This window comes from Mchenga conophoros, linkage group LG1 (assembly GCF_057382185.1).
Source record: "Mchenga conophoros isolate Kocher_MC1m ecotype Shallow Benthic linkage group LG1, M_conophoros_male_GT1.1, whole genome shotgun sequence".
In the NCBI taxonomy this organism is placed as follows: Eukaryota; Metazoa; Chordata; class Actinopteri; order Cichliformes; family Cichlidae; genus Mchenga; species Mchenga conophoros.
The window spans coordinates 42410008-42482096 of record NC_140526.1 but is presented as its reverse complement, the minus strand read 5'-3'; positions in this window follow the sequence as shown (position 1 = coordinate 42482096).

Below are 72089 nucleotides of genomic sequence, written 5' to 3'. Positions count from 1 at the left end.
GAAGGTCGCGACCAGAGTATGGACCCAGCAAACTCCGTGTGGTATCGGCGACCCACAGTATCTGCCTTCCTCAAGGAGAGGGTGATGCAGGAGGCTAAGCATGCCCGGGAACTCGAGTCACCCTTCTATGGGTCACGTTTGGCTTGGGGAGGGCTCCCCAGCCTCCAGACTGGCATGGCTATGGCCGAGCCGGCGCCTATGCCTCGGGCGATCAGATTGAGCACGTGCTCATTCTCTCCGGACACTACACCTCCACCTCCACTCCTGGATTACCAGTCCGACAAGAGGCTGGAGCAGCGGAGGAAGAAGGATTATGCAACGGCAGACATTGGACTTACTCTGCTACAGTCTTTTGCTCTCTTTATGGGACTGCAGCGTTCTGAGCTTCACAAACTCTCTGCTTCCTCATCGCAGCCCGGTCCGTTCGAGGATTTACAGCCCAGTTTGCCACCTCCCACTTCCTGGAGAAGGCGGCACTCATGGCATCACCACTCTGTCTCTGCGGAGCAACTCTCAGTGGTGAGTTATAATGACTGCTTTCGTTCTGCTCCCTCTGAGCTGGGATAAGACAATCATATGAACACTGCTAAAACCAAGACTGAAAAGACAGTTAAACATGGTGGGAAAGGGTCGACACCTATTTTAGATGAGCCGGTTTTCATTGAGCCTGCTCCTTTGTCTCCCTGTGCTCCTGCTCCCAGGGTAGCTGCGGTCCAGCCATCCCCTGCACCTGTATCAGTTCCTCGGGTGAGGGGGGGCTAGGGCCCAGTTGATCCCTGCTCCAGTTTCCAGGCCAGCTGAGGCTCTGCTAGTCCCTGCACCCGTACCTGTTCCTCGGGTGGGGACAGCAGCTGCCGAGCCGTTGCCTGTGCCTGTTCCGGTTCCCAGGGTGAGGCTAGCCAGGACAAAGCCTACCTCTGCACCCGTACCTACTCCTTGGGTGGAAGAGGCTAGTACCCAGCAGGCTCGTGCACCCATTTCTGACCTTGCTGGAGGCTCTGGTGAGCCCGTCCAGCCGTTTTTTGCATGTTCTGGAGGCTCAGGAGAATTAGCTCAGCTACCTGCTAATCCACCACCTAACCCACCATTACTACCATCTTTACAACAATCAATACATCTGAAACTTCTGTCCATAGCTCACACATTAGCTCACTTATCAGTTCAGCCACCTGTTCCTGCTGGAGGGTCCAAGGGGCCCGTCTGGCCTTCGTCTGTTGTTCCCGCTGGGAGTTCTGGAGAACCGCACCAGCCTTTGTTTGTCTCTGCTGGAGGGACCCAGGGGCCTGTCCAACCGTCTGTTCCTGCTGGGGGTTCTGGAGAACCTCTCCAGCCATCTTCTGTCTCCGCTGGAGGGTCCAAGAGGCCCGTTCAGCCTTTTGTCTCTGCTGGAGGGTCCGGGGAACCGCGTCAGCCATCTGTTCCCGCTGGAGGGTCCGAGGGGCCCGTCCAGCAACCTGCCTCCGCTGGAGGGTCCGAGGGGCCCGTCCAGCCTTCGTCGCCTGCAGTGCCACCATCTGCGGCTCCCACACTCTCCCCACACAGTCGCCTGCAGCGCCACTTCCTGCCGTTTCCACACTGCTGCCTGCAGTGCCACCACCTGTTCCGTTGCCTGCGGTTACCATGCTGCCATCTGGTCCTGCTTCGTCTCTGCCTGAGGCCTTCGCATGGGCTGGTTGCGCTTTGTCTACGCCGGAGGTGTCCGCACCGTCTGGCCCTGCCTCACCTCGTCCTGTCCGGCCTGCTCGTCCTCGTCTTGTCCGGCCACTTTCCAGGCCGATGGCTGGACGTCATCGCCATCGTGGACGCCATCGTGGACGCCATCATGGACGCCATCGTGAACGCCATCGTGGATGCCATCTGTTTGTTTCCCATTCCCTGATTACTCCCTCTGTGTATTTAAGCCCTGTGTTTCTCTCTGTTCGTGTCACGATCTACCCATATCTTGCTGTGTGTTCTGTCTGCGTAAGCTTATTTTGTATTCTCAGTTTTGTTACCCTTTTGAGTTCAGCATTAAAGCTGTTTAAGTTCACGTTTGTCTCCAGAGTCTGCACTTTGGCTCCTTTTCCTGCCTGCACACAGCCGTTTCATAACATCTTCCGACCCTCCAGCGAGAGCAATCACAGAACCAGCAGGCATGTGGGCCTCTGGCACATGAAGCAAACTGCAGCTGCACAGGGCAGTGTGCCTGGACTTCTTTAACGAAGTCCAGACGCTTTTCTTTACAAGCTCCTTAGACTCCCCAGTCCCATGCATACATTCCAGCTCTCCCGACTTACCGGGAGAATCCCGAATCTCAGTGCCCCTCCCGTAAATCACCCGCAGCCACCATTCTCCCGAATTTCTCCTGATCTTCCACCCCGGACAACAAAAAATAAGAAACCATATCCCAGAATTCATAGCACAGCCCAGCCAATGCCAGCCAACAATGGCGGCAGCTACTTATTGTTAATATTACTCTTATTACTCTTTTTGAGTCGCAAAATAAACTTTTAGCATATTTTCAGGCGAGAATGTAACTAAATAAATGTCAAACAGAAAACTGATTAAACAGAAGTGTGAGATGGTCGAGAATCTACGCCAGCTTCCGGTTATATTTAGATATCAAGGCGTAGACAGCAGAGTTTCACTCCACCGAGAGAGCTTGTGACGTAATTCTGAAGGCTAGACCCAGCCCACTTAGACCACAAAGGCCGGGTCCTGAGGTGGATGCAGCCTCTGAATTTGGACAGCCCCGGTTGGGGGACAGTAATAACGGTGACATTTAACTTACTTTAAATAAATAATTGTAAATAAATAAACACTGTAAAATTCAAGTTTTTTGTATATGTATATGTATATGTATACCTACCTGAGGGTACCTATTCTGAGGTCTCAAGGTTGGCAAGTATGGTCCCATGTCTTTGTTTCCCCTAGTCAAGTCCGCGTCTGTCATGTTTCCTGTTTTACTCTGAAAGTCTGTGTCCTAGGTTAGTCTAATCAAACAATCCTAGTTTGAGGTTTTTTTTTTTTGTATTGCTAAGTTTGTCTTGCCAGCAAATAAAGCTGCCGTCTTAAGTTAATGTTTTGTCTTGGAGTCCTGCACTTGGGTCCAGCCACTGTCAGCCGCACAGCTCATCGTGACAGAAGGACGCAACCACAATATGGACCCACCGGACTCAGCTCACCTCCAGAGAGAGGTGGACCTTGCTCGCATCCTCGGACTGATGAGTCGCATTAGCCATGCCTCGGATTTGCGGACATTTTCAGTCGGACTGAGTGCAATAGAAGCAATGTTTAAAAGAAATCCTCACCTGCACCAGCTCTCCATGTCTTTGGAATTCAGCCGTTTGCTGATCCAGGCTAAGGAGGCAGTCCAAGCCTGGGAGCTAGCCCAATTCATCTTCACCTCCTCATCCACACGCCTCAGTCACAGTAAGCAAGCCCTCTCACGCCCCACTGCAGCAGCAGCAGCAGTCGCAGCATCGTACTCCTTCCTCCCTTACGCTTGGTTCCGACCACCCCTCAACTACCTCATGCCTGGCATGAATGTGGTCGGAGGATGATGGGCCGGTCACTGTTGCTCTGACACCTGAGAGTTGGTTACCTGCTCAGTCACGAGTTCAACAACCACCACTACCACCAGAACAACCATCATCACGACCACCATTACAACTTCTGTTTCAGTCATGTGCCCAGCTGGTACCTCAGCTATTAGTTCAACCATCAATTCAGCTTCCTGTGGATGGATGGCATAATTATTCATGTCAAATTTACACTATTTTTTGGTAATAGTGTTCTATAGCAAATGCAGAAATAAATGCTTTAAGAAGAGCAAATATAAGTTGGTGTTCTAAAGAATATGATTGGTTCCTTGCAGGACACCAGGAAAGATGAGCCCTCCGTAACAGATGGTGTGGTCACCTGCAGGTTCAAAGCTATTGCATCTCCAACCCACATCCACTTATACTCAGTGTTGGGAAGGTTACTTTTAAAATGTATTCCGTTACAGAATACAGATTACATGCCCCAAAATGTATTCTGTAACGTATTCCGTTACGTTACTCAATGAGAGTAACGTATTCTGAATACTTTGGATTACTTAATATATTATCGTGCTTTTTACAACAACGTGAATGTACTATTGCTGTGTGATTTATTACTATTACTGAAGGTCCGCGACTCCGAACTGTAGTAAAGGGACCTCTGACTAATACGGCGGGGTCCCTGTCGGCTCATAGCCGAAAAATAGCTTTACTTTGTTCTGTGGGTCAATTTTTCTTGCGAGAGACAGAGAGAGGCGTTGAAAGGCTGCTCCAACGGAACTTATTGTTTTCGGAGGAAAACACGAACACGGTGTACAGTCGAGTCTTAATAGCTTACTTACAACTGGGCTCGTCAGGCTCTCTTCTTGGCTGCAGTGGTTATTATTATATTTACATGCTTCCAGCTCCCGTTTTTCCTCGACGGCAACTCGTACCTTTCCACTCGCCTTTTTCTCCCTCCTCGCGCTCACAGACACATAACGTGTATGGCAGTGCATTCTCCCTGCAACACGGACTACACTGCCCATGATGCTACATTCTTTAGAGCTATGCTTGTAGCATTCTGCCTGTTAGCTTAGCACAACAACGAAAAGGCGCTCTCTCACCCAGGAAGCACACAGTCGCAGAGAGAGAGAGAGCGTCGCCCTGTAACCATGGCAACCGTAACGCTGCCGCCTGGAACGAAAGAACGTAGCTGTCAAACAAACCAAACAGTCCTGACCCGCGACAAAATGAAACAGGAAAGTACCGCAGTGTAATCCATCAACAAAGTAACTGTATTCTGAATACCACCTTTTTAAACGGTAACTGTAACGGAATACAGTTACTCATATTTTGTATTCTAAATACGTAACGGCGGTACATGTATTCCGTTACTCCCCAACACTGCTTATACTGTACTTAAGGGAAGTTGGGACAGTGTTAAAACTCTTCTACACTTGACAGTCATTCAGGCAGTAATGCAACAACATACCAAGCTTCTGTGTTTGAATACAAAACAAATGTGTTTGTCAGGTTTGTGAAAGCAGGACCCATATTTGCAGGACTTCCTGTGTAGAGTACAGTGCATTTATTTACAGTGAATAAAATGACAAGTGTAACAATCCTTAGTATTTACATGGATGTTAAAATCCCCCACAATAAATTAATTAAATTATAATTTTATCTGAGCAGAGCACTAAATCAAAAAAGTAAGGCCAAGGTTGATAGATAACAAGAAATAAAATTGGTTTTTGAGCTTTTGTAGCTAGGGTGGACAAGTCTAAGCATCAAGCTTTAAAATGAATAAAAACTCTGTCTGGGTCTTTGGTTGGTTAATAAGTTGGAGTAGAAGTAGAATATTGCTGCCACACCCCCTCCCTGGCCTGTGCTTCCAGGATTCTGACAGTTATTATAAGTCAGTTGTTTGGATTCATTTAAACTAACATAATCATCCTCTACAAGGCAGACTAAACCAACTAATCATCAATTATTAATTCATAATGTACTGGCAGGGACTAACAAGGAAAAAGACCTAATGCTTAATAATCCACATTTCACTGTTTTACTCCTTGGTGTAATTGTGGATACTATATTGTTCTTTCTCTGGGATTTAAAAGGTTTGAATTGGGGTTTTTTTGCTGATCTTTGGTTTGGTTCTTGTTGGTTTGGGAGCAGACACTGTCTCTAAGGGTTTTGAGGGTAGAACAGAAGGAGAGAAGCTACAGAGAGGCATGTAGGACTGCAGCTTACTTTGTCACCTTTGAGGAAAAGCACCGAGTTTTTTAAATGGACTAACAATCAGGTGGAGTTGTTGCTGCGAGTAACACAAAAGTACAAAGTTGCAAAAGCGAGTGAGAGTTAAAGAATTTGAAGAAAAGCTATCTGAAACATGTACACTGATATTACTCTTTAATAGGGCTGTCAAAATTGAGCGCAAACAAAACAAACACTGTATAATGCCCTCCGCTATCTTAGTTTAATTGGTCACATGACTGTATCACATGACTAAAATGTGTCATTGTTTTAGAAAAGGCTCCGGGTTTGCTGTCCACACTGCGACGCAAAAACAGCGTTTTCAAATGCACTAGCTTTGGAGAGTGTTTTTAAAACGCTGCATTTTCCTTAAACGACAACGTCGTCCCGTGGACAGAAGAGAAAAAGATGGGTTTTCAAACCAAAACGTATTAGTGTGTACATGGCCTTAGGTATCACCCTGGGTCAACACACCTGAATCAAATGAAAAGTTCATTACTGTTAGGATGCCTGGGTCGTTGGCCCAGGGTTTTTGAGTTTATTATTATTTATAATTTCTAGTCTTTGGTTTCTTTGTTAGAGTTCTGTCTTTTGGTTTATGTCTCTGTGTTATCCTTAGTTGCTGTCTCCCCTGTCGGCTATATCCCCGTGTCCAGTCAGTTTCTGTGTCTGCCCTGGTGCCACGTCTCTGTTCCCTCTGTAGTGCCTGCATGTGAGTCTGTCTTTTGTTCAGTCTGTGTTTTGTGTTTCCTGTTTTACTTTGAAGGTCTCTGTCTTATGTGTGTTCAGTTTACGCTTCCTTGTCTCGTCAGTTCTGATTTGCCCCAGCTGTGTTTCCCTCCTGTTACCCATTCCCTGATTGCTCCCTCTGTGTATTTAAGCCCTGTGTTTCTCTGTGTCTGTGTCGCGATCTACTGTTTACCTAGCTGTGTGTTCTGTCAGTCCTCCGCTGTAAGTTTATTTAGATTTTTTCCAGTTATGTTATATTTGAGTTTAACATTAAAGTTGTTTTGAGTTCACATCTGTCTCCAGAGTCTGCACCTTGGGTCCTATTCCTGTCTGCACACAGCCACTCATAACAATTACCAGGCTTCTGGAGAACTTCGAGAAATGTTGAGGTGGTAATTTAGCCATTTAAATCAGCTGTGTTGGATCAAGGACACATCTAAAATTCGTAGGACACCGGCCCTCGAGGCCTGGAGTTCAACACCCGTGGACTAAAGCATTATCTGTGAATGAGGCTTGTATGAAAAATAAATTTGGCTTCTAGATTCTCCAAGACACTGTTAGGATTATTCCAAATTAGATTAAATTTAAAAAATTGTAGTCAAAGGTTTATGACCAAACCAGCCACTCAGGTGTCAACAGGTGTCACTCTCTTAGCTTATAATTGTGGTTTCTAACTTGGAACCCCTGCTTCTCATTTTATACCTCTGAAATGTGAAAGCGGTAGATTGGTTTTAACAACATTATTGAAATGAGAAATTTCTGAAACATTTGTTTGATACAACATAAAATAATTCTTTTTCAAAGAGCATAAAGCGTTCTTTCATTGGGCTTATTGCAACTTTCCTAAAAGCAAACGGATAAAAAAAAACCCTCTAAAACTGCTTTTAAATTCACAGTAATCAAAGCAATGAGATGAGCATATGGATTAAACTTTGAAAACTGTTGTATCAACTGTCGTATCATGTGGCTATTAAAAATTAGCAAACCAGTAACAAAGGATTTCTAACCACAACAGTATGCAAAACTCCATCCCTCTGACAATGTGCTATGGTGACGGAATTTTCTCGAGTGCCTTTTTACACTGTTAAAGTGTCTTTGCTTAGAGGAACAGCCCTGTAAATCTGGCCTGGTTTTCTTACTCAAAGTGGTCATGAAGCAGTTTTGACTGACACTGTGTTTGCCCCAGCAGCTTTTAAAAGTAACCTTTCCCACATGCCCCAATTAAGGCACATTAGAAGGCCCCAAGCCTTCTAATGTGCCTGTATGGGCAAGAATAAGCAAGTTGGCGTCTGTGGTGGTGAGAGATGACTCTGAGGAAAGTGAAAGCACATTCCTTTTACTTACATACACCAGACAAGCATAGCATGATGAGGAATGAATGCTATCTTATCAGACTGTGCACCCAAGGAGATGCATATGTTACCTCTTATATCTTGTCTGTCTTGTTTGTTTTTATGTGCTTGCACTTTAGGTCAGCAGGTTAGACCTATACTATTGCTGTATATGACAGGAGATGTTTTACATTCATATAGTTTCGTCCTGGAAGCTGTTTCAAAAGAATGCTTACAGAAAACATCACTTTTTGACATAAAAAACCACGAGCAGCTACTATTTTAGTGAGTGCAGCGTTGAAATGAGGGACACATAAAGACTGTTAATGATAGAAATAATGTGATAAACAGTGTTATTTGGTTAACTGGCCACTATTCAAAGTCATCATTACCTTTTATATATTGTGTTTTATCTTCTTCTTCTTATTGGCTTAATCATTTAGAACATAATATACCATCAAAATAATTCTGAGAGCTACTACCTGTTTAGTGTTTAATATGATCTACCAGATCAGGATTTTCTATGTGGTTTCCACCTTTACATAAGATGAAACAGGAAGCTCTAGAAGAAAAAAAAACCTTTCAGCTGTTCATTTTTGTCCAGTTGTCTAATGGAAGCTTTGCAACGGCTTCCCACTCTGTAGCCAGACACTCTCGGCCAGCTGCTGCAGGTGCTTCCCGGTTGTGTAATGAGTAACAGCCAGTGGGCTTTCCCCTGTACAACTGTTCTGTGCTGCTGGGCTTAACGGAGGGTTGAAATGCAAATAATATTCAAATATGCAAAAAATACGAAAATCTCTTCCACAAAGGGCACATTAGGGCTCCAGGTTGTGTAAAATTTTCCAATCACCTCTGCTGGCTAACAACCAAAGCAATAAACTCTATGGTGCTGTGACTGAGACACAGAAACAACAGTAAAAAGTAATCAAGTCAAAGTCAACTTTATTGTCAATTCTGCCACATGTACAGGACATACAGAGAATAGAAACTTCGTTACTCTCAATCCCTAGATAAAATAGAAAATGAACATTTAAATATAAGAGTGATTAAAAATGCAAGTAAAATATTTTAAAGTAAAAAAAATTAAATAATATAATACAATTTTACATATAACAAGAAAGCTATATAATATACAATATAAGGGTAAATGACATTGAGTGCAAACCAGGCAGAGTAGTGCAAATAGGCAAATAGTGCAAATGGAGATTTGGTAATGTACGGTATGAGATAGTGTAACACAAAGTCTTATGAGGTAATGGCAGTCCAATGCTCCACAAAGTGACTGGTAACTGGTGCAGGCCAGTGAGTGAGTCAGAGAGTGTGTGTGTTTGTGTGTGTGTGACAGAGTTCAGTGAGACCGTGGAGGAGAGAGGGGAGAGGGGGCAGAATCGGGAGGGAGTTAAGCTTCCTGACAGCCTGATGGATGAAGCTGTCCTTCAGCCTGCTGGTCCTGGCCTGGAGACTCCGCAGTCTCCTCCCTGACGGCAGCAGCTTGAAGAAGCTTTGCATTGGGTGCGTGGGATCAGCCGCTATGCAAAGGGCTTTTTTAGTGAGACGGGTGCTGTAAATGTCCTGGAGGGAGGGGAGAGAGACACCAATGATCCTCTCTGCAGCTCTCACTATGCATGTAATTCCAGTGTATCAATATCTAGATTTGAACAGGATAAGATAAGTGTTGCTTAAGTCTTCTCAAGTCTTACATTACTGTTCAAAAGTTTTAGCTTCAGCAATTTTTTGGCATACCTGCAGTATGTAGCTTAAACTGACTTAGGCACCTCTCTTGTAATTTCTTTAAGAAGTTTTCGGGAATAGTTCCCTAGGCTCTCCAGGTAGGTAATGTTCTGGTTCTCTGTTTTCTAGTTTGAGCTTCAAGTTTTGAGTTTCTAGTTTAGTTTTCTTGTATTTCATGTTAGAGTTTTCTACAGCAATAAATCTGCTGTTTTGAGTTTATTCCTTTGTGTATGAGTCCTGAGTTTCATCCTGCCTGCCACACACCTTGACACCTACACTGCTTCAATGATGTTGAGGTCCAGGCTGTGGGGAGGCCAATCCATGATAGATAGTGTTCCACTGTGTGCAGTGTGTTTTGGGTCATTGTGATGCTGAAATATGAAGCCACTGCCAACCAGACGCTTTCCAAGTGGTATTGCACAATGGATCAAAATCTGGCTCACATAATTCCATGAATTTTGACAAGACCCCTTTGAAATCTCCTTTGCAACAGGGGCAGCCCTAAATGACCCCCTACGAGCAGCACTGTGCAGCGGTGGGAAGGAAAAACTGATACAGCCTGTTCCGCCACATTAGATCAATCTCTCTGGGCTCCTGTGATCCATCACCTCCATCACCTAGTGGGGGAGGGTTGTTGTTTTGTCCTGCCTTTGTTATTGTAGTCGATATGGGGTTAGGTACAGACTTGCAGTGTCTGGGGATTGTCATTGGCTGTGTCTTTTGACTCAGCATTTTGAGTTTCATGTGTTTTCCCCATTATGATGGTCATGGTGTCGTATCTTCAGTGTGCGAGTCTGTCAAGTCCCCTGTATTCAGTCTTGGGAAGGTTACTTTTAAAATGTATTCCACTACGGATTACAGAATACATGCCCCAAAATGTAGTTTGTAATGTATTCCATTAAATTACTCAATGTGAGTATTCTGAATACTTTGGATTACTTAATATATTGTTATGCTTTTTACAGTTACATTAATGTACTATTGCTGTGTGGTTTATTACTATTACTGAAGGCTACTCCCCACACCAATACCAACGAGATTATTAAATCTTAATATAAAATGAGTAACAGTAGGGTGGAGGTAACGCTGCACTTTTTGCAGTAATCTCAAAAACTATTTCTGTATCAGTAATATGTTTTCTTTTTGTCTGCTTTCAGAACTGCACATGATTATTTGGAGCTAGCAGGTCGTTAATGCTATCCATCAAGTCTAACAGTCTGCACGTATATGAACTAACCTCAGCTAACGCCAGCTAACAACGTTAACTCCGTGGCGAGTAGCCTTCAGTAATACTAATGAATCACACAGCAATAAAACACTGAAGATAATGAAGTGGCATATAACCCAGGTAGCTACCACAACTAAAACAAGGTAGCAGCATTAGTAGGCAAACAGTCAGTTCACAAGGTTTAATGCTAATACAAAGCAAAATCTAATTGGTGCCTGCTGATACAATGAAATACAATATACAAATAAATAAACAACCACAAACCTCAAAATAGTCCTTAGCTCTTTGCTGTCAAGTTAAACCAGTTTTGAAACAAATTACAAAAGCAGTAAGGACCTCGGCTCAGCAGCCAGAAATCCACCCCAGCAAAGGAGCAGCTTGGCAATCTGTAAATTAAAACGGGACATCACTACGCTGAACAGTTTGCCTCAGAAGGAATATCCCTCCTACTTTGCTTCATATCTGTGTTTCAGTTACCGGTCTCCAGGTTAGGGTCGCACCCTAATAAGTATCGGCAAGTGGTGGCAGAGTCCACTACAAGTTTCTCCACAGGCATAAAACAATGTTTTCTTCCTACAGGGGCACAAATAATGTTAAAACTTTACCAAAACTCAAGTGGAACATGTTCTGTGACCTACCGCTCCAATAGAAAGCTATGGAACCCACATCAAGCAAATACCACTGCTTAGACCAGGTATTCACACAGCTCCAGGTTCACGCAACAGATCAATAATTACCTGCACCTGTGCTTATAAAAGGGAAAAACCCAGCCCAGACTCAGGTCTTGTCACATTGTCACATGGCAATGCATGGAATTGCCAAAATTAGAGGGGGGATAGCCTAACATATCAAACAGGAAAAGACCGCCGTGTAATCCATTTATTTCAACAAAGTAACCGTGTTCTAATTATCACCAATTATCACCAGGGCAGGGATAGTTCAGTAGGTAGAGTAGTGGCCCCATGATCGGAAGGTCGGGGGTTCGACTCCACTGAACTGCTACCCTGAGGTACCCCTGAGCAAGGTACCGTCCCTACACACTGCTCCCCGGGCGCTGCATTGGTGGCTGCCCACTGCTTCACTGGGTGAATGGGTTAAATGCAGAGGAACTATTTCCCTATTAAAAAAAAAAAAAAAAAAAAACAGGGGTGGCTGTAGCTCAGGTGGCAGAGCAGGTGAAGCGCTTTGGGGTCCTTAGGGACTAGAAAAGCGCTATACAAATGCAGGCCATTTTACCTATTTAAACGATTACGGAATACAGTTACTCGTTTTGTATTTTAAATATGTAACACTGGTACATGTACTCTGTTACTCCCCAACACTGCCTGTGTTTAAGTCTCCCTTGCCCTCTGTGTGTTTCAGTGATGTCTTTGTCTCCCCTTTTGTTTACAGTTTTCCCTCCTTGTGTTTTGTTTGGTCTCCCTGTTTGCCATGTGTAATTTCCTTGTCATTTAGGTCCCCCTTGTGTTTCTGTCCTGTGTGCCCTTCTCTGTGTTCGTGTGTTTGTGTTGCAATGCTCCTCCTCTTCGTGTTCATTCCATGTCTCCTCTATCTGTCATGTTTATCCACGTTTTCCAGTTCCCTCACTCCCCCTCTCATCCTCTCCTTAACTATCACCATTTCAGCTCTGTGCGTCTTAGTCTGCGTGCTTCCTGTTTTATTTTGACAGTCTCGTGTTCCATGTTCAATGTGTTTAGTTTTGCTTCCCTTGTGGCATCATGTTCATTTGTATCAGCTGTTTCCTCATGTATTTCCACTTACCCCTCCCTGTCTGTATATAGTCTGCGAGTTCTCATTCACTCTGTCTGTTGAGTTCACATCATGTTTCCATGCCTCCATGTTTTCTCGTGTTCAGGTTTTTCTCATGTTCAAGGTTTTATGTTCTTTGTCTCTTGTCTCCAGACCATTATGGCGCCCCCTCCACTGTGGCATGTAGAAAACATCTCAGGTGGGATTTGCTTGTCATGCCAGTAACATTGGAAACCATCAGGACCATGAATGTTAAATTTCTTTCTCATCAGAGAATAAAACTTCCTTCCACCTTTCAATGTCGCATGTCTGGTGGTCCCTTGCAAAGTCCAAATGGTCAGTTCTGTGGCGTTCAAGAAGACGAGGCCTTTGAAGACGTTTTTTTGTTTTTGAAGCCCTTCAGTCTCAGATGCTGTCTGATGGTTATTGGGCTGCAGTCAGCACCAGTAACAGCCTTAATTTGGGTCAAGGATCATCCAGTGTTTTGACAGACAGCCAATTGGATCCTGTGCAGTGCTGGTGACATTTTTTTCCATCTGACTTTTTTCCCCCCATAATCCTCATGATCATTTAAGAAATTCCAAATGACTGTCTTACTGCGTCCCACCTCAGCAGCGATGGCACGCTGCGAGAGACCCTGCTTATGCAGTTCAACAACCCGACTACATTCAAAAAGGGAACGTTTTTTTGCTTTTACCATCAGAAATTCATGACAGTGTGACTACCTGACAGAAAATGACAATGAATCCATATTTTTGCACAGATCTGGCCTTTTAAAGGCATGTGGTCTTAAACTTTTGATCTGCACCTGCTTTTTAGGTGTAGCAGGGCAATAACAGTTTACTATTCCATCACTCAGTCCCTCAAAATGTGCCAAATGGATAGTTGTAGAAATTCTTTAAACTCGTATTTGTAAATACGAGTTTTTGGCAGTATTTGGCAGATTTTTAGTGCATAGTGTTTGGATAGAAATAAGGGTTGTTTTTTCCACAATGGTATGAGAAAGTGATAGAAAATCTATGTTACATGTTATTCAAGACAGAAACTTTACTTTATTTCAAGAACTTGTATCTAAATATGGAATTAGCAACAATAAAATAGCTTGAAATACAGCAGTTGAAGTCATATAGAAAAGATACCCAATTATCTGGAGAAAAGTAACCTTTTGTTACTTTCCCTCATCCCCTGGACTCTTATAGGGGAACGTAACATTAGAAGTTCCTATAATTGGGTAACAAAATATTTAAATCTCTATAGCCCAAACTGTTATCAAAAATATATGTTATTGCTAAAAATGATGATTCAATTTCCCTTCCAGTTAGAGTATGGCAGGGAGATCTTTCCAATCCAGATCAAAATTTCTGGACAAAAATATGGTTAAATACAACTTATAAATAAAAACACTCTCAGCTTCCCTGAGATACTGAAATGAGATGGCTAGCTTGCCGCTGCCTCTGGTTCTCTGGGGCACTTGCCCTTTGGCCATGAGGGTTCGATCCTTCTCCGACTGGGGTAGGCATGTTGTTGTCATCGAGATGTGGTCTCCTCTGTCTCTGCCCAAGTGGTGTTTCTGACAGAGGTGTCATTGCAGCTTGTCACCCTCATTACCAAGTATATTTTGTGATAAACACACACACACACACACACACACACACACACCCCAGAAAAATATTGTTGGGTTGTTTATCCATGTTTTTTTTTCTATGTCCTTTTCTCCTTTCAGGTGCTGTTTGTTTCCTGTATGTGTTTGGAGACCTATTGTACTTTTCCACTTGAGCTCTGTCCTTTTATTCTTATTTTTTCATTCAATGCACTTGTAAAAAAATTACAAATGAATAGTTAGATAAAAGGAAAAAGGAGCCTATAGAGCAGGGGTCCCCAATCCCAGTCCACGAGGGCCGGTGTCCCTGCAGGTTTTAGATCTCACCCTGGGTCTACACACCTGAATCACATGATTAGTTCATTACCAGACCTCTGGAGAACTGAAGACATGTTGAGAAGGTAATTTATCCATTTAAATCAGCTGTGATGGATCAAGGACACATCTAAAACCTGCAGGAACACCGGCCCTCGTGGACTGGGTTTGGGGACCCCTGCTATAGAGTGTCTATAGAGCTCACCACAGAAAAGCAAAAATGTTTAGCGTAACAGTGCTTTAAGATCCGATTACATGATCTAAAAATAAATAAAAGGTAATAATGAGAATTAATAATTTTTTTTATATGAAGGCAAACACACTCATTCTTTTGATATCATCCCCCAGTCCCCAAGTAAGTGAACACTCATTATAGCAACTTTCAGTGTGAAATTCTGCATTAAAGTCACCTCAATGTGTATTTTTAAAGAGAAATATTGTCGAAAATTAGGTCAGAGTTTAAACAGCTGTCCTCCAGATGTTTCATTTTAATATTACTGTTTAAATTTTATTTTTGTGTTTGATAACTGAAGTGTTTAAATAATTAGGTTTCCTGCTTTTCTGCTATTGACATATTAAGATTAGGTGAAAGATTTCTCAAAGTCGGGTTCTGTTAGAGTCTGTACTATCTGTATAATTGTTTTCACTGGGATATTATTGCAGCAGGAATGAGTGGTAACTGGAATGGTAATTTAGTCCCTCCCTCTCTTTTTCAAAAAAGAAGCAGAGAGGGAGGCAAGAAGGGAAGAGACTTGAAGAAACATGAAGGAGATAATATGGAAAAATGACTGTTGACATTCCATGCATATTAGTGCAGGCGGGATTTGTCAGTGCTAGGAAATTAGTTTTCTGTTTATTTACACAAGGATCTACAACCATGAAATTATATTGCTATAATCACACATTAGGTTATCCTTGAATTGTGTTTATTTAGAGCAAAAAGTAGTTCCACAAAGTGGTAGGTCAGCAAAAACCCCACAAGCAGAGACTTTTTTCACTGATGTAAACCCGCGGCTACTCTAAATCCCATCACTAACCTCAAATATAAAGTGCTCTTTTCATTTTATTTTTGATAAGGCTTTCATTGTTAAATCTCAATTATATTTTGACATTGAATAGTGACTGTGATGTGATAAATTGCTACATGGATGATTCTTTCTAAAAACCATTCCCAGTGCATTATCATGAGCTGCAGTCAAAGGTTCTAAAAGTCTACCCATTAGAAAAAGGAAAATATCCACATTTTAAATGTACCTGTGTATAATGTGAAAAGCATTGTTTTGTGCAAACTTTATTAGTTTGGCAAAAATGTGTGTATGACATGGCATTGTCTTTACTGCTGTGCACTGTCAAAACCAGTGAAAATTGACTCAGACATCATGAAAAACAGCTGAGTAACTTTGGCACCTTGAGGTCACTGTTGCTGTGAGCTAGCATTATACAAAATCAAATGAGTTGAAATGAATGAAATCATTGCTCTGGGTATTCTCAGCTGACTGAAACAGATGGCTAATACTGAATTTAAAGGTTCCCCACTTCACTGGAATGAAATACTGCAGACCTGTATGGTCAGCAGTATTTGGTGGCATTTGATTGGAAACCACTGGTCCAATCCAGCAGCTGCAATTACATATTAACATTCTGCATCAACTGTTTTGTCTAGCAGAGCACACCGAGTTGTTTTGCTACTCTGCCCACCGAGGCAGGCATGGCCAGCTGTTGTGTAGGAGGGTTTACCACCCAAGAAGGCCGTGCAAGAAACATGACACGCATGCAACAGTGTGTCATAGTCACTGTCTGTTATTCATCTGATAAAAGCCTCATCTGCAAAGAGTGGAAGGAATATAACCATGTGTGGAGGGCTGAAACAAATTAACTATAAGAAACTGCATTATGCACAAACTTACACTGTTCTTCTGTGCAGTGTGAAACCAAAAGAAAACAAACAAGAAAAACATAATTATTCAGCATTGCTAAAAACAGCATTGATAGGTGATAATTGTAAGAATAATACGAATAAAACGAAACTATAACTTCAAGATATCGCAGGTGTTGTGATTAAAATGTGTTACATGATTGTTGTTATAAAAGATGAGCAGAAATGAGCAAATTGCTCTTTGGATTGTGACTTTGTGCACACTGGAAGACCACAATACAAAATGAAATTTTCTTGGACATATGGATTGGAGGTGCCCAAGAATAGGTGTGTAGGAGGGTGGAAGATATTATTTAGTCCATGCACACTTAGGGATAAGGAACATAACTAAGTGTGTATAGGAATGCAAAGCTCCAGCATTTTGACAAATTATTAGTAGTTAGTAGTAGTAATCTAAGAGCTTTATTATTGGGCTGACAAATGGTTTTTCAGGAACTGTACTAAACTGGTTCAAAACATACTTAGAAAACAGGAAATACTTTGTATCAATAGGTAACTTCACATCCGAGCAGACAAGTTCCCCAAGGTTCCATCTTGGGACCCCTTCTGTTTAACATCTACATGCTCCCACTGGCACAGATTATAAAGAACAACAAAATAAACTATCACAGCTATGCAGATGACACACAAATATATATCACAATGTCACCAGGAGACCGAGGCCCTGTACAGGCTCTTGGTAAATGCATTGAGGAAATTAATGACTGGTTGTGCCACAATTTTCTCCAGCTAAACAAAAACAAAACTGAAGTAATAGTCTTTGGCGCCAAAGAAAAACGATTACAGGTCACCAGAGAACTTCAATCTATACATCTAAAAACCACAAACCAGGCGAGAAATGTGGGTGTAGTGATGGATGCAGACCTAAACTTAGAAAAACACATTAAGACAATAACAAAGTCAGCTTACTATCACCTCAAGAATATTTCAAGGATAAAAGATCTGATGTCTCAACAGGACCTGGAAAAACTAGTCCATGCATTCATCTTTAGTAGGCTTGATTACTGTAACAGCATCTTTACAGGTCTACCTAAAAAATCAGTCAGACAACTACAGCTCATTCAGAACTCTGCTGCTCGAGTCCTCACTAAGACCAAAAAAGTGGACCACATCAGTCCAGCTCTGAGGTCTTTACACTGGCTGCCTGTCCGTCAGAGGATAGACTTTAAAGTTCTGATGCTGGTCTATAAAGCTCTGAATGGTTTAGGACCAAAATACATCAGTGACCTCCTGACCCAGTATGAACCTTCCAGATCCCTCAGGTCATCTGGATCCGGTCTTTTATCAGTTCCCAGAGTCAGAACCAGACACGGAGAAGCTGCATTCAGCTTTTATGCTCCTTATATCTGGAACAAACTCCCAGAAAGCCTCAGATCAGCTGAAACACTCAGTTTATTTAAATCCAGGCTGAAGACTCACCTGTTCTCAGCTGCATTTGAATAAAGCACCAAATCCACACTTTTAAGCTCAAATTTCAAAACTTACATTTTAACTACTGATTTTATCTGTTTTGATTTTATATACTGTTTTGTTTGTTTGTTTGTTAATTAGTTAGTTTGTTTGCTTGTTTTAATCAATTTTAAATCATGCTTTTTATTTGTTTTTGTTTCTAATGTCTCTGTAAAGCACTTTGAATCACCTTATTGTTGAATTGTGCTATACAAATAAACTTGCCTTGCCTTGCCTTTGGCAAAATAAACAGTAAACTCAATTACACCAGTTATTACCAAAGATGTTATGAGATTTGATTGAAATGAACTGGGACTTCAGGGCTCAGTTTTTTGGCAAGTTTTAGAATATAAGGAACAGACTTGTAAAAACGGTTTGGATTTTAGATGGATTATGAATGCCATCACTTTCAGATGAATATAGAAATCAAGAACTGCCAAAGAAAAAACTTGAAGTGTGTGGAAACTGATGAATCTGGATGAATAAGAAGATGAGGCAACTTTCCAGTGGATAAAAACGCACTGTACAGAGAAAACCCAATCAACAATCACACGACCCCCAAGTGCTTGCCCAAGCGAGCAATGGCAACAGTGGGAAGGAAAAACTGCTGGTGGAATCTTCCTGTCTTCCTCACCTCACTCACAACCAGTTGTGGCAGATGGCCGCCCCTCCTTGAGCCTGGTTTCTACCTGTTTAAAGGGAGTATTTCCTTCCCATTTCTGCCAAGTGCTTGCTCAAAAGGGGGGTTGTTTGATTGGGGTTTATCTTTCAACATAAAGCACCTTAAGGTGACTATTGTTATGATTTGGTGCTATATGAATAAAATTTAACTGAATTATTCGTCCAAGAACAGAAACATTATGGTATACATTAAATCTTGTGCAAATGTTGTTCCATTGTTTAAGCAAAAGTGATTATTGGAAATATAAGAACCTGGTTATGCTCACCACTACTACACCCATTCACACATGCATTTATACAGCACTTTTCTCTGTACTTTTCACACACACACACTCAAATGAATGCCAATCGGGGTTCAGTATACTTCAGCATGCAGCATGCTGAAGGAGGTAAAAATTAAGCCACTGACCTTCTGATTCCGACCATGTGAGCCGCAGCCATGAGACAATTCAATTCATTTTGCTTTTTTTCATACTGCCCCAATTCACAACAACAGTTGCTCGAAAGCTTTTTATATTGTAAGATAAAGTACAGCGATCACAGTGAAAAAAGCATTGTAAATTTATATTACAGCTGAAAGCAGTGAGACAGGCAGTGTAGCATGTGAGTGATGGCGGCAGGCAGTCTGTCCAGCTTCTCAGTGAGACGGGCAGTAAAGGGCTATGATTGACATGAGGTCTTGTCGCTTGTGCCTCGACACACCAGTTATCCACTACTTCCTGGGCCCTTTGTGCTGCTAAACACACACACACACAGACACCATCTGCTGTGGTAATTCACAAGCTGCATGCCGGAGCAGCACACAGCCTCCTCTCTTACTTTGCTTTCTCCTATTCATCCCTCTTTCACTCAGTCGCTGTCTTTTATTTGGAGGGAAAAAGCCAGGCTATTCAGAACTTTTGTTTGTAGCCCCCCCCCAGTCCCATTAGACACACACACACACACACATCAGAGGTACTCTGAGTTTTAAAATGTATTTATCTTCTTATATTTTATATGAAGCACAGGGCAGCAGTTCAATCAGCAGCTAATTCTCTTTCTAACCAGTCACTTAAGCAAATGTGACACAACTGCAGATATGGTTACATTTCCAATGGAAAACGATGATTTTATCAATGACCAAGAAAAACCTAGTCCTTACTTTGTATGGGATTCTTGACAATTCAATTGAGGATAAATTCATCAGTCACCAGCCTCAAAAATCGCAAGATCACAGCACCTCAGATAGAGCCCAGATAAATGCTACACAGAGTGCCAGTAGCAGACACATCTCTACATCAACTGTTCAGAGGAGACTGCACGAATCAGGCCTTTATGCTGAAATAGCTGCTAAGAAACCACAACTAAGGAAAAGCAACAAGCAGAAGAGATTTGTTTGGGCCAAGAAAGACAAGGAATGGACTTTAGACCAGTGGAAATCTGTGCTTTGGTCCGATGAGTCCAAATTTGAAATCTTTGGTTCCACCTGCTGTGTCTTTGTGGGATGCAGAAAAGGTGGCGTGATGTGTGGGGGTGCTTTGCTGGTGACACTGTTGGGGATTTATTCAAAACTGAAGGCACACTGAACCAGCATGGCTACCACTGGTTCCATCCGGTTTGCATTTAGTTGGACCATCATTTATTCTTCAACAGGACAATGACCCGAAACACACCTCCAGGCTGTGTGAGGGCTGTTTGACCAAAAAGGAGCATGATGGAGTGCTGGGCCAGACGGCCTGGCCTCCACAGCCACTTGACCTAAACCCAATGGAGATGGTTTGGGATGAGATGGATCGCAGAATGAAGGCAAAAGGGCCAACAAGTGCTCAGCGTCTCTGTGAACTCCATCAAGACTGTTGGAAAACAATTCCAGGTGACGACCTCATGAAGTTCATCGAGAGAATGCCAAGAGTGTATAAAGCAGTAATGAAAGCAAGGCGTGGCTGTTTTGAAGACTCTAAATATAAAACATGTTTTTAGTTTTTTCACACTTTTTTGTTTACTACATAATTCCATATGTTCTCAATCGTAGTTATGATGCTTTCAGTGAGAATCGAAAGTGTAAATCATCATGAAAATTAAGAAAAACCATCAATAAGACAGTGTGTCCAAACTTTTGATTGGTAGTGTGTGTCAGGTCACACAACAACCTGAGCCTATAGCAGCAAAGCTAAGGGCTGATTCAGGGTCACTTGATCCAACCTTAACTACAAGTTTTATTAAAAATGAAAATAGCACTGTATAAAGTAATTATTCCAAAGAGGGTATTTGCATCTGGAAACCAAACTGGGGGATGCTTCCACAGCACAGGTGTTCTGCCTCTTGTTCTACTTTTGGAAATGCTAGGTCCCACAAGTCAGCCTGCACTCTGAGAGTGCATTGATAAGATACAATGATTGTTTAGGGTTTTAAGGGTTTTACTCTTACTTGAGTAACTTTTTTGACGACTACTTTTCACTTTTACTTGAGTAATAATATTTTAAAGTAATGCTACTCTTACTTGAGTACAATTTTTGGATACTTGACCCACCTCTGCCTGAATCCCCTTCGTGGTTGAACACTGCAGGCACTTTCACTGAAACTGCTGTTTGGTGTCTTTGTCAGAACTGCAGCTGTTTAAAGCACTTTGAGTGCTCGAAGTAGAAAAGTGTTATATAAGAACCAGTGTATTTACCATAACTGGAAATGCAACTTTCATTACAAATGATCGGCAGCATTTAATAACTACAACAACATTTTCATTTATATCTCCCATGGAAATGAGTCTCATATAACTTAAAAGGAATGAGTACAACAGAGTCACTTTTCCATTTACCAAAACTAAATATTTAATATTCACTTTTTAGTTAAACAATAGTCAAACATCAAATATGAAAACTCAAAAAAATGTCACACAAAAATTAAAAAATTTAGGCAACCGACTTCTTCAGTGTAACAGTGTTTTCTTGGTCTCCAGTAATGACACAATATGCTGTTAATATTTAATAAATATTAAAAAAATATCAAACACAAAGGCAATGTGTGCTTTTGAATATCTGAATATCACGTTTGATGAATTCCACTGTGAACTGAAACTCTAAAACTTTAAACTGTACATCTGTCCTGGTTCTGTTATTTGTCAGTACCTACTTGGTTAACATTCATATTCAAAATGACTATCAGAAATTTCTTGTAGTCTAGTTAAAGAAAAACAACAACAAAAAACAAAACAAGATACTGTGCTTTGATACAGTGATCCAGACTCTTGGGTCTATAAGTTGTGAAACAGTTTACCAGCTTCCAGACTATACTGTACACTGATAAGATTCAATGAATTCTGACAAAGATGGAACATATTTCAGAAATAGTAACAAAAATAGCCGATTTAACAGATATAATAAACTAGTAATACATTAGTAGTATAAATTAGACTTGTGTGATTTACATCAGACAGTTGTGGCTAGGTGTTAGCGTATGTTGTCTGTGCTTAACTGTATGAAGCTTATTAGACATTATGAAACAGATGATACGTAAAAGAGAATTTTGCCAAAGTGCTTAAGATACTTTTTCAATTATCTTTTTTTTTTCTTAAAGACATCTACTACATCATGTGTAATTTTTTTATGTCATGTGTAATTTTCATGGCAAATATTAATCGCAGTTAAATCGCAGAAGATGGCAGTAAAAAAATCTGGAGCTGTGATGTCATCTAGTACACTGCAGTTCCAATTGTAGAACGACTGTGCTGCGTTCTTACGAAGTCCAGACTAGCGAGAACGCGAGGACGGACTCACGTACTTGAGAAACGGCCTAACAGTCTGCAGTCTATGAACTAACCTCAGCTAATGCCAGCGAATGTTAGCTGGCGTTGGTGGTGAAGTATCCTTCATTAATAGTAAAATAGTAAAATTCACACAGCAATAGTAAATCGAAGATACTGAAGTTTCGCCCATCCCATTCTTCTTATGAAGCAGTGTCAGAATTTCCAAGTAAAAAGTCAATTCCTGTTGCTGTTGTGCTGGCTCCGGGTCCATTGTGTAGCTGACGCCACCAACATTAATAGGATGCTTACATTAGAGGTTCTTATTGTGTGTTTATTCTTCTTATTGCGTGTTTTGTTTGGGTTTCCGGCAATCAGAATCAGAGAAACTATATTAATCCTGTGCCTGACTGCAATTAATCACCAAAATTGGAGAGGTGATATAGAGGGGATAGTTTAACATATGAACCAGGAAATGATCGCTGTGTGTTCCATTTATTTCAACAAAGTAACTGTCTAGCCGTGAGGCTGGGTCTCGACTGACTCGAACCACTGTTAGAGGTGATTGTGAACTGGCAATTAGACAGACCACCTTTTCACAGAATGTCATATCAGGGAGTGAGCTTCTGGAATACAACTCTCCCCATCTTTAAGAATCACTTAAAAGGGCGGCTGAGGGACACACAAACATGTGATTATGTTTAATAATCATGCTTTATATTGGACATGAAAAAGAGGTAGGGTATTATAAAAAAGGAAACAACTATTAGTGTAATGGGTCAGTGCAATAACAGGACAGTCAGGGCATGTGTAATACTGGGGTTTGTGCAATATAATTGATTGTTTGAGCGTTTCCGTTTTCCGTTGTTGTTATGTATATCGTCCTCTCTTGTCCACTCTTCTTGTCATTGTTTGTTCTAGTATAATGTGATCACTGTTTTTGTCCTTGTCACATGATCTGTAAATAGTGTCTCTGCATGTTTTTACTAACTTGTGTTTAACACCAACCTGCCTGAGGGTCTGCAGATGGAAATTAGCCAAAGGCTATGATCTGGCATTTTTACATTTGTTTAAATGTTCATTAATATGCATTGCCCCTCTTTCTAAATAAAATAAAATAAATAAAAAACAAAGTAACTCTATTCTGAATATCACCTATTTAAGCAGTAACTGGGGCGACCGTGGCTCAGGGGGTTGGGAAGCGTATCTGTAACCGGAAGGTCGCCGGTTCGATCTCTGGGCTCTCTGTCCTGGTCGTTGTGTCCTTGGGCAAGACACTTTACCCTACCGCCTACTGGTGTTGGCCAGAGGGGCCAATGGCGCGATATGGCAGCCTCGCTTCTGTCAGTCTGCCCCAGGGCAGCTGTGGCTACAACCGTAGCTGCCTCCACCAGTGTGTGAATGTGAGAGTGAATAAATAGTGGCATTGTAAAGTGCTTTGGGTGCCTTGAAAAGCGCTGTATAAATCCAATCAATTATTATTATTAACTGTAACAGAATACAGTTACTTATATTTTGTTTTTTGTTGTTGCTTGTTTTTTATTCCGTTACTCCCCAACACTGGCTATATACCAGTGCATATAGTTTGTTTTTCAGCATCATTTTTTACCTTTAGATTATAACCGGATATGAAAATTTCCTGAATTTAGTGACTCTGTATTTCAGAATTTTTTCATTAGAAGGTTACAGCTCTGTAACTGTTAGGAGACCTGGGTCATCGACCCAGAGTTTTGAGTTTTCATTATTACTGAACTTTGATTTTGATATTTTTCATCATTTCTAGTCTTTTGGTTTCTTTGTTAGAGTTCTGTCTTATGGTTTATGTCTCTTGTTCTATAGTTGCTCTGTCTCCCCTGTCAGCTATATCCCCTTATATCAAGTCTGCGTCTTTGTGTTGTTTCCTGTTTTACTTTGTGTCTCATGTTAATGTCTCATTAGCCCTAATTTATCCCAGCTGTGTTTCCCTCCTGTCTCTCATTCACTGATTGCTCCCTCTGTGTATTTAAGTCCTGTGTTTTCCTTTGTCTGTGTCGTGATCGCCATCATCCAACGCTGTGTGTTCCATCCATCCATCCATCCATCCATCCATCCATCCATCCATCCATCCATCCATCCATCCGCCTGCCAGTTTAGTTTCTGTATTCCCAGTTTACCCAGTTTTTATGTTTTTGTCATTTACTAAATGACATTTAGTAATAAATCTTTATTTTGAGTCTGCACTTTTGGTTCATCATTCTTCCTATCCTGCCTGCACACGCCCCACACATGACAGACACTCAACTGTTCAAGTGCTAAAATAACTAAGCAAACCATACGAGACTGTATTTTGTATTGTGGTGTAAAGTCATAATCATGTGACCTAAGGTTGGGTATCTTGTAATAAACAAGATTAATGCATTAGTGCATGAATACATGTAAACTCACTCTTTCACTATTGTTCTTTTATGAACATATAAACAAACAACTGTCTTACCTATATTTACTTATGTCCTCTTTGCTTTCCTCCTTTCCTTTGCTTGCCCCCTGGTAACAAATGAGTGCTGATGAGGAAGAAGAGGAAAGACATGAAAGCATCCTAAATATCAGACGAGATAACCACAATACTCGAGGTCTTTGGTGTCACGGGAAAAGCATTGTCTTACTTCCCCTCTATGGTTCTTCAGTTCAGTTCAGTTCGTTTTATTTCAAACATTTCAAACATGTGCTTTCACAATCATTAAAAAATACCATTCCATTATTTGTTTGAAAAGGAGTAGGCAGAAGTATTTACTTATTTGTCCCTACCCCCTCAAGTTTTACCTCTCATTCATTTAATTTTCTTTTAGTCTTAAATTAAACAAACAACATATGAAACAAAATAAAGCAAAACAAAACAAACATACATAAATCAAAAACAAGAAATAATCAAGCTCCACCACAGTATAGTTTCTTTCATATGAAAAATACAGAATGTGTAAATTTGCAGATTCACAAGTTATAGAAAAACAAACAAACAAAAAACAAAAAACAAAAAAGAACTAAAACACCATTTTTTGTGTTTCTTTATGTCCTCCAGTTCCTCCTCGTTAACGTTGCTCCTCTTAGGCGGCATCTTATCAGCGTTAAGGCCCGCTGGTTGCGAAGCTCCTTGAGAGTTGCTGAAACCCGGCCTGTCCTGACAGTTAACCTCGCTGGCTGCTGGTGGAGCGAGGCTCGGCCTGCCAGCCAGCCTTGCTGGTTAGTGTTGGTACCCGGCATGGCCTGGCAGCTAGCCTCGTTGGCTGGTGATGGAGTTCTGTCTCTGAAGAAGAAAAACAGGGGATGTTGAGTACAGACCTCTCCCTGTATTTGCTGTAACATGGGACACAATAATCAGCAGTGCTTTGCTAGTGGCAGCAAACACACTCACTTTGCTAGACACCCATCACCAGGTTCAGTAATGTAGAACATGCTGAAAAAATAGGATAAGTTAATTGTTAATGGTGCCAAAGGAGCTTGTAAAGAAAAGCGTCTGGACTTCTTTAAGTTGCTTGAAGACGTTTCACCTCTCATCCGAGAAGCTTCTTCAGTTCTAAGGTCAAATGGTGGAGAGTCCCAGATATAAACCTAGTGGGAGTGACCCCCCACAGAGGGACAAAAGGACCCCCTGATGATCCTCTAATCGCCTGAGCCAAGGTGTGAAACTGGGTGTGGGTCCCAATCAGCCAGGTTTTCGGGTGTGTTCATTGTGAAACCTGGCCCCACCTTATCATGCGAATTCCTGAGGTCAGATGGCCCAGGATGTGAGTGGGCATTAAGGCGTCTGGGGAGGGATCTCAAAACTGGATTATAGATGGCAGAGAGTTGGTGTCGTAAACCCCCGCCTCTGTTCAAAGATGGTCGCTCACAGTGGACATAGATGGCTTCTTTCACTCCTCTTTCAAACCATCTGTCCTCTCTTTGAAGGTTACTTTGAAGGTTGCTACAGCAACCTGTTGCAAGATGAAAACAGGCTGGCTCAGGTAAAATAAGACTCAGTGAGGACTCTGGAAGCTCTGGGTCCACCAGCTCCAGAAACCATTTTCTTATGCTTATTCAGGGTCACACTTTAGGGGGTATCTGTGACTCAGGCAGATGGGGTGATCTACCAATCCACAGATTGAACCGGTTTTGCCCCCAGTGCATCCATTTGAGTGTGCTAATGTTAGATAAGCCACTATAGAGGGAAAAAGTGCTTGATTTGTCTAATTCTAAACTCAAGGTGTATTTAAGTAGAAAAGCGCTTTGAATGTATTACAGGGGTGTGAATCATAAGACTTATGATAAAAAGGCTAAAGTTTTATGCCTTTTTTTATTGCCTCACCAAAGTAATGAAATAAATAAATAACAGAAAGTGTCTGGGTTCTTTTTGTGTTTTTTTACAATGGGTTCCCAGTTTAAAAAAAAAAAAAAAAAACTTTTGTAATTTTGTCAATACAGCATTACGGCTGCCGTAGGGTGGAGCTTCGCGGAGTAATCTGGGTCCAAAAACTCCGTCCACTTCAGGTCCCAAAGTCAAACGAACACTGTCTAAATTCTTTCATCTTTAATTAAATCATCAGCGTTGCTGCTTTATCGGGTGTAACAATTAAGTTTTACATCCAGGCATCCATGAAAACGGAATTTATTAAATTTAACGGAGTTAGAAGTTAACAGGAAGTTAGCTCGCTAGTTTACACCTAAACATTTCACAGCATGTTCTGACTGAGAGATTTTTGAAACTAATTCAAACGTCCAGCTCTGCTGTCACTTCCAACATAAATGAAGACAGAAAACTAAACAGCAGTGGTGTTTGCAGGGTTACTGAAGTTGGACTAGCTGGTATATAATGTTGTGCTACGTGATTGCTAGCGACACAGCTATGTTAGCATAACATTAGCACAGTGAAGCTGGAGGATGAACGCTAACTTTTTTTCCACTCGATAAAAGTTAACGTGAGTATTCTGGTGGCAAATGCAGTCGCATAGCAGGATGCTGTACACGGGCCAAACTTCAGTCAGGAGAACAACTGAGATTATTCATCCACAATACGAGGTTAGTCATTAATATACTGCAACAACATGGGAATAGAGCAGCTGCGAGAGAATTCAACATTAATGAATCAATGTTACGGAAGTGGAGGAAGCGCAGTTTTTGGCTTTCCCCATATTTCAACAGTGCTTCATCTCTTTGCTGTGACTGTCGCCCGCCATCATTTGCAGATGATAATGGTTGTAGCCACTGCGATGCTTTCGACCAAAACAGGCGCAGCTTGATGACATCATCAACATGCGCTATCGGGATAGAGCGATATAGTCAAAATCTCTATCGTTGGCCAAATTTATATAGTTTCTATCGTATATCGTTTATATCGCCCACCCCTAGAGTAAATATTTTGTCAGTCTATGTTTTTAAGATTTTTGGGACTGAGTACAATAGCCTGAGCTGAAATTAGAGGTCATCCAGGCTTTTATGTTGGTAAGACATGCCTCTAGTTTAACTAGTTTACTTATGCCATCTGCCTTTGTTGATAAATAAAACTGGACAATGAAAATCTAGGTGCTCTTTCAAAAATGGTCAAAATGTGCATACTACCTCTGCTATGGTCGGGCAGTCAGCTAAACGCCTTCCCCACATCATGTCTCTGACGACACGATTCCCGGTTGTGGCTGTCCCCAATGTGGCTGTCATGAAGCAATTTTTAAAGAAGCAGGAAACGGGAAGAAAGAGCTCTGGTGTGGCAAATCACAAAAGAATTGGACTAGAAATCAGTGGAAACAGGTCTTAATGAGTGATGAGTCATTATTTACAAGATTTTTGACTTCTCCAAACTGTAGGGTAAGCCAGTAGATGTGTTTCTGTACTTGTTCAGGGAAACATTAAAGATGCTTTAACAAGCCTTTTATTCAACAATGTAGTGCCACACGGTAAGCGTGCATACAGGCGATGAAGGTTGAGTGGATTACTTATTGTTGTCTTTAAACCAGAGGTGTGGACTCGAGTCACATGACTTGGACTCGAGTCAGACTCGAGTCATTAATTTTATGACTTTAGACTTGACTTGAAAAAATGTTCTAAGACTTGTGACTTGACTTGGACTTTTATACCAATGACCTGGGACTTGAATTGGACTTGAACCGGTTTACTTGAAAAGACTTGATATTTCACCCCAAATATAAAATTTAACATGCATATTATATAGAGATTGAAAATGTGACGTCATTCAGGGGTAAAACCGCAAAGGATTCTGGGAACTCGTGGCAAGAGGTACTAGCGCACGCAGACTTTCAATTGAAATCAGTCACACAGCGATAAAAAAGAAACACAAAAATGTCAAGAAGCTGTTGTATTATTAACTGCAATAGCCGGTCGCATGACAGCCACGGGAAGCCGACGGGTAAAGAGATCGGTTGTTATCGGATTACGTCGTTGAAGAGAAATTGTTCGAGCCATGTTTCCGAAGTAACAAAGAGGCGACGGATGGCCTGGATTGCAGCCATTCAAAGACCAAATATAACGTCCCAGAACACTCCAGCTCACAGGTTAGTCTGCTCCAAGCATTTACACGAAGGTCAGTGTTTTTTAGTAGTTAATACGTCATTTTCATAACATAATTGGTGATATAGGTTACAAGCACGTCTGGCGCTGAACAGAAATTGTCGCGCTATGCTCCTTTGTTTATTGTGCATAAATAGTGAATTGTCCTGACACAATATTGCGTTTCGCTTCTGTTATTATGGTACATTGACAAAAACATATACTTTTATTCACAGGGTAAAACAGTTGTTTTGTATCACTAATTGTCCAGTACGATTACAGCATACAGTATTATTGTCACTGCTACATTTCTGTGATGCTACCAGAAATTATTTCCACTACTAATTAATTACCGTTGAGCTCAAAGGTCCTATTAATAAACGGTTAACGAATGTGTATTTATGAAGACAATTTGTGAGACTGGTAAACTTATGATAGGTACGATGGTCTTTCGTTCTACACGGTGCATTTCAAGGTCCTGCACCCATCCGTCGGTAAACTGTACCTGGGCTTGTTGCAGTGACCTGAAGTTACTAAACTTCATGAGTGTGTGCACTCACTCCAAGAACCATATAATTATAAATATGCATATAAATATGCTACGATGAGATAGCTGACTTCATCTAACTAGCAAATGTTGTCCAGGCTACGTTGGTGATGCAGTTTTTTTTAATATGTATGATATTTTTGTCATGCGATTTTAAAGCCGGTCCTACAACCGCATCCAAGAATAACATGCAGCTTATCTCAGAACTATCGGTGAAAATTATTCTTGGAGCTAGGTTTAATTGAGCTGCATTTTAAAGAGGTGCAATTTCACAATTTGTGTATATTTTCTAAGTTCACTATTTTGTCATGTGTTGAGAAAAACACAGATTTAAAAATTACATGGTCTAATATTTACATTTAGCATATAACTGCAACATGCTTTTTTCGTTTTTTTTTTTTTTAAAGACTCGAAAGGACTTGAAATTCAAAATTTCAGACTTGTGACTTTACTCGGACTTTTACACCAGTGACTTGAGACTCGACTCTGACTTGCCTGACATTACTTGAGACTTGACTTGAGACTTGAGGATAAAGACTTGAGACTTACTTGAGACTTGCAAAACAATGACTTGGTCCCACCTCTGCTTTAAACAACTGTACCTGCTGATTCCAGGTCTTTCTGTTGTGCTCCTTGGTCCTTGGACCTTGGATAGTTCCCTTGATAATTCTTTTCACTTCTTTCTTTTCATTTTAAATCTTGCAGGGATACCCTTGTTATGGCCATTTAAGGTAAAATTATGTTCTTTCCACTCCCAGATTATGGCCCTGACAGTGCTCACTGGAACCTTATGTAGTTTAGAAATTCTTCCATAATCAGTATGATTTCAACGGAAAGGTCGCATAGGCCTTGAGAGAGCTCATTGGTTTTACTCACCAGGAGTTTTTCTTGTGTGGCACCCTGGTAATGAGACAGCTTTTTATAGGCCATCAGTTGGAACTGAATCAGCTGATATCAATTTGCACTAAGTGGCAGTATTTCTTTCTAATGACTGATAGATTTCAGTTGGTGTCATATCTTTCCATGCCTTTTTGCACCTCCCTTTCTTCATGTGTTCAATACTTCTGGGGTGGCTGTAGCTCAGGAGGGAGAGCAGGTCACCTACTAACCATAAGTTTGGTCAGCTCTGTATGCCAAATATTCTTGAGCCATATAACCCCAAGTTGCTCTCTGATGCATCCATCGGAGTATGGTTGTGTGTGTGAATGTTAGATAAAGAGCAAAGTAAAAAGTGCAATGAGGCAAGCACTTTGAGTGCTCCGTGTAAGAAATCACTATATAAGAACCAGCCCATTTGCTTTTTCAGTGTCCTTTCTCATTATTACACATAGATTAATTCATGGACATCTGTTTCTTTGCATGTGTGGATTGGATGGGTTATTACCCACATTTGATGATAATTTCACCTTTACAAATGTATTTTCTTAGATAACTGCTGTGTCCAATACTTATTTTACCTGCTGTAAATGACATTACAGGCCAGCTTTCAAGTCAAGTTGTTTGTCATTTCAGCTATGGGTGTAGTGCAGCTAAATGTTGGTATATTGCAAAAAACACCAAGGACATCCTTTTTTGATGAGAGGTGGTAGTGGAGTATTGGGTGATTATTATTATTATTAGTCGTACTGATTCCTGAAATTAACTGGAGAAAGGTGTAAGCTGTGTTAGGTTGTAGTCAGTCAGACATCGAGACCAGTTGGCAACCATCAGGCAGTTACTTCAGAAAAATGTGTATTCCCTGGCTAGGAGCATTTTGTCCAATATAAGTCATTCTTTTTTGGGTGTTAAATTACACACAGTTGTAGTAAATTGCTCATAACAAACTTTAGCGAATCCGATTTGCGTGATTCATTGATATACTCTACAAACATTGTGTTGTAAAAGGGAAAAAGTCCCAAAAATAACTGTATCCATGACAGATTTGTCAGTTTGCATCTTATACTAAATACCCACAGTACTTATATTAGCTTTTTAAGACTTGCGCGCCAAGCCATTCGTGCATTAAAGAATAACGTCACAACAATGTGATTGGTCACTTGCAATGTTGAACCTGGAACAACATTTTCATGATAATCTGGGAACAACACCAACACGACAATATCAGATCATCCGACCAAACTTATGGTTAGTAGGTGACCTACTCTCCCTCCTGAGCTACACCAGCATGACCTGCTGGTGGGGTATATGATTTTTAAAATCGGATCATATTATATTGACTTATTTTAGAACTAGTAATACAGTTATTTGTATGCCTCAAAAAAATAATACTTATATATTCCTGCAAACGACTCCTGTCAGATGACCAGGTTATAGTCATCGTCACAGTGTACCTGAAGAGCAGCTGTCTGCTGAAAGTGGGTGTAGACTATTTATTTTAGCTGACATGTCAGTTAGGGCTGGAGAGCGTTACACCTTCCAGCTAAAAACCACACTTCTCTAAATGCAAATTGACATGAATGGGTGTGTCTTTTTTAGTGTGTATTGACATGTCTGTAATACAAAGAGTGTTTAAGAGGGGACTGCTTTATTCATACTTCTTGCTGATATTATTTATTTTAGTCTCAAAATCGATGTTTAAATTTAAAATTATTTATAGGAAGCACAAACATAGACAGTAGTTTATTATTGTAGGGTCTTTACCTTCCAGTATAAAGTGCCTTGAGCCAACCGTTGCTGTGTTTTGAATTTGATTTAGTAGTGAGCTGCAGAAAACTTAGTGTTACAAGTTATATTGAAACACATGCTAGCTCTCTCTAGTGAGATGTCTGCTTTGAGCTTTTCATGCAGCTCCTATCTTTCACTGTGACTATCTATATTTACATTCATCAAGCCATCTCTTGATTGGAGACTTTGTCAACAATACCTGTGCCTCCTAGAGGGTGTTCTTGACTTGCCTAGATGCTGTGATAATGTCTTCTTAATCGAGTTAAGAATTTTGCAGTCCTTCAGTTTGGCTGTCTTCCAGCCAGTAGGTTCCATGTTTTTAAGACTGCTGACTTGGCCATTCCTTGGTCACTCCCCCTTTTACAGAGTTCTATTGATGGCTTTCAGCTGCAAATTCAGCAGTCAACTCCATCTATCTTCAGTCTGCTTAATTTGCCATGGAATACGCATGAAACAAAAATTTTAAAAATGATAGAATTATTAACTTGGTATGTAATACCTTTTTAGTATAACTATAGAATTTAAGCTCAATGTCTGCACTTCAAGCACAAGCTGACGCTTGGTTTAAAATCAGCTGTGGTGGTGTCTGGTCTTTAAGTGACCCTTGGAGATCCTTAAAAAAGACATCCACCTTTGCTCTTAATGGACATAAATGTCCATTCCCCAAAAAGTGCAATAAAAATATTATATATTAATATTTTTTTCCACTTTAAATTGGTCAGTCTTTTAAAACTACTTCTCCCTGAAATATTCATATAAAGTTTTAATTATATTTTCGTTGTTTTAACCCTTTAAATCCCAGTTTTACTTCATGAGCGCCCTGTTTTTTTAGCCCCAAAAAACAAAAAAACTCAATATTTTCAAAAAAACCCATTTGAAGTAATATTTGATTGTTATTATAATTAGGCCTTTAGATGGACCAAAGATTGGCACCAACATTCATTTCGATCCACTTTTATTTTTTTTTGCAGGAGCAAAAAATGGTCCCCAGGCGGCCAAGCTGCTGCTGCACCCCGGGAGGAGTGCCTCTCCCGCGGGTATGTCTCGAGCAGCCCCGGGGCATACTGGCTGGGTCTCCGTGTCTCCAGCACATACGTCCGATACCACGTGAAAACAAATATATAATTTTCTGTTGATTAAAAAAAAAATGCACCCTCTAAAAGCCCTAAGGGCAGAAAATGGTCCCGCCCGAGCAGCCGGCCAAGCTGCTGCTGCAAGCCGGGAATGAGTCTGCCTCTCCCGCGTGTCTGTCTCGAGCAGCCCGCTGGAAAGGTGTATTTTCGAGCAGGCGTCAAATGTGAAACAAGGGCGCCACCTGGTGGACAAATAAAAAAATTACAATTCTAAGGCCCCTAGTCCAAACTGAAACCCAAACTGAAAACATGACGATTACTTTAACGGTAATTATTTTGCAGTGAAAAATAGCGTTTATAATGGAAGTCAATGGGGACATTTTTTACCGAAGGGACTAAGGTGGATGCATCTCTGTAGCTTAGCCATTTTAGGCTAATTCAATGAATTTACACCACAATTATAAAATATAATTAAAAAGAAAATTCTTTGACAAATTTGGCTATATTCCACTCAACACAGTGAAAATGGTTTCAAATTAAAAATGCAAAAAACAATAAATGTCCCTAAGGACCTCTTTAAGTGATGACATATGAACCCTGCATCCCAGTCCAAACTACTCTGGGTTTATTAAGGCTGTTGTGTTTTTAACGTGTTTTAATGCTTTGTATCTTGTTCTATTTAATCTGAACAAGCCCTTAAAAACACAGTGATCACTGTCGGCCTATCTTGCTTGTTATTACCCATATTCATTTTAAAACTCAGTTTTTAAAACCTTAGGATGTAACTACAGCCCAGCACATGCAGCAGTATATGAATGACTAACCTCGTATTGTGGATGAATAATCTCAGTTGTTCTCCTGGCTGAAGTTTGGTCCGTTTACAGCATCCTGCCATGCGATTACATTTGTCCCTAACTATTGGGAACCCTCACGTTAACTTTTAGCGAGTGGAAAAAAGTTGGCATTCATCCTCCAGCTTCACTGTGCTAATGTGTTTATATTATGCTAACCATAGCTATCATAATTAGCCACCATGTAGCACATACCAGTTAGCCCAACTTCAGTAACCCTACACCCTACAACCCTGTCACTGTTTTCTGTCTTCATTTATGGTGGAAGTGATAGCAGGGTTGTATCTTTTAATTTTTTTCAGAAATCCCTCAGTCTGAAAATGGTATATTATGTTTGGGTGGAAACTAGCGAGCTAACTTGCTTCTAACTCCGTTAAATTTCATAAATCCTGTTTTCATGGATGCCTGGATGTTAAACTTAAGTGTTACACCTGGTAGAGCAGCGACACTGATCATTTTATTAAAGATGAAAGAATTTAGACAGTTTGTAACTCTGTGATGCCGCAGTGTTCGATTGTTTTTGGGACGTGAAGTGGAGGTTGGACCCGGAAACAGCTAATAACGTCAGACTTAAAGACTTGTAGAGAGGCAAAATTAAAAAACTGTGAACTTTTAAATGTAACAAATATGCAAAAAGCTAAGAAAAACAGCACTGTATATATTTGACATATTTGCATACATATGACTTGAATCCCTAGTAACTAGTAGACTTGCTGGATTGTTACTGCGGGACCTGCATTGTGAGCAGAGGGTGTGAAGTTTACAGTTGGTCAAGCTGGTTTATGCAACGATAATTGAATAGTAAGCCAAACAGAACAGGGGTAGTGCTGCTGACTCAGACAAGATGACTTCATGATAAGAAATAACTGACATTCAAAACACTGAAGATAAAATACATTTTTATTCCATCCCAGTAAGCTACATATGTATTTTAATAACTGGCAAAAGTGCTTAATCACAGAATGCTGCTGTGACCTGCTACAGGTGGTATGCTACCCCTGAGTGTCAGCAACAGACTTTGGATGTGTTCTGATGCGTAGCGGTTTGTCTCTCATTTCATTACCACGCCTCGGATCCAACTGTAGAAGTTGTGTGTTATCTGTGTTCGCTCCCACACATTGCCCCTGCCTAGCTGGATAAGACTTTTACTGATAAAATACATTTCTGTGTAACTGAGGTGGGACAAAAACTAAAGCACGATAACACTAACTTTTAGGTCTGTGTTTGTGGGGTTGGACTTTGATGCATTTTGTTTTAAAAAATGCAGGTTTTACAGCTGTGTCATAGATTTCCTAGAAGTGAAAGTTTGTGTCAAACTGTTTTGAATTCAGAGATGTACTTTGTGTTTAGAGATGGCAGCTTGAAGGGGTTCTAAGTGGTCGTTATATTTAATGTTGCAAAGTAAAAACAACATAAATGCTGATCATGCAGCATTTTAGTGACCGAGGCCCACTTTAAATGGATCAGCTTCATTCTGCAGCTTACTCCTATGTGTTGCACTCTAAAGAACTCTACCTCTTATAGAGCACTCATTTTTACAAGTCCACCAGAAGTCCAGTATCTTCAGGTAATTCTGAAACTGATGTCAAAGCCCATGAATATAGTCAGAAAGAGATTTTTGCTAATTTTCCCTGAATGGAAGGTGTTTAAGTGTCTCAGGGGCTTACACTGAAAATTCACCTGTGAGTTCATGTCGTGTTTAATTTGTCCATATCGTTAGCTTCATAGCATAAGTGCCTAAGTCATTGACTTAGTCAAATGACTTAGGCAATTATGCTATGAAGCTAACGATATGTAAGAATGCTAAGGGGAATAGGAAACGGACATTTCATGAATCTATAATAAGTTATCCTAAAGACATGAGCAACTCTCTTTTTTGTGATCTGCCTCGGTAGAATTTCAAAATGGCATCATAAACAGAACATCCTGTTGTGTCTGTCCTGCCCAATAAGAGTGCAGTTATCCATTTTGGCATTGTAATGTGAATGAAGCCATTTACACAAGCTCTTAACATTTATCAAATTAATGTGGACATTAAGCTTAACTACAAACCTGATGGCCAAAAATAAATGCACATTTACATGACAAACATGTAAATAATATATTTTAAAAAATATGCTGTAATTACAGGTGACTCTGTGACAGAAAACACGAGACTTTGTGCTGAAAAGAATTCTTTTCTTTTTTTTTTTATCTCTATGGCTGAGAGAGAGCGAAAGACAAAGACTGAGTGAGGAACTTTTGTGAATGGCTTAAAGGCCCAACCCAGGCCCTTCTCTGATTGGTCTGCTTTACAGCCAATGAGAAACTTTGATCCTTCAGCTTCATTCATGAAAAGGCAGCTTGGGAGGAGAATAACATGGAGGAGGGAAAGGAGCATGTGTTTGTTCTGCTAAGTAGCAGTTTGTGTGCGTCTCACTCAGGAGACAGAGTCATCACTTCCTCTTTTCATCGTCACTTTGGACTTAACAAAAGAGTCTTGCCTTTTCAACCATTGTAACACAGACTTTAGCTCTCTAAACAGTGAGAAACAGCCAGCTTGTGTTCTGTAAGTTAAATGCAGCAGAAACGAGTGTGCTGTACAATATGGCCAAGCAGAGGTGTGGACTCGAGTCACATGACTTGGACTCGAGTCAGACTCGAGTCATTAATTTTATGACTTTAGACTTGACTTGAAAAAATGTTCTAAGACTTGTGACTTGACTTGGACTTTTACACCATTGACCTGGGACTTGAATTGGACTTGAACCGGTTTACTTGAAAAGACTTGATATTTCACCCCAAATATAAAATTTAACATGCATATTATATAGAGATTGAAAATGTGACGTCATTCAGGGGTAAAACCGCAAAGGATTCTGGGAACTCGTGGCAAGAGGTACTAGCGCACGCAGGCTTTCAATTAAAATCAGTTATACAGCGATAAAAAGAAACACAAAAATGTCAAGAAGCTGTTGTATTATTAACTGCAATAGCCGGTCGCATGACAGCCACGGGAAGCCGACGGGTAAAGAGATCGGTTTTATCGGATTACGTCGTTGAAGAGAAATTGTTCGAGCCATGTTTCCGAAGTAACAAAGAGGCGACGGATGGCCTGGATTGCAGCCATTCAAAGACAAAATATAACGTCCCAGAACCCTCCAGCTCACAGGTTAGTCTGCTCCAAGCATTTACACGAAGGTCAGTGTTTTTTAGTAGTTAATACGTCATTTTCATAACATAATTGGTGATATAGGTTACAAGCAAGTCTGGCGCTGAACAGAAATTGTCGCGCTATGCTCCTTTATTTATTGTGCATAAATAGTGAATTGTCCTGACACAATATTGCGTTTCGCTTCTGTTATTATGGTACATTGACAAAAACATATACTTTTATTCACAGGATAAAACAGGTTTTTTGTATCACTAATTGCCCAGTACGATTACAGCATACAGTATTATTGTCACTGCTACATTTCTGTGATGCTACCAGAAATTATTTCCACTACTAATTAATTACCGTTGAGCTCAAAGGTTATATTAATAAACGGTTAACGAATGTGTATTTATGAAGACGATTTGTGAGACTGGTAAACTTATGATACGTACGATGGTCTTTCGTTCTACACGGTGCATTTCAAGGTCCTGCACCCATCCGTCGGTAAACTGTACCTGGGCTTGTTGCAGTGACCTGAAGTTACTAAACTTCACGAGTGTATGCACTCACTCCAAGAACCGTATGATTATAAAAATGCATATAAATATGCTACGATGAGATAGCTGACTTCATCTAACTAGCAAATGTTGTCCAGGCTACGTTGGTGATACAGTTTTTTTAATGTGTATGATATTTTTGTAATGCGATTTTTAAGCCGGCCCTACAACCGCATCCAAGAATAACATGCAGCTTATCTCAGAACTGTCGGTGAAAATTATTCTTGGAACTAAGTTTAATTGAGCTGCATTTTAAAGAGGTGCAATTTCACAATTTGTGTATATTTTCTAAGTTCACTATTTTGTCATGTGTTGAGAAAAGCACAGAATTAAAATTTACATGGTCTAATATTTACATTTAGCATAACTGCAACATGCTTTTTTCGTTTTTTTTTTTTTTAAAGACTCGAAAGGACTTGAAATTCAAAGTTTCAGACTTGTAACTTTACTCGGACTTTTACACCAGTGACTTGAGACTCGACTCTGACTTGCCTGACATTACTTGAGACTTGACTTGTGACTTGAGGATAAAGACTTGAGACTTACTTGAGACTTGCAAAACAATGACTTGGTCCCACCTCTGTGGCCAAGGTAGAAAATGTAGAAGAGAAGAAGAAAAAAGTGCAGCATGAATGAGGAAAACGAGTGCATTTTTTTCTTTTAGCCTTTCTCTCTCTCTTTTTTTAAATTTTCAAACAAATTTTGATGTTCTATTCAATATGAACAAATATATACAACACTGACAGTACTATTATTGACTATTATTATTGGTTGATCTGATATCCTTGTGTTGGTGTTGTTCCCAGATCATCATACTAAATGTTGTTCCAGGATCAACATTGCAAGTGACCAATCAGAATATTGTGATGTCATACTTTTGTGACTTCGGGAAAAACCGGCGTAAAACAAAAAACTGTACTAAAGCTGCGTGAAACCGCCTCTGTCCGCCGATCAACGGATCCTAACCGTAACCCTTTAATAAACAGTAAGCAGAATTGATATTGTCCTTGCAACATTGGAATTTCATAAATGCACGAATGGCTTGGCGCGCAAAAGAATAACGTCACAACAATGTGATTGGTCACTTGCAATGTTGAACCTGGAACAACATTTTCATGATGGTCTGGGAACAACACCAACACGAGGATATCAGATCATCCATTATTATTGTAGGGGCTACCTTAGAATATAAAGCGCCTTTATACAGGCGATAGCGCTGTGTGAGTAAAATTGATTTGTCTTCCAGGAAAGTGAACAGTGTGCTCTAGAATTATCATTCCTCACAGTTAAAAAAAAACCTTCTGATATTACATGATATTACAATCACTGTCACTCAATGTTAAAATGAGTGACAGGCATAATGTGTACAATGTTCAAAATAAATAAGCATGTTATATAATAATAATAATAATAATAATAATAATAATAATAATAATAATAATAATAATAAATAGCACATTAGCATTTGGCATATTGTGAGTAAAGTAAACCTGAGGCTAATAAAAGTGACATTAGTTTTGTATATTCAGAAAACAAAGTATAGAGAAATATAAAATTCTGACAAGATGACAGCATTAAATTAACAGATGAAGGGATAATAAATAGGCTACAAACATGATTTTTGGAACTGGTGACAAAAACAATATTCAGACCATGAATATTAGTATGCTAAGGGTAATCTGTGCAGAGCTTCACTGGCTGCTCTCTGCCCAGCCTGGAGGTCACTGCAAACTCTCGGTACCTCAGCAGAGCTGGCAATATCATCAAGGACCACTCTCACCCCAGCAACCAACTGTTTGAACTATTACCGTCAGGCCGACGGTACAGGTCACATAAAACCAGGACAAACAGATTCAGGGATAGCTTCTTTCCCAGAGCTATCACCGTAGTAAATAAGCACAAAAACAATTGAACCTATTCCATACCGTCACTGTCATTATATTATGCTGCTATTCATACTGTCATTATATTAATGCTGCTATCCTGTATACATTGTACATACTATTGTTTGAGTACTTACGATTGTTTTTTTGTACTTTTTATATTTTACATTTAGATTTATTATTGAAACTTGCACCAAGGGAGTGGCACTCCAATTTCGTTGTACTCTGTACAATGACAATAAAGGCTATTGTATTCTATTCTATTCTATTCTATTCTATTCTATTCTATTCCTCAGGGAGGGGCAATCATATGCCATAGTAGTTTTTTGTGTGTAGTCCAAATATGGACTAAAGACACTTGTATTTCGGTTGTTGTTTGTTTTGGCCTCTCAGTTGTTCCAATGGCTTTTCCAAGACCTGAAAGAATTAAATAAATTAATTGCCATTTTTTATCATGTTGTTTCCATTCCACAGTTGCTGGGATGGAATTCAATACCCGGAAAACACTGGTGTCTCTTTTCACATTCATGAGCCGCTCAAAATAAATCATGTCTAAGGCTACGTCCACACTAATGCATTTTCATTTGAAAAATGATTGTTTTCTCTCCGTTTTGGCCTCCCGTCCACACTGAGATGCCGTTTTCACTCATGGAAAACGCAGCGTTTTGAAAGCGCTCTCAAAAACGCATACACTTGAAAAAGGTCCTTTCGCGTTGCAGTGTGGACAGCGAAAACGGAAACTTTCTAAAATGATGGCGCATGTTAGTCATATGATGCAGTCATGTGACCAATCAAACTAAGATAGCGGAGGGCATTATACAGCAGTTGTTTTGTTTTCTCTCAGTTTTGACAGCGCTATTAAAGATTAATATCAGTCTGCACGTGCTCCAGAGAGCTTTTCCTCAAATTCTTTAACTCTCACTCACTTTTGCAACTTTGTACTTTTGTGTTACTCGCAGCAACAACTCCAGCTCATTGTTTGTCCATTTAAAAAACTCGATGCTTTTCCTCGACATTTTGCTGCGATGTTTCAAAGAGCTGGAAAGTAAATAAGCAGCAGACAGAAATGAGGCAGGTCGAATCTTCTTGCGTTTCACGCATGCGCAGTACAGGAACATAAGTGTTTGAGGCCGTTTCAATGTGGACGCACAACTCTGTGAAAACGACTGAAAATCCTAGTGTGGACGCGGAGCGTTTTCAGACGAAAACGCCGTTGTCAAATCTATCCGGGCTAATAAGTGCTGCAAAGAGCCTAATAAGCTCTTTGCAGCACAATCCTTTTTACTGATTGCATGTTTATTATCATCTGTGGTTGTTTCATTTATATACCACTCCTCTGGGTTTCAGGCTTGTCTATGCTGCTTTTTCTTTTTTTCCATTTTTATGCAGGGCCTCTCTTATGAACATCCAGTCCTCCCTATCAAGGCATACCAAATGTGTGTTTATGTGTATCAGTTCCTACACCTTCAGAATACAACTAGAATGCAGTATGTAGAGTGTAGTGGGCCAAAAATTACTCATTGTCTCTGTCTGCTGGAGGCAGAAAGCAGCGGCTGCTTTAAGCCAGTTTCCTGCTGATACACAGCGTAGAATGTGCGATCTGTAAGTTCTGTCTGTCAAGATCTATTCTGTCTTTGTATTTTGCATCTCACTAGCAAAATTTACAGCAGGCACACATTAGTACATGTAGTCAAAAGAAACAAACGGATGGAAATATGAACATTGCAGCTACCATTGGGATGATGGTCTCTTAGTAGGTATGTTGCAGCAAGAAGCATTGGTAACAACTTTTTATTTCCCTCCTGGATCAGTTTGGCACATTGGTGACTTGCAGTGGGAGGATGTGTGCTGCACTAATTTGCTACTGAATTGCACCACCAATTCAGTGGCAAATTAGAATCCAAACAAACAAAAGAAAGATGTAGGTACAGAAACTGCAAATATCCTGGACAAAAGACTTCATGAACACTGGAAACACGAACGTAACAGACTGGAAACATCAGATCAAAACCAACAGCACGAAAGAGATTAGCACATGCCATTAAATGCTCAGCATTTGCCTTCCTGTTATATCCCATTTCTATACATTTCTGAAATATACACTTCAACACTCAAACATTTTCAGGATATGACTGGTCTGTCTGTGAAGGTCCTCAGTCATCGTCTGGAGTCCAGACGCTATTCTTTCCAAGCTCCTTAGACATATGACTGGTCCACTGTACGTACATGCTGCTCTCCTTTTTCATCTGGCATTTATCACATGGAATAAAAATTCTCAAAATTATTCCAGTGTATCAATTTTTAAGTGATATCAAATCCTCCCTGTATCTGTGATACAAAACCATATATATTTTCTTTGAGTTGTGCCCTTTAGAATAACTAAATTTTTCATGCAAACCAGACTGAATAAAAAAAGGCTCTTAACCAAAATGTAGCAAATAACCTAATATTGCAGCTTTGGAAAAGTAAAAAATAAATAAATAAATAAATAAATAAAAATGTTTTTTTGTTTGTGTCTGTATATTCAGTTCCTCACATAAAGAAATTTTATAGGACTACAAGTGGAAATGAACTGAGGCCACAAAGGTCGGTGTGGGAAGCTGTTAGGATTGAGGTGAACATTATGGTCAGACTTAGCATTTGGTTGTTTCAGGTCAAAGAGGATAGTTGTGCGCCTCTGAAAGGATGAAGGGGTTAAGCTTCACCCCACCCATCTCCTCACCCATTCTGCACTGTCCAAGCCTGGATGACCTCCAAACAAAACCATCAGAATGTCCTGTCCACGGGGAGGCTATTGTTCTATAAAGTAGGTCAGAGCCTGCAGCTATCACAATCAATTTGGACTGATTGGAGACTATTGAGAATGAAGACAGCAAGATATAGGCTGCACAGCCGATCACACTTGTTGATATAAACTGAAGGAACAGGAATTAATTATAGTGTTCTTTCGATTTCATCGCCCTCTTTCTAATTTTCATGTGTCAGGCCTCCTTATCCTTCTAGTCATTGTTCTGTCCCACCCGTCCCAACCTTTCTCCTCTACATTAATACTCCTTCTTTCCTCATCCTTTTTGTATAATGTAATTAGTCATGTGGAGCATATGGAGCATCACATTACATAAGCCAACAGCAGCTGCAGCAGGATTCAACATAATGCAAATCGGGGGCCACATTTGTTTCGCAGAGCACTTCTACAGCATTCATCTGCATTAATATTAAACTTTATGGATTTATTCTTTATACTTTATGGATGTCACAGGAACAAGGAGCTCGAACAATAACTTGCTGGTGCTGGCCTCTTCCTTTCACAAGACAATGAAATTACATTCATAAACTATTGCTTCCTAGCCTGTAGTATTAATGTTGCATTAGTAAAATAATAATAATAATAATAATAATGGATTGGATTTATATAGCGCTTTTCAAGGCACCCAAAGCGCTTTACAATGCCACTATTCATTCACTCTCACATTCACACACTGGTGGAGGCAGCTACGGTTGTAGCCACAGCTGCCCTGGGGCAGACTGACAGAAGCGAGGCTGCCATATCGCGCCATCGGCCCCTCTGGCCAACACCATCGGCCCCTCTGGGGCCAAATATAAGGAGGTTTTGGTTTCAGAACTACTTGCAAACACTGTACATATAAATGATTCTTTGTTCATTTCTGGGCTATACCTTTTGTGTTTTCTTTGCCATTTTCATTATCAAACCATACTGCATCAAAAGTAATTAGTCAGTGTAATATAACCATATTTTAAATGCCTTTTTAGGCACAATAAGGTCAATGGTAGTGGCTGAAAAAGAAAAAGAAAGTCCTTTATAACGGAATAGTTAATCTATCCAACCATTTTCTGGGACCCCACTAGATGCCTCGTTATATCCCAAAAAGGTTGATTCTGTTCATCAGAGCGTAACGTTTTCAGTGTGAGAAACATTTCATCACTCATCCAAGTGACTTCTAAATTCTCTGCTGACAGCAGGTTTCCCTTTTCACATAAATGGCCTCCTTGACTGCCTGCTCAAACCAGCATCTCTGTCCAGGATGTTACATCCTCATCATTGAAAGAGTGTCCACTGGTCTGTAGGTGTAAATAGTGGAGTCCTGGCCTGACGAGTTGTATTCCCTGATGTATAAATCACAGCAAACCCCTGGCACTTAACAGCGTACACTACGTTACGGTGTTTGTGTCGGGGGACCGGATCCTTGGGGTGGACCAATTTTTAGCCCAGTGTGTTTTGGGGTTTAAAAGCCACAGAGACTCAGTGTTTAGAAAAAAAATGTGTCTCAACTGTTGTGATACTCCTGACACATATGGGATCTGTAAGGGTTTTTACTTAGGTAGCAGTTGTCCTTCTTCTCTCCTGGATCGCCTGGAGCTGTCTTTAGGCACCTTCTCAGCTTTGACAAATGTCCAGCTGGGATAACCACATTTACTCAGAGGGCCTTCTTGATGTGATGTTCTTCTGCTTCCCTGGCCACTGTGTCTGTGGGGACACAGCGGCCACGGGTTGTAGTGTCCCAATGACACCCAGTTTATGCTCCAATGGATGGTGAGAGTCAAACCTTAAATACTGATCCATATGTGCAGCTTTTAAATGTCCCATATTACTGATGGAAATCTCACAGTCTAAGAAGGCTAACCAGCCACTTTTCATATCGTCCCTGGTGAACTTGATGTGTTGGTCCACTGAGTCAATGTGATCCGTGAATTTTGGTGCATCCTGAAATTTGATTTTCGCCCAGGTGTCATCCACATACCAGAACCAATGACTTGGTTGTGTTCCTGGGTAGGATAACATGGCCCTCTTTTCCCCTCCCACATGTAAAAGTTGGCCACAATGGGTGAAACTGGGGAAACCATGGCACACCCATGTTTCTGCCTATAGTAATGACCCTTGTATGTGAAATAGGTGGAATTAAGACACTGTTTATAAGGTTGGGGAAACTGCAGTCAGCTGAGACTGAAGAAGTCACTTGGGTGAGTGATGAAACATTTCTCCCACTGAAAATGTCCAGATGAATAGATCAACCTTTTGGGATTTAGTTACTTGGTTGATTGAGCATGCATCAAGACATACCATGTTATACTTTTTACAATATATTTTTTAGAATGTTGACACCAGCACATAGTGCTAAATATGATATAAAATGATCTGATTGTGTTCAGTATTTAGATTTACAATTTTTTGCTTATTTAAGTGTTTTTATTGATTTCTATTTTGTTCTTTTTAGACTTATTCCAGGGCAAAATTCGTTATTTGTAGATAATTTATTTATAAGCTGTTTGACCCAAGTAAGACATAGTCCTAATTGGCTATTACTGTCAGGGCTTCTTAGCATGTGACCAATCATAGGTGATTAGATAAGAGGGTGCTGGTGCGCTTGACAAACATCATTGTGATGGACCGAGCAGCAAAGGAAACTTAGGCACAGGTTAAAGTCCAAAAAAAGGATTTTTTATTTAACCCAAAAACATTATTGGTTAACTCGTGCAAAAAGAATGAAAATCTTGGGCCCATAAAAAGCACCAGAGTATCTGTGTTTGTTGCAGAAACAATGATGTGGCTTAACACTCCAATGCTAGGTATTTAATGCAAGATCCCAACAAGCTCGGACCCAGTATCTTTCAGCCCAAACATTTGGTAGTGAACACAAGTAAGACTGGCTCAAATGGAACTAGCTCTTTCACCTCTTCACCTCCCTTCAGTAAGAGCATAATTATAGACTAATGGGTTCATTAGCCATGTGTTATTCTAAGGTTTGAATTAATCCTGGGTGCCTGTTTCCTAGCTTCTGCTACCATATGGACCAGACTGGAATATACTGGCACAATGGTACATCTGATGAAAAATGTGGACAGTTGGCTAAGGTATTATGTAATGTTCTTATATTTGCTGATTAAGTAGTTATCTGATAATGTTATTTTGGTCTTTTGATGGTAAGTGTAGCATATGAATGAACTTATCTTATGTGGAGAATGTTCCTCACTGCTCCCCATTACATTACATTTACATTTATGCCAAACATTATATCTTGGTTCCATCAAAAACATAGCGAAGTCTTATTATTCTGTACATTTTGGTAAGTGAAAGAGTAAAGTTCTGAAGTATGTAATGTGAAACCTAAATTATGCAGCTATCAGAAAATCCCACTGAGTGGGACTCAGCAGGAAACTGGCCTGAGTGGGACTTATGATGCATTATTTGACTAAAAACACTCTTGAAAATTGGGCCTGGCATTGTCCTGTAATTACCCTTTCTTCCACAGAGGCAGCCATTGGGCTGAGGGTGGTCCCATCTTGATGTTTAGTAAGGTTTGGTGTGGTATTTTGTTTGTCAAACACTGGGATGTCCTTTTCCTCTGAGTTTCTGTGGGTAGCTACTGTCCATGTTTGTTTCATTCCAAATATGCCAGATGCAGAGTTTTGTTCATCTATATTTTCTAGTGAAGATTAACATGACAACTATAACTGGTTCTGTCAGTCACACATCAACCATGCTAATCTCATTTGAGGTTTACAAAAAATAAATAAATTTTGTCTTTAAATCTAATTGGAAGCATATGCCTTCAGTCATCTTATAAAAAACCATTACTTTATTTTTGTCGTTTTGTTGTCTTGCTACTATGTGGTTGTTTTGCATTCTTTGTTTGTGAGCCTTATGTCTTGTAATCCTCAATTGATAGATGTGTGATAATCAATACATTCAGCAGCTGTGGTAGCATGTTTGACCATAGGGGATTTACTTTAATAATTACACCACCCAACGCCAGATCAGTCAGCCACATTTATCCCCTGATACTACTAATTAAAAAACTGTGCCTGTGCGCCCTTTGCGCTGTTCTTTAGATCAACAACTTTAATCTGTTGTAGTAAGGTATTAATTCCATTTGATAGATGTCAGCTTAGGTTTGTGACGATTAATGTGTGGCAGCATACTGTATTAGCGTGGGCCTCCCATTGTCAGGAGGGTGTGTGGATCATTAATTTTATGGGGGACAACTGTTTCATGGCTGAAATTGACAACCTTGCTCTGCTTCCTGAGTCTATAGGTGCTGTAACATAGTAATGTCATGTGCAGCCATTAAGAGGTCTGTTTTCTCAGAATTTATTGAAACTGATTATATTAGGCAGTATTTAAGTGTTATAAAACACAAATCTATGGAGCAGTGTAAAACATGTTTTGTTCCAGACTTCTTAAAAATTACAGGGAGGGAGCAGCTTAATAAGAAATAATGAAAAACACTTACAGTGACAGAAATAGCCTATCATATATAATATTGCTAGTCATTATTATAGCAGCTGCCTCTAAATAATAGACATTGTTTCTTGTGCTCATTGATCTCTAATGGTAAAAGGAAATGTGAAATATGCACATGATGAACTCAAAGGCCAAATGTTCTTAAAAATTTAATGAGTCACACAAAATATCCTTTCTGCTATGACAAAAATGTATTATACCGGTGTTTATTTAAAACTTATATAAAACTGATAAAAATCAGAGCTTCTGAGATGCAAGTCTAAACCGGGCCTTACTCAGCTAGCACAGCAATAGTAGTGAACCTTTTATTGAGCACTTTGTTGGGGGTAACAGAAAGTTTATTTTAAGCATGACCATCCATCCATCCATCCATTTTCTGAGAATTAACTGGGGCTGGGTCAGTGGGGGCAGCACCCTAAGTAGAAGCCCAGACTCTGCTTCCACTATGGAAGGCATGTCAGTGGGCCTGTGAAGATCTCTAAAGTATTCCTCCCACATTCTGACTATATTCTCAGTGCATATTGAATAGGGCAACACCTCCCCTTCCCGAGTCACCTGATGATTTGCCAAAATAGTTTGGAGGCCAACTAAAACTTTGTCTTAACTCCTCACATACCCAAGTTTTTTGCCTTGGCTACTGCCAGAGCTGCATTCCACTTGGCCTGTTGGTACTTGTCAGCTGCCTCCGGAGTCCCACAAGCTAACTAAGCTCAATAGCACTCAATTCAGGTTGATGACTCCTTTCACCTCCGGTGTTTACCATCTGGTTTGGGGATTACGACCACGACAGGCATCAACCACCTTACAACCACAGTTCTGTGCAGCCACCTGAACAATGGAGTTGCATGACATGATCCCTTCAGACTTAATGTCCCCAGTCTCCTTTCGAATACTTTTGAATTTCTGCTAAAGGTGTGAATTGATGATTTTGTAGACCAGGGCCTCTTGCAGGTGCTCCCGGTGAACCTATTCTATACCTTTGAATGTTTTTTTGCCTCAAAACCCACCTCAGTAGTAGTGGTTAGCATGAATGTAAACACATGAATGGCTTGAGGGTTAGGGTAAATAAAAGACCTCATAGTACCGTATAACCCCAATAGAGCACTTCACTCTCAGACTGCTGGTTCTGATGAGATTTAAAAGTAGAATAGGAGGCAGCACCTTCAGCTTTCAGGACCATCTTCTATGGAACCAGAATAGGCTTAAAACTTTCCTTTTTGATAATGTTTACAGTTAGGGCTGGATCAGTGACCCTGAATCCTGTCTTGGTTGTGTTCCAATAGGCTCTAGGCTCCTTTTGGATTATCTATGTGCTCACACACCACTCTGCATTTAATCATTAGTTATTATTAATCTCTGACTCTCTTCTACAGAGATGGCAGATTTAACTCTTTATTTTCCAGACCCACAGCAAATTACAGTACAGGTACACACTGATCCCACAACATGTAAAAAGAGGGCTTGCATAAAAACAACTGTACCTAAAAGTGTACCTCAAAGTGACATTGTGGCTATACATTTAATAATAATGGATTGGATTTATATAGCGCTTTTCAAGGCACCCAAAGCGCTTTACAATGCCACTATTCATTCACTCTCACATTCACACACTGGTGGAGGCAGCTACAGTTGTAGCCACAGCTGCCCTGGGGCAGACTGACAGAAGCAAGGCTGCCATATCGCGCCATCGGCCCCTCTGGCCAACACCAGTAGGCGGCAGGGTAAAGTGTCTTGCCCAAGGAGACAACAACCAGGACAGAGAGCCCGGGGATCGAACCGGCGACCTTCCGGTTACAGATACGCTTCCCTACCCCCCTGAGCCACGGTCGCCCCGTGTGTAGGGTAGTATGTGTAGGGTAGCTGCCCAGTAATAGAAGATGAAATTCAACATCACCTTTTCTCCTAACCGTTTAGGCCTCTATAAAGAAATATTTAACTTATCCTTAGGGGCTTTTTATTCCAAACAAAGCCCAAGACAATGCCATCAAGTTTCCTGATAAAGGATATGAGGATAAAATTGGGATAAAATTTTGGCAAAACATTCATTTTAACTAGGCTTATCCGACTAGCTACAGATAAGGGCACTAAGGACATTCTCTCAAAATCTTCCTGTATTCTCATGAGGACAACTGTGAAATTGTATTTAAACAAGTTTTTAAACCCACAGACTTATAAAATATATTCTAAATTGTTTTAAATTGGATCGTATAACAGGGAGTTACAGGGTGCAGCACTGATCAGGAAAAATCTGTTCTTATCAAGAATCAGCTTGTAGCCAGAGGCCATGTCCACACGAATATGTTTTTCTCTCCGTTTTGGCCTTCCGTCCACACTGAGATCGCATTTTCGGTCAAAGAAAACGCAGGGTTTGAAAACGCTCTCCAAAGAGGATACATTTAAAAACGCCGTTTTCGCGTCCTGTGTGGACAGCGTAACTTTCGGCTTTCGGAATCTATGACACATTTTAGTCATATGATGCAGTCATGTGACCAATTAAACTAAGATAGCGGAGGGCATAATACAGCAGTTGTTTTGTTTGCTCTCAATTTTGACAAACCAAAGATTAAGTTTGTACATGCTCCAGATAGATTTTCTTCAAATTCCTTAATTCTCACTCGCTTTTGCAACTTTGTACTTTTGTGTTACTCGCAGCAACAACTCCAGCTCATTGTCAGTCGATTTAAAACACTTTTCCTCGACATTTCACCATGACGTTTCAAAGAGCTGGAAAGTAAATAAACGGCAGACAGAAATCGTCTTACGTTTCATGCATGTGCAATACAGGAATGTAAGCATTTCAGTTGTTTCAGTGTGGATGAACTACTGGTCAGAAACGATTGAAAATGATAGTGTGGATGCAGAGATTTTAGACGAAAACGCAGTTTTCAAATTTATCCAGATTAGTGTAGACGTAGCCAGAGATTGAACCACACAAGTTAAAGACAGAGAGGACTTACCTGGCAGAGAAACATTTAAAAGCAAACCATCACGCCACTCTTAATTGGTGATTCTAAATAGCCACAGGTGTGAATGAGAGTGTGAATGGTTGTCAGTCTCTCTGTTTTTTGGCTATGTCATAGACTGCTGACTTCCTCGGTGTGTGCTCTGCCTTTGAGGTGAGAATGGTTCAGGCATTATTAAAGGGCAAGATCAGAGAGGCTAAGGACAATTACAGGAAAAAGCTGGAGTGGAACTCCAGCAGAACAGCATGAGAGAGGTGTGGAGTAGCATGAAGACAATCACTGGACTCAGGCCATCCAACAGCAAGGGAGCTGGGGGCAGTGGATACAGAGCTAATGAGTTGAATGTATTTTTCAACAGATTTGACACTACCCTTACCCCACCTGTCACTTTCACTAATGACCAGGTTCAGAGAAAAATGAAGACTCCACTCAGGCAAGTCTGCAGGACCAGATGGGGTGAGTCCCCGTGTCCTTAAGGCCTATTTCCCCCAGTTTTGTGGAGTCTTTAATAAATGTTCATGTTGAGTCTGAGTCTGCAGGGGGTCCCAATGAAGACGTCATGTCTTGTAACTGTACCAAAGACCCAAGTCCCAGTGGCCCCCAGAATTACAGGCCTGTGGCACTAACATTCCATGTTATGTAGGCCCTGGAAAGATTCATACGTGACCAGCCCCCGTCTTTCAGACCACATCAGGATCCCCTTCAGTTTGCTTGCCAGCCCTGCCTCGGAGCTGAGTACGTCATCATCTACCTGCTCAATCGTGTCTACACCCATCTGGACCAGCCAGCGAGCACTGTGAGAGTCATGTTTTTTTTACTTTTCTTGTGCATTCAACACCATCAGGCCGACCCTCCTGGGTGATAAGCTGACAGCAATACAGGTGGATGGCTCTCTGGTGTCCTGGATTGTTGATTACCTCACAGGAAGACCACAATATGTGCTTCTTCAACATTGTGAAGAGGCACATATTGAGATCAGCAACACAGGGGCAACACTGGGGTACCGCAAGGGACTGTCTTCTCCCCTTTCCTCTTCACCCTCTACACCAGAGACTTCAGCCACTGCACAGAGACCTGCGTCAGAAGTTTTCCACCCACTCCATGACATGTTGGTCAGTCACAGGAGCTCGTTCAGTGAGAGACTGAGATTACCGAAAAGCACCACTGAACGACACAGGAAATCATTCCTGCCTGTGGCCATCTCCCTGTACAACGCATCCACTTAACACACTGTTTGCTGCTACAACTACACATGTTTCTTTTCCAAATATTTATTTATAAGTGACTTATGTATGTATGTATGTATATATATGTATATATTGTACTATTCTTAGTTAGCGTATTGTCTGTCTTGTCTTAATGTTGGTTTAAAATGGAGCACTGTAACAAAAAATAATTTCCCCCAGGGATCAATAAAGTATTCTGATTCTGATTCTGATTCTGATGACTGCGGTGGTTGGATGCATTGGTGAGGGTGACGATTCAGAGTATTGGGCTGTGGTCGACTCCTTTGTCACGTGGTGTGAGCAGAATCATCTGCAGCTCAATGTGACAAAAACCAAAGAATTGATTGTGGACTTTAGGAAGACCAGGAAAACCTTGACCCCTGTTTCAACCCAGGGGGTCGATGTGGACATTGTGGAGGACTATAAATACCTCGGAGTACATATAGACAATAAACTGGACTGGGTTAAAAACGCCACTGCGCTCTACAGGAAGGGCCCGAGTCTCCTCCATTTTCTGAAGCAGCTGAGGTCCTTCAACATCTATGGTCAGAATTTTTTACGAGTCTGTTGTGGCCACTACCATCCTCTATGCTATTGCATGCTGGGACAGCAGGTTGACACAGGAAATCATTCCTGCCTGTTCAACTCCTCCATCTAATGCACAGTACACACTACACTGTAGTCCCAAAAGTTATTTGCATTCAAATGGTTTAGCTATAATCACTGATGGTAATTAATTTTCTTTGTAAAACTAAAATCATATAACTGTGTCAGACAGAACTCATTGGTGGAAGCTTTTTGCACTTAACCTATATTGTTTTGCATGTGATGCACTAAAATGAATACATTTAACATGGTCCTTTCTATTTTAAGTTCATTCTAATAAATAGTTTAAGTTCAATTTTTTATAAGAGAATAAGTTTTAAACTCAACACTCAAATAATAAAAGTAAATTTGATGTTTACTGATCATGTTTAGTTGAAAGCACTTTCACTATTTTTAAGTTTTTGTTGCCCCTCCCATATTTTTCCCGGCACTGGAACCGAAGAGACGTCTGGACTTGTTTGTCAGGAAAAATTAAGACAAGTTGTTTTTGGTGGTTTTGCCTGGGATTGGACATGTTTGTTTCAGTCTACAGTCGATAGGGAGTACTTTTCCTCAAACCTCCACGCAAACTGGTAAGTTAAATCTTTGTATTTCAACTTTAAGCAAAAATAGTTGCATGTTACATTACGCAAATGTGCACGCTAATTCAATCTACAGTGAACCCTCGTTTACCGCGGGGGTTACGTCCCAAAAACAACCCGCAATAAGTGAAATCCGCAAAGTAGTGAAAAGTATTTATTATAAATGTTTTAAGGCTGTAACCCTCACAGCTACGTGTTTTTACGTGTTTTGGAGTTTTTACGTGTTTTTACGTGTTTTGGAGTTTGTACATGCTTCAGAGTTCGTACGTGATTTGAAGTTTGTATGTGCTTTGTCTCTAGGGGCCACTGTAAATATACTTTTATTTATTCACTCCATATAAAATATAATAAATAAATCATATAATACAAAAATCAACTATTCACATTTCAACTTTTAACTATTTAAATTTTCAGCTTTTTCCTTTTACAAATTTAAAGTGAAACAACACAAAACACTGCAAACCACAACACAATTAAATATAAATTAAAATATGAAAACAAAAAGAAACATGCACATTATCTGTCATATGGGCCTGCATGAATAAACTTAATGAATCCTTTATCATCTGCAACCGAAAATAGTTGTGGATGATTACTATACCTTTCTAATGTGACGTTGTTGTCCCTGGCTCTCTTTCTCTCTCTCCCCCTCTGGATCTGTTCCTGTGTTACTGAGTGTAATTACCGCCCCTCCCCCTTCTGCCCAGCGTAAAGCACAAGGCTCGCTTGCTGAGTGAAGCAGAAAAAAAGTGCGAGAGAGAGGCTGAGAGAAAGAAAAAAAAAAAAACCCACGTGACGGCTCGCGATAAGGAGCCGGTTCGCGTCGTTCACATCAAAGACCCGGCTCTAAGAGCCATTTCGTTCACGAACGACCCATCACTACCAGGGACAACAACGCCACATTAGAAAGGTATAGTAAACATCCACAACTATTTTCGGTTGCAGATGATAAAGGATTCAGAAAGTTTATTCATGCGGGCCCATATGACAGAGAATATGCATGTTCTTTTAGTTTTCATATTTTAATTTATATTTAATTGTGTTGTGGTTTGCAGTGTTTTGTGTTGTTTTCACTTTAAATTGGTTTAAAAGGAAAAAGCTGAAAATTTAAAGTTAAAAGTTGAAATGTGAATAATTGATTTTTGTATTATATGATTTATTTATTACATTTTATGTGGAGTGAATAAATAAAAGTATATTTATGGTGGTCCCTAGAGACAAAGCACATACAAACTTCAAAGCACATACAAACTTCAAATCACGTAAAAACTCCAAAACATGTAAAAACACGTACAAACTCCAAAGCACGTAAAAACTCAGAAGCACATAAAAACTCAAAACACGTACAAAAGACAACAGAAGTGCTCCAGGATGCTGGGCGCAGTGTTGAGCTTTTGTTATCTTGTGGCTACACAAGCCAGCAAGTACCAACGACCGGATTTGGTGTGTGGTAGTAACAGGTAAATGAATTTTTTTTTTAATTATTTGAATATATATGAGTGCCTGTGTATAAATACACAAACAATACACACATGCTTTCAATTGTGTAATTTAAGTGATCTAGTAGCTCTGCTTTGGAAGTTCAGTTCATGCTAGAAATGTGTTTTGGAGTTTGTACGTGTTTTGTCTCTAGGTGCCACCGCATATATTTATATATAAACATATATAAATAAAACCACTTTTTTTTTTACGTTAGTAATTCCTTTTGTGCATAATTTTATATTATTGTGAATAATAAATAAATTAAAGCAACAAAACAACCTGAAGAGCTGGTTCGGAGCCGAAAGTGAGCCGAACCGAAAGAGCCGGATCTCTAAAAAGAGCCGGAAATCCCATCACTACAGATCAGTTTTACAAATCAAAATGTATTAAGAAAAACTACTAAAAGCACAGAGCTGTAAAATCAGAAAAGTTCTTAAGGTAGCAGGGCTGAAACTGCAAGATAGTTAATTAAAACACTTTATTAACAAACAATGATAAAAATGACCAGGCTACATTAAAACCATAACAGCTTGATAAAATAACTAAACAAAATGGTGGAGACCGGCCACTTGAGGAGGCAACCGACAGAGAGGAGTGCCCAAGGGTGCAACCAATTACTCACCCGTGTAGTTCCACTGCAAACCTCACAATCACTCACACTGAAATCTAGATGGTGCAATCTACCTATGCCTGGTGTGTACACTCTCATGCATTGGGGAGTGGATTCCACCTCACGTGCCTAGCCCCTCAACAAGCGGCCGCACCTCCACTAAAGCAATAAAGCATAAAACGTTAAACAAAATAGTAAAAGATAAATAAAACAAATACACCCTGAGTTACAGTACTTTATAAAAGCAAGATTAAAATATAGCAAACAATTTCGAGTAAAAGCCCATAAAACCAGGAGTCAGTCGAGGCCAGTCCATAAACGTTTGTAAGATAACCGGCCACAACAAGACAGAATAAAACGAACAAGACGGAACGAGACAAAATCGGAAAAGACTGCCAAATGCCTCCATGTGGTAGTGGTAATTATTAGCTGGGAAGGTGTGGACGTTAGTGCTGCATTTGCGGACATCACATAAAATCCTAACCCAAAATCTGCTTCACTACACTTAGTTATGCTGCAATAGACGTAGGCTGCCGGGGATTCCCATGATGCATTGAGTTTTTCCTTTCCAGTCACCTTTCTCACTCACTATGTGTTAACAGACCTCTCTGCATTGAATTATATCTGCTATTAATCTCTGTCTCTCTTCCACAGCATGTCTTTATCCTGTCTTCCTTCTCTCACCCCAACCGGTCGCAGCAGATGGCCCCGCCCCTCCCTGAGCCTGGTTCTGCCGGAAGTTTCTTCCTGTTAAAAGGGAGTTTTTTCTTCCCACTGTCGCCAAAGTGCTTGCTCATAGGGGGTCATATGATTGTTGGGTTTTTCTCTGTATCTATTATTGTACGATTTGCTGTACAATATATAGCGCCTTGAGGCGACTGTTGTTGTGATTTGGCGCTATATAAATAAAATTGAATTGAATTGAATCAAGTGAAAGGTGCAGTGTCAGTATCAGCTTAGGAAACTTCCTTCTACAAACACAGTAGATTGCTTTAATGTTTCTTTGATAAAGTCTGAACTTGAAACTGAAAGATTGAACTTTGAAACCTTTCACCTTAAAGTGTGTCATCGTCCTGGGTTTTGGATGCTGTTTTTTGAGTTTTTGTGAATTTATGATTTTTTTTTTTGGTTGCGAGAATAATTTATGTTTAACCCCTTAACACCTAATGTATCATATTTGATACATGCAGTTTTTTGTGAGTTTTTGAGACTGCTACATCATCAGTGTGACTTTCCCCCCTGAAAGATATGAATAAATTGAGCATTTTTAAGCAATTTTAAAAAAAATGCCAGAATGCCAGATTCCCTGGTTTTGTTCTCTAGTTTTTTTTCTGGACTCTATTAACTCACTGGATTGATAAGCATCAGTAGCTTGCTTTGACTTCAGCTCCAGTCTGTGATGTCCTGCGTTTTGGGTCCACTATATACTGGCAGAATATGAAGTGCCTACAAAACATACTCATACTCAAACTCGTACTCATATTATTGGTTGATCCTGAAGTGTCTGTCTCACTTTATTGTCTTTCTCCACACCACTGAGAACACACTTTGATGTTAAAAATTTTGTAGAATTTGTGGAAGCCCTTCAATGGGGGAAATATATGGGCTACTGAGTATTCAGGTTGGGTGGCCAAATGGAAGTCAGTCCCGGACTGTCATTTTAATGTCCATCTCCTCATTCACCTGCTAATAGGATCAAAAGCAGGAGGGTCATGGCCTGGCAACCAGCAGGGCGTACCATCTGCCCCAGATAGACGGTCGAAGCCATCTCTGTGGATTAGGAACTACTTTGTTTGTGTGTGGGGATGATGGGTAGGAATTGTATGCCAATCATAAGATTTATATTACTTCCTCTCATTTTCAAAATGACACATCCATGTAGATTGTAACCACTTATCGCTTGCACTCTTCAAGTCCACTGTTGTGGAAGCATCTTTGTTCTCTTCCTTTAAAGAAACCAAACATTTAGCACCACAATATTAAGTTACAAAACCTGTTTTGGGCTGCAGAATCAGAATACTTTAACAAACCCTAAGGAAATGATGTGGGCTGCAGTTGCTCCAAGACAATAACAGTAACAGACTAAACAAATTAAACAATACAAATTTTGTAATACTAAGTTAAAAAAAATATAAGAAATAGATCGACTATATATACGAATAGCTCAATTTAGATATCAAGAATATTACAGAGTAGTGATGGTAAGTTCGTTTCTTTTTACTGAATCGAGTTTGAATGAGTCACTCACAAGTGAATTGGATTTTGAGTCATTTGAGTCACTGAGTCAGGTGACCAGAGAGTTCAAAAAATTTACATTTTCACTCAAACTTAATTTGTTTCTCTTTTCATGTAAATCCTACTGCTAAGATGAGTTGAGTGAAAAAGAAAAACAACGATTTTTATAGAGCAAAAAAGAGCAAAAAAAAAAGATTTCTAAAGGGAACATTTGTTTTATTTATTTTTATTTTATTAATATTTTCCTCAAATGTGTCAAATATATATTTTCTCATCTAAATGTCCACTGAGCTGTGAGCCAGGGGGCGGTAATGCGCCTTGACATTGGTTACCAACCAAGAAGAAGAAGAAGCTGTGAGCCAGGAGGGAGGGGGTGAGTGAGGGAGGGGGTGAGTGAGGGGTCGTGTCCAAATTCATGGGCTGCATCCTCCTGAGGACCCGGCCTTCGCGGTCTACGTGGGCCGAAAATGTTGAAGCACTTTTGCAAATATGCGATGTCTTGATAAACCGAGCAGATATTTGATGTTTACACAACTACTTTCTCACCTGAAAATATGTTAAAAGTTTATTTTGTGACCCAGAAAGATTAATAAGAGTAATTTTAAAACTTAGTAGCGGCCGCCATTGTTGGAAACTGGAGTTTGGCTGGGCCGCGCTATGAATTCTGGGATATGGTGGGCCACGAAGGACACACCCGACCCATCCTTCAAATTCGGGGAAAAGGAGGACGCATTTGTCGGCTGCATTCGGAGGAGTCTACGGATTTGGACAGCCTTCGGCGCGTTGCTGTGATGTAATCGGTCTACAAATGCGGCCTCAGGAGGATGCAGCCCATGAATTTGGACACGACCAGGGAGTGATTCGTTCATGCTGCGATTCAGCACAGGAAGGGAGCGGGTGAGTAACTCAAATGTGCTGTTAGCATGTTAGCAGAGCGATGCTACTGTGAACTGAAGAGCTATCCGGTTGTTCAGTGATGACACGACGAATCCTGCTTCCGGGCCTAAAGTAGTCTGCGTTTAATATGGCTTTTGTGTTGTTAACATGTTTAATGTTTTGTATTTTCTTCTATTTAATCTCAAAAAGCTCCTAAAACAGTCAGTGATCACTGTTGACCTCCCTCGGCTTTTATTACCGCTAATCATTTATTTAAGCTCAGTTTTTAAAACCTTAGGATGTAACTACAGCCCAGCCCATGCAGCAGTATATGAATGACTAACCTCGTATTGTGGATGGATTATCTCAGTTGTTCTCCTGGCTGAAGTTTGGTCCTTTTACAGCATCCTGCCATGCGATTGCATTTGTTCCTGACCACTGAGAACACTCACGTTAACTTTTATCCAGTGGAAAAAAAGTTAGCTTGTTTATATTATGCTAACATAGCTGTGTCGCTAGTGGTCACGTAGCACATCATTATATACCAGCTAGCCAAACTTCAGTAACCCTACAAACGTCACTGCTTTTTAGTTTTCTGTCTTCATTTATGCTGGAAGTGTCATGGTTAGGGTTGCCAACTGTCCCTTAAAAAACTGAATCGTCCCGTATTTAGAAACAAAAGTACACGTCCCGTATTGAGCTAATAAGGGACGCACTTTGTCCCGTAATAAGTAGTCTATAAATGTTAATGGAATTAACGCTTTGTTGGAAAACATAATTCCCAGCCCCTCTCCTGCTTTGTGACCAATGAGCTGACAGCACACTTATGACAATTCGAGTATGACAATTCAGATTACCGCTCATCTCATTGGTTGAGGAAAGGTCGCTTGCGGAGAAAATACCGGAAGACAACAGATGACCACAACAACAAGCCTGGCCAACAGGGAAACAAACGCCGACACTGCGGTGCAAGTCTCGGACGACAGTACACCTAATGCTGGGCAGACACTGTGCGATTTTCAAACTGCACGATTGACTCGCAGGGGTTAGAAGTTGGTAGGTCACGATGCAGATCTCACACTATACCGCCCGATGCTCTGATGCGACCTGAGTGCTCACACTGTGCCTCCATAAAATGAAGGTTATAACAGAAAATCTGTCGCTCGCTCTCCCTCTCTGTCTGTCACTCACACAGACACACCACCACCATCAACTTTGCTAAATTGCTAATGAAAAACATTGATCAGGCAGCTGTGATTGAGCAGCATGTAAATCCAACTATTTTCACAGTTGTTGTGGTCGTGATAATTTTGTGATGCCACATGGAAAAGGCTCGGATGAGCTTTCCAAAGTTCTACAAGTTGTGCCTCCATCGCTTGTGTCCAGATCACACGCTGCACAGCCGTGCTGCTCCGTCTTTTTCACCGACGTTTACGTGTTTGCGTGTGAGCAGTGGTCGTGAGGTGTTAATCATGTCTCGTTACCCCACGTATACTTTACGATGCACGACGCACGATGAAGGCCAAAATCGGGCTGATCGCCAAAACGGTCGCACGACTCAAAAATCGTCTCAAAATGGGCCAAAAACCGCACAGTGTAAGCCCAGCATTAGAGCAGCAATGTTTGTTCCCCTCAGAGAAAGAAAAATAGGCTGCAAAAGTACAGGGAGGAATGGGAAAAGGAAAACACCTGGCTGGAAAAGTGCACGATAACACCTTTAAAGCGCACTGCACTGTGTGCCGGCGCACTTTTTCCATAGGCATGCTTCTAATGGTGGGCACATGAAGAACATGAGGGGCGTGAAAGCTCGGGGAACCCTTAACCAATTTCTTGTCCACCAGGCCACGGCAGAAGCAGATATGAGATGTAAACACTGGTGTGTTTGTTTTTAAACCCTCTGGTTAAGGTTAATATGGACATGTGCAGTGAATATCAACGCTATGTGGCCAGAAGTGTGATAATATAATTTATTTTGTGTAATAAACAACTGCAAGGATAGATGATTACAACAAATAGATGACTAATACATAAAAGTAATACATAGATGAATAATGATGATGACTTAAGATGCGTAATCATGGGAACAAGTGGGTTTACAAACAGGAGCAGCTGATTAGCATTAGAAAAGCTGAAATAATACCTCCACTGAAGCTAATTGTACTAAATGCACTAAATGTGCACAGTTACAAGAATATTTTTCATTCTATTGTTTTCTATTAATTTATATAATTTTAAGTTAAGCAGGACAGAGTTCATTTAAAGAAAGATTTACTTATATTCTCAAAAGTTAAGCATGACAGGCTTCTGTTTAAGAAAGAGACCTGTTTTACTGTGTTAATGTTGTCATTTTGAGCTAAAAATAAATAGCTAAATGATCATTTGTTTCCCATATGGTCATATCACAAAGAATATGCATCTGCTTAAATCAAATTCAAGTCAAATGGTAAAAAATAATTTCACACACAAAAAAAAAGAGCTAGAAAATTCACCACACTGGGAAGGGTGAAGACAACTGGGTTGCCCGGCCCTAGCCACGAGGTGTCCCTTATTTATTTTTCAGGGAGTTGGCAACCCTAGTCATGGTCCTGGGCCATGTTGGCCCAGTATTCTTAGTTTTTGTGTGTTTTGTATTTTGTTCCCTATTTATGCCTTGGTTCCTAGGTTATTTAGTTAAGATGTTCCTTATTTGGTTACCTCCTGTGTGCCCCTGTGTATCTGTGAGCCCTCGTCTCTTCTTGTGTTTTATTCCATGTTCTCCCCATGCTCTCTCTCCTCCTGTCTGAACCTCCGTGTACTTCCTGTTTTACTTTGACAGTCTCTCGTCAGTATGCATCATGTTGTGTTCACTCCTGCCCTGTCTCGTTATGGTTATCTGTGTCAGCTGTGTTCCCCGTGTGTTCCCACGTCCCTCGTTAACCCTCTGTGTATTTATGTCTGCGTCTCCCTCAGTTCGGTGTCGCGTTCTCCCTCATGCTGTGTGTGATTCTCCCTGTGTTTCTTGGTGAGCTTTATATTTAGTTTTTCCCAGTTTAGTTTTATATTACCCGTGATCTGCCTTTCCAGCAATAAAGCTGAGCTCTCTGAGTTTATTCCCCGTGTCCCCGTGAGTGTGCGTTTGGGTCCTCTCCTGCCTGCCACACAGCCGAAACATGACAGGAAGTGATAACAGAGCTGTACGTTTGAATTTGTTTCCAAAACCCCGCAGTCAGGACATGCTATATGCTATATGTTGCTAACAGCAACAGGGATGAGTTAGTGAGTCAGTTGGGCTTGTGAATCATGATTCACGATTCAGTGAAGTGATTCTCGAGTATTGAACGATTCGTTCATGATTTGCACATCACTATTACAGAGATGAAAAATATATGATTGATAACTGTAACCTGTGAAACTTCCTCATTTGTTCTTTTTTTACTGTAGAGCATGTGCAAAAGGGTATAACTATCGCAGTGTGTACTAGGGCTGGGTGATATGGCCCAAAATTCATCTCGATATCCTTTAGCTGGATGGTGATACAGCAGGGCAAAAAAGTATTTAGTCAGCCACCGATTGTGCAAGTTCCCCCACCTAAAATGATGACAGAGGTCAGTAATTTGCACCAGAGGTACACTTCAACTGTGAGAGACAGAATGTGAAAAAAAAATCCATGAATCCACATGGTAGGATTTGTAAAGAATTTATTCGTAAATTAGGGTGGAAAATAAGTATTTGGTCACCTCAAACAAGGAAAATCTCTGGCTCTCACAGACCTGTAACGTCTTCTGTAAGAAGCTTTTCTGTCCCCCACTCGTTACCTGTATGAATGGCACCTGTTTGAACCCATCATCTGTATAAAAGACACCTGTCCACAGCCTCAAACAGTCAGACTCCAAACTCCGCCATGGCCAAGACCAAAGAGCTTTCGAAGGACACCAGGAAAAGTATTGTAGACCTGCACCAGACTGGGAAGAGTGAATCTACAATAGGCAAACAGCTTGGTGTGAAAAAATCAACTGTGGGAGCAATCATCAAAAAATGGAAGACATACAAGACCACTGATAATCTCCCTCGATCTGGGGCTCCACGCAAGATCTCATCCCGTGGGGTCACAATGATCATGAGAACGGTGAGCAAAGATCCCAGAACCACACGGGGGGACCTGGTGAATGACCTGCAGAGAGCTGGGACCAAAGTAACAAAGGTCACCATCAGTAACACACTACAACGGCAGGGAATCAAATCCCGCAGTGCCAGACGTGTTCCGCTGCTGAAGCCAGTGCATGTCCAGGCCCGTCTGAAGTTTGCCAGAGAGCACATGGATGATACAGCAGAGGATTGGGAGAATGTCATGTGGTCAGATGAAACCAAAGTAGAACTTTTTGGTATAAACTCAACTCGTCGTGTTTGGAGGAAGAAGAATACCGAGTTGCATCCCAAGAACACCATACCTACTGTGAAGCATGGGGGTGGAGACATCATGCTATGGGGCTGTTTTTCTGCCAAGGGGACAGGACGACTGATCCGTGTTAAGGACAGAATGAATGGGGCCATGTATGGTGAGATTTTGAGCCAAAACCTCCTTCCATCAGTGAGAACTTTGAAGATGAAACGAGGCTGGGTCTTCCAACATGACAATGATCCAAAACACACCGCCCGGGCAACAAAGGAGTGGCTCCGTAAGAAGCATTTGAAAGTCCTGGAGTGGCCTAGCCAGTCTCCAGACCTCAACCCCATAGAAAATCTGTGGCGGGAGTTGAAAGTCCGTGTTGCTCGGCGACAGCCCCAAAACATCACTGCTCTCGAGAAGATCTGCATGGAGGAATGGGCCAAAATACCAGCTACTGTGTGTGCAAACCTGGTAAAGACCTATAGTAAACGTTTGACCTCTGTTATTGCCAACAAAGGTTATGTTACAAAGTATTGAGTTGTATTTTTGTTATTGACCAAATACTTATTTTCCACCCTGATTTACGAATAAATTCTTTACAAATCCTACCATGTGGATTCATGGATTTTTTTTTTCACATTCTGTCTCTCACAGTTGAAGTGTACCTCTGGTGCAAATTACTGACCTCTGTCATCATTTTAAGTGGGGGAACTTGCACAATCGGTGGCTGACTAAATACTTTTTTGCCCCACTGTACTTTGCATTACATTTTGAATCCACTACCTTAAAAGAGCTCCAATTTACAGACAGAAATGTCAAAAATGTTACAACTATCCCCGGTCTCCCCTACTGGAACAGACGGGGGAAAAAAAGGTCTAAGGCAGACTCACTCCTGAGTGAAGGGAATCTGCAGGAGCCCATCTCAGTGACTACCAAGCCAGCTAGTTTTTAAAAAATGTATATTTTATGTATATATTATGTTTTTAAAGGTAAATATTGAAAATTCAAATGTAATAACGCTGTATTACAGCACTATAAAGACAGTATTAAAAAAAGCTAATACATTAATAAATCTAACTCTTCCCAGGTTCATATTCACACAAAATTTGGTGAAATTAATCAAAACAATCAATTTGTACTTGATACAATCTGCAACTAACAATATATTATAACTGCAATACCATTTTTTTTGTACATTTTTTGAAAAGGTGAATCCATTAACTTTATATGTGAAAATACATGTTTAAATATACAAGAGTTTAATGTAAAATTATATGTAAAAACCTATATCACCTATATTACAGTTGATATCATCAAAAATAAACAACGGCCTGTTGTAATTATAAACTCAGTTACTAAACTTAGCAGAAAATGTTCTGTATTTTTTAAAGTATTTAATGTATTAAAGTGTTACTAATTTCCTTTTAATAAAACATTTATGTATGTATGTATTTATTTGTTTTTTACAGTGTATGAAAAGTGATTTTATCAACTATATTGCTGTTCTGAGCTCTGGCAGGACAAGCACAGGATTCCACTGTCAGAGGCCATAAGAAGAACCTTAAAGACATCAGTGCTGTTTCTGTGCTATGATGAAACTCTTCAAATAAACCATCTGATCGTTCCTTTTTAAATGATCATATAGGCTCCATGCTTTACAGCAACTCTAGAGAACTTTTTAAGTAGCGGTTTAATTATAGCTACCTTAAACGTCTTTGGTAAACAGCCTGTCAGTAAATACAAACTGATCATAACTAAAGTATTTTCTCCACTAATCATGAATTCATTATTACTAAGAGCTAAAGCAAAATAAGTCTCAACAGAGCTCTGGCCTTTTCCAAGCGTAGCTACAGTGCTGAAAAAAGAGACGGTCCATTCAACACTTTTCAGTTATTAGTGTGAATGCTTGAAAATAAGATTTGTGCCTAACATAGTATTTCTGCTAAATTATAGTATTTCTGCTTTTTATACTATTTGTGCCTAATATAGTATTTCTGCTTTTTATAGGATTTGTGCCTAATATAGTATTTCTGCTTTTTATAGGATTTGTACCTAATATAGTATTTCTGCTTTTTATACTATTTGTGCCTAATATAGTATTTCTGCTAAATTATAGTATTTCTGCTTTTTATAGTATTTGTGCGAAAACATAGTATTTCTACTAAATGTAGTATTTATGCTTAATCATAGTATTTCTATATATTATATCTGCCAGGTCCCCAGGCAGCCAATCCTCTCTGAGGACTGAGACATTCAAATTTTCAAATCAGGGCCTGCACGGCTTCCCAGCCAATCATATATGTGTCCTGAGGCATTCAAATTTGCATATTGGGGCCTTCATGGCTTCTAAGCCAGCCAATCATATCAGGGCTGAGGAATTCAAATCCACAAACCAGGGCCTGCATGGCTTCCCAGCCAGCCAATCATATATGTGGCCTGAGCCATTCAAATTTGCATATTGGGGAATTCGTGGCTTCTAAGTCAATAAGTCATCCATGTCATATATCTCTAAAAATTCATATTTTAATGATAAATTGTCAACACTTGAAGATTCCCCAATCACTTCTGAACAAAACGGTGTAAGAATGACCGCTCTAGCCCCTACGGTTAGGAAATTATGGTCATTTGTTTGAGGGGAGTCCTCACTATGAGAAATAGACTGCAATAATCCTGTGCCTCTCTGTGTTGCGTGTGTAAAAAGATGCACCTGTTTTGGCGGGAAAACGTAAACAGCCACTCTGATTGGTGGATTTAAATTCAGCAGCTCTCTCCCTCTGTGTGTGTGTGTGTGTGTGTGTGTGTGTGTGTGTGTGTGTGTTTAGTGGGAGAGAGAGGACCCTGCCCTTATTTGGCAGCATGTCATTGTAGGATTTAAATTGAATATAGTTAGACTGGTTGACTGAATTGGATCTTGTGTGTGTGTCTCTCTGTGCATGTGTGTTTCCTCATGTGTACATATTTGTAATTGTGTGGCTGTCATAAATGTTTTTTCAGATTTTTGTCATTTAACAAGTATATTTGAGGGACCCTCAGCATGTTCAGCATTTTTTCAGCTGTCCATTTTGCTTTTCCAATTTTTCTGTTTAACTTATTACTATTGTGCTAAATCATACTATTTCTGCTATTTTATAAGATTTGTGCTTAATATACTATTTCTGCTTTTATAGGATTTGTGCTTAATATAGTATTTCTGCTTTTTATAAGATTTGTGCTTAATATAGTATTTCTGCTAAATGTAGTATTTATGCTTAATCATATTATTTCTGCTTTTCATAGGATTTGTGCTTAATATAGTATTTGTGCTAAATTTAGTATTTCTGATTAATTATAGTTTTTCTACTAAATCATAGTACAGTATTTCTGCTTTTTATGGGATTTGTGCTAAAACAAAGTATTTCTACTAAATGTAGTATTTATGCTTAATCATACCATTTCTGCTTTTTATAGGATTTGTGCTTAATATAGTATTTCTGCTAAATTATAGTATTTCTGCCAAATTATAATATTTGTGCTAAAACATAGTCTTAATTTAAAATTACAATATTCATAGTTCATCACAGTGTCTCTGGTAAATCACAATATTTCTGCTCTGTTGTACTATTTTTCTAAATCATAGTGTTTCTGTAATGTTTAAGTATTTTTGGCTAAATATATTCTTTCTGTTATCTTATACTATTTCTCCTAAATTCTTGTATTTTTGAGAAGTTATCATGTTTCTGGTAAGTTACAATATTTCTGCTAAATTCTGCTATGCTATTGTATCTCTGCCAAGTATTATGTTTCCTCTAAGATATTGCAGTTCTGCTAAGTTATTCCATTTTAGCAAACTTCTTTTGCTTCTGCAAAGTTTTTACAATTTCTGCAACTTTTCAGCTTTTTCAGCTACTTTTTGCATACAGCTTCAGCTTTAAGCATCCACACTGCATTTTCGCAGGAAATGCAAATTTTTCTAGTTGTGTGGATGCTTTAAGCATCCACACTATTGAGTTCCTGTTTCTCTTTATTCTTTATTATTGTGTGGATGCTTTAAGCATCCACACTATTGAGTTCCTCTTGGGACTTCCGTACACTTTTTGGCACTTAACTACTTCCACAATTTTCAGCCGATTTTCACCGTTCAAATTTTAAAATATTCTGCTATTTCTGCTAATTCCTGCTATGTCTTTTGGTATTTTTCACTATTATACTTTTTAAAATATTAAGCTTAATTTGTCCCATTGAAATGAATGGGAAACTTCTGCAATTCTGCTAAAATTTGCTTGTTTCTGAAACTTAACTACTTCCTCATATTTTCACGTAGAACAACCATTCAAACTTTAAAATGTTCTCAAATTATTGGGCTATTCAGGTATGATTCAGCTTTTTCAAATCTTTTACCGTTTTACCTTTATGCCTCTTAAAGTTTTCAGTTGCAAAATTATGATTTTTCGCAAAATTATGATTTTTCACAAAATACATGCGTTGTTATGGTTGCTATGCACTTGGCTTCCAGTGTGCCACTGAAGGTTTTGCAGTCTTCTCTTCATGTCCGAACAACTTCTTGCTACTTGCTCAATCTTCACTCAACTTCCACAAATTATACATCAAAACATAGGTATTTTTGCTGGGTTTCCGAAAATGTCACTATCATTGTTGTGGTATTCATAGAACTTTTGCAAATCTCCTCAGACCAACACAATGTCGGAAAACTCTCCATATAAAGTCAATGGAGAGTTTGTTCAAAATCACCGCTGCATTTCTGTAATGAGAGGCATATTCGAATCGTCATATCTCCTTAACGAAGCAAAGTTAAGACATGAGGCTTGTCCCGGTATATCTTCAGACACTCGTGACGCTCACAATTCAAGAATTTCTTTCTCACGAATTACCGTTCTGAAATGAGTTGGACTTGTTTGAGGGTAGGAAATTCGTCCGTCGCTCAGATTTCTTCAAATTTCAAACCCTGGAAATGAACCACTTTTTTCTCTCGTCATAACTTTTTGTTGGATTTCCACAGAGACCTGAAAATTTCCATGACTGTTCACCAAAGCCTGCTGTCTCTTACGGTGAAAGAATGATATCGATACTCCAAATAGATTTCGAGTTACAAAGCGTTGTTTGAGGGCAAGTCAAGCCAGTTTTTGCTTCGCTCTACTCAGTTATGGTGCATTAGAAGTCAAATATCTTTAATAATTCACATTTTAATGATAAATTGTCAACACTGGAAGATTCCCCCATCTCTTCTGAACAAAACGGTGTAAGAATGACCGCTCTAGCCCCTACGGTTAGGAAATTATGGTCATTTGTTTGAGGGGAGTCGTCATTATGAGAAATAGGCTGCAATAATCCTGTGCCTCTCTGTGCTGCGTGTGTAAATAGATGCACCTGTTTTGGCGGGAAAAAGTACACAGGCTCTCTGATTGGTGGATTCAAATTCAGCAGCTCCCAGGCTGACCTAGAAACTTACTTCTCTCTCCCTGTGCATTTTTTTGCTGATTTTTTCATTTAACAAGTATATTTGAGGGACCCTCAGCATGTTCAGCATTTTTGCAGCTGTCCATTTTGCTTTTCCAATTTTTCTGTTTAACTTATTACTATTGTGCTAAATCATACTATTTCTGCTATTTTATAAGATTTGTGCAAAATATAGTATTTCTGCCAAATATAGTATTTCTGATTATTTATAGTTTTTCTACTAAATCATAGTACAGTATTTCTGCTTTTTATAGGATTTGTGCTAAAACATAGTATTTCTACTAAATGTAGTATTTATGCTTAATCATACTATTTCTGCTTTTCATAGAATTTGTGCCTAATATAGTATTTCTGCTAAATTACAGTATTTATGCTTTTTATACTATTTGTGCTAAAACATAGTATTTCTACTAAATGTAGTATTTATGCTTAATCATACTATTTCTGCTTTTTATAGGATTTGTGCCTAATATAGTATTTCTGCTTTTTATAGGATTTTTGCTCAAACATAGTATTTCTACTAAATGTAGTGTTTATGCTTAATCATACTATTTCTGCTTTTTATAGGATTTGTGCTTAATATAGTATTTCTGCTAAATTATAGTATTTCTGCTTTTTATAGTATTTGTGCTAAAACATAGTATTTCTACTAAATGTAGTGTTTATGCTTAATCATACTATTTCTGCTTTTTATAGGATTTGTGCTTAATATAGTATTTCTGCTAAATTATAGTATTTCTGCTTTTTATAGTATTTGTGCTAAAACATAGTATTTCTACTAAATGTAGTATTTATGCTTAATCATAGTATTTCTATATATTTCTGCCAGGTCCCCAGGCAGCCAATCCTCTGTGAGGACTGAGACATTCAAATTTTCAAATCAGGGCCTCTCTCGTCATATCTCAGCGACGGTTGTACAAAGAGCAATGAAAATCGCAGTCAAAGTACACCAAAGTCCGCTGATTCACCCAGTACAAGAATTATGCCTCTAGTCCACCTAGTTTTTGAGTTACACAACGTTTTGTAACTCCAAAAAACGGCGTTTTTCGCCTCTCACCGGGATCTAATTCTGACTGCTCATCACCCTGTTTTTCAAAACGGCTCCTCTCTTTCCCAGTGGCGCAGTTGGTAATGACACGGGTCTGCAAGCCAAAGATCGTGGGTTCGATTCCACCTTGGTCAACATGTTTTTTTCCCTACAAATTAATACACTGTCACAGACCAGTAATTCATATTCATCATTTATTACAATTCTGCAAACTTTTATGATTTTACCAGCTTTTCTAATATGGACCTCACATTCTTAACACTCCATGGCACAAATACTCTTCCCTTTAGGCTCTGTGTATGTGTGTGTGTGTATCAATATTTCTCCCATTTTAAAGTATTACTCCTCCATAATTGTATTTCTGTTAAATCAAAGTACTTTTACTACATCTTAGTACTTCTGCTCAATCATAGTATTTCTGCTAAATCATTGTTATTATGCTATATTGTAGTATTTCTGCTCAATCATACTATTTCTACTATATTATATTTTTCTTTCTAAATATAGCATTTCTGCTATATAATTGTATTTCTGCTATGTTATAATATTTGTGCTAAACCAGAGTATTTGTGCTGTATCATAGTATTTCTGCCAAATTATAATATTTGTGCTAAAACATAGTCTTAATTTAAAATTACAATATTCATAGTTCATCACAGTGTCTCTGGTAAATCACAGTATTTCTGCTATGTTGTACTATTTTTCTAAATCATAGTGTTTCTGTAATGCTTAAGTATTTTTGTCTAAATATATTCTTTCTGTTATCTTATACTATTTCTCCTAAATTCTTGTATTTTTGAGAAGTTATGTTTCTGGTAAGTTACAATATTTCTGCTAAGTTCTGCTATGCTATTGTATTTCTGCCAAGTATTATGTTTCCTCTAAGATATTGCAGTTCTGCTAAGTTATTCCATTTTAGCAAAGTTCCTTTGCTTCTGCAAAGTTTTTACAATTTCTGCAACTTTTCAGCTTTTTCAGCTACTTTTTGCATACAGCTTCAGCTTTAAAGCATCCACACTGCATTTTCGCAGGAAATGCAAATTTTTCTAGTTGTGTGGATGCTTTAAGCATCCACACTATTGAGTTCCTGTTTCTCTTTATTGTGTGGATGCTTTAAGCATCCACACTATTGAGTTCCTGTTTCTCTTTATTCTTTATACTTTATTCTAGTTGCTTCCGTACACTTTTCGCCGTTAAACTACTTCCACAATTTTCAGCCGATTTTCACCGTTCAAATTTTAAACTATTCTGCTATTTTTGCTAATTCCTGCTATGACTTTTGCTATTTTTAACTATTATACTTTTTAAAATATTAAGCTTTTTTCCTTTAATTTGTCCCATTGAAATGAATGGGAAACTTCTGCAATTCTGCTAAATTTTGCTTGTTTTTGAAACTTAACTACTTCCTCATACTTTCACCTAGAACAACCATTCAAATTTTAAAATGTTCACAAATTATTGGGCTATTCAGGTATGATTCAGCTTTTTCAAATGTTTTACTGTTTTACTTTTATGCCTCTTAAAGTTTTGAGTTGCAAAATTGTGATTTTTCACAAAATACATGTGTTGTTATGGTTGCTATGCTCTTGGCTTCCAGTGTGCCACTGAAGCTTTTGCAGTCTTCTCTTCATGTCCGAACAACTGTTTGCTACTTGCTCAATTTTCACTCAACTTCCACAAATTATACATCAAAACGTAGGTATTTTTGCTGGCTTTCAGAAAATGTCACCATCATTGTTGTGGGATTTATAGAATTTTTGCAAATCTCCTCAGACTAACACAAGGTCAGAAAACTCTCCATATAAAGTGAATGGAGAGCTTGTTCAAAATCACCACTGGATTTCTGTAATGAGAGGCATATTCGAATCGTCATATCTCCTTAACGAAGCAAAGTTAAGACATGAGGCTTGTCCCCGAATATCTTCAGACACCCCTGACGCTCACAATTCAAGAATTTCTTTCTCACCTATTACCGTTCTGAAATGAGTTGGACTTGTTTGAGGGTAGGAAATTCGTCCTTCGCTCAGATTTCTTCAGATTTCAAACTGTGGAAATGAACCACTTTTTTCTCTCGTCATAACTTTTTGTTGGATTTCCACAGAGACCTGAAAATTTCCATGATTGTTCACCAAAGCCTGCTGTCTCTTACGGTGAAAGAATGATATCGATACTCCAAATAGATTTCGAGTTACAAAGCGTTGTTTGAGGGCAAGTCAAGGCAGTTTTTGCTTCGCTCTGATCAGTTATGGTGCATTAGAAGTCAAATATCTTTAATAATTCATATTTTAATGATAAATTGTAAACACTGGAAGATTCCCCCATCTCTTCTGAACAAAACGGTGTAAGAATGACCGCTCTAGCCCCTACGGTTTGGAAATTATGGTCATTTGTTTGAGGGGAGTCCTCACTATGAGAAATAGGCTGCAATAATCCTGTGCCTCTCTGTGCTGCGTGTGTAAAAAGAGGCACATGTTTTGGCGGGAAAAAGTACACAGGCTCTCTGATTGGTGGATTCAAATTCAGCAGCTCCCAGGCTGACCTAGAAACTTACTTCTCTCTCCCTGTGCATTTTTTTGCTGATTTTTTCATTTAACAAGTATATTTGAGGGACCCTCAGCATGTTCAGCATTTTTTCAGCTGTCCATTTTGCTTTTCCAATTTTTCTGTTTAACTTATTACTATTGTGCTAAATAATACTATTTCTGCTATTTTATAAGATTTGTGCCTAATATAGTATTTCTGCTAAATTACAGTATTTCTGCTTTTTATACTATTTGTGCTAAAACATAGTATTTCTACTAAATGCATAAATTATGCTTAATCATACTATTTCTGCTTTTTATGGGATTTGTGCCTAATATAGTATTTCTGCTTTTTATAGGATTTTTGCTCAAACATAGTATTTCTACTAAATGTAGTGTTTATGCTTAATCATCCTATTTCTGCTTTTTATAGGATTTGTGCTTAATATAGTATTTCTGCTAAATTATAGTATTTCTGCTTTTTATAGTATTTGTGCTAAAACATAGTATTTCTACTAAATGTAGTATTTATGCTTAATCATAGTATTTCTATATATTTCTGCCAGGTCCCCAGGCAGCCAATCCTCTGTGAGGACTTAGACATTCAAATTTTCAAATCAGGGCCTGCACGGTTTCCCAGCCAATCATATATGTGTCCTGAGGCATTCAAATTTGCATATTGGGGCCTTCATGGCTTCTAAGCCAGCCAATCATATCTGAGGGCTGAGGAATTCAAATCCACAAATCAGGGCCTGCACAGCTTCCCAGCCAGCCAATCATATATGTGGCCTCAGGCATTCAAATTTGCATATTGGGGAATTCGTGGCTTCTAAGTCAACAAGTCATCCATGTCGTATATCTCTAAAAATTCACATTTTAATGATAAATTGTTAACACTGGAAGATTCCCCCATCTCTTCTGAACAAAACGGTTTAAGAATGACCGTTCTAGCCCCTACGGTTAGGAAATTATGGTCATTTGTTTGTGGGGAGTCCTCACTATGAGAAATAGGCTGCAATAATCCTGTGCCTCTCTGTGCTGCGTGTGTAAAAAGATGCACCTGTTTTGGCGGGAAAACGTAAACAGCCACTCTGATTGGTGGATTTAAATTCGGCAGCTCTCTCCCTCTGTGTGTGTGTGTGTGTGTGTGTGTGTGTGTGTGTGTGTTTAGTGGGAGAGAGAGGACCCTGCCCTTATTTGGCAGCATGTCATTGTAGGATTTAAATTGAATATAGTTAGACTGGTTGACTGGATTAGAGCTTGTGTTTGTGTGTCCCTCTGTGCATTTGTGTTTCAATATGCCTCCATATTTGTAATTTTGTAAGTTATTACTATTCTGCTAAATCATAGTATTTCTGGTACTTTTCGGTACTTGTGCTAAATACAGTATTTCTGCTAAATCATACTATTTC